Raw genomic sequence first — 72,089 nt, 5'->3', positions numbered from 1 at the left:
GACTGCACAGTTCGGGTTAGCGCAGCAACGCTTTTAGCTAGCTCTTGGACCTGATGGTGCAGGTCTGGAGACGGGTCATTGTTCAAAGCCTGCGCATCAGCTCCCACAGGCCCTGCCGACAAGGGCGCCGCCTCCTGGTGGTAGGCGGTAGTAGGGCGCCTGTGGGTCACAACGCCACCCGGTGCCGGTTCTCGGAGCACCCGGATGGCTCTGTCCTTGAACTGTGCAAAGTCCAGATGAGGATCCTGTAAGGCCATTGCCCGCAACTGGGTTCGGTGGGCATTGCAATATAGTCCCTCTATAAATTGTTCGGTCAACAGCCTGTCCTCGTTTCCCACGCTGTCAGGGTCGGTCTGCTTAATGGCTCTCAGGGCCTCTTGTAGGTTTAGTGCATAGTCCCTTATATTCTCATGTGCTCGCTGTTTGCACCCGTAGAATCTAAGCTTAATCTCGGCTGAGGTGCGGGTATCAAAGGTGTCCCTCAGCCGGGTTAATATCCCTGCGACAGTCCTCCTCCCAGGTGGCCAGGACTTTACCTCCCTTTGGGCTGCCCCGGTTAGTTGGGCCACCAGGATGCTCACTTTTTGCTCTTCTGTGAGGGGGTACACCTGGAATAGGCTATCCAGCTTTTCTCTAAAGTCATTCAGGGTATGTGACTCCCCTGAGTACTGGGGTAGCCAGGCTGCCCCCGGGATATAGGGCATGGTGAAAGGCATGACCGTCGCAGCGGTGGCGCTGGCGGTGGCTGTGGCAGTGAAGCTCTCCTCCGTATCCGACATCCTCCTCCCCCCTAGTGGACCGTGGCCTACCTTGCGATGATCCTCTTCCGTAGGCCGCGGCTCCGCAGTGGATCGTCAGGGTTGAGGACCTTCCGTCGCGCTCCTGTGACGTCGGCGTCTGCTGGGCTCCTTCCAGGACCTTACGCAACGTCCGGACGTGAGGCGGGGCTTCAGTTCTCGCGCGCTTTCAGAGTCCACGCCCCTCTTCTTCCCGCGCGGCGTCTTCAAGATGGCGTCCAACGGCGGGAAAACTCCACGGATGGCGGGAAGAAGGCAGAAGATGGCGCCGGATGGCAGGAAAACTTCACGGATGGCGGGAAGAAGGCAGAAGATGGCGCCGGATGGCGGGAATCTTCACCACAGGTTAGTATGAAAGTCTCTTTTTCAGGCACGCAGTACCCGGTGGTTGCGGGCACGAAATCCTGCCGACTACGCCAAAGTTGACGCGCCCCTGGGCCTGAGTCGCGCAGCGTTGCGCACGCGGGAGCCTACCCGGAGCCGGATCCGATATGGGTAGTAGTCTCGTGGCGGGGACCCGGTCCGTGCCCAGGGAGTCAAACTGAGCGGCAGTATTAGCAGTAGATGTTAGAATGTTCGACTACGCCACCCGTTGAATGCGGCTATGAGGCCGCCGCTGCAGGGCAGACCGCTGAGGCCGGTGGTACGATTGTGCAGCGTAGATGGTATAACCCCCAACGGGAGGGGTATGGCCTCAGGGCAGCCGACGTGAATGATGGGGGTAGCAGGAGAGCATGCAGGTAGCAGGAACCACTCAGAGACGGTGCGGTGTAGTTCAGGGTCTTTACTGGTGACAAAGGTAGACCCTCCCGGAGTACTGGCTAGTGGTCGGGGCCTGGTCAGTCCGTGAGCAGATGGGATCTCCCCTGGCCAGGCGGAGTTGTAGGCCTCCCCAACTAATTGTACTCTTCTGGCTACCTTGCTAGAGGCGGGTAAAAGTAGCCCACGTCCCTGAGTGTACCGTGTGGTGCTCACCCATATGGCCGGTGACTCGGGGCCTTTTGGTAGCTTCCGTTCCACGACGGCGGTGCTGGTCCCACGCGTGTGACCGTGCCTTCGGGTTTCTGGGCCAGAGGACCTGAAATCCCCTGCCGGTCGGTTTCTGCTGCTAGGTAAGGATTAGTCCCCACAGCCTCGGACTCCGGGTCCGGTGATAATTCTTCAATCAGGGCGAGCTCTACAGCTTCCAGCCCCTGACTCCTTTTAGCACTGCTCCCACTGAGCTCCTGATCTTTCTTTCCTATAGCTGCTCCTCTCCAGACCAGACTATGTCTCTGTCTGGGACTCCTCTTCTTCTCTCTCTCTTCTCACTCTAACCCTGCCTCAGCCCCAGTTTTATATAGGGGAAGTTCTTCCCCTCCCAGGACTGGGCAGGAGGTGTGGCATGCATAGGATTCCTGACCAGGAGACCTCCCACTTGCTCACAGACGTAATATTGCTATTACTGTGGAAACCAGACCCCTGGGGTGCCACAACTCAACTATGCATTAAAACAGAGGAACCAGGGTGTAGAAAATTGGCAGGATGTGCTCTGGACGGTTGAGTCAAAATATGAAAAATGTTGTTATTACAGAAGAGATTTTGTTCACTGAAGGGCTGGAGAGCAGAACAATAATGAGCGTCTGTGGGCAATAGTGATGCATAAGCACGGTGGAGGCTCCTGTAAGTTTGGGGCTGCATTTCAGCAAATGGAGGTGGAAATTGGGTCAGAATTATTGGTTCCCTCAATGCTGAGATATAGAGGCAGATACTTAGCCATCATGCAATATCATCAGGGAGGTGTCTGATTGGATCCAAATGTTTTCTTCAGCAGAACAACAACCCCAAACATACAGCCAATGTCATTAAGAATTATCTTCAATGTAAAGAACAAGGAGTCCTGGAAATGATCTGGTGCCACCCAGTGGAGTAACTAGAGTCTGATAGGCCCCCACCGCCATGTTGGTCAGATGTATGGGCCCTTGTAGCGTTCTGGATCCTATAAAGAAATATGTGCTCTCTACCTATGTAGTAATGTCCCCCATCCTGGCTCCTTCTTGTAATAATCTCCCACATGCTGGGCCTTATGCTATAACATTTTCCCCCACCTGTGCCCCTGTCTGGTAATGTCCCCATTCTGGCATCATTTCCTTCATTCTGGTTTAATGTCCCCATCCTGGTATAGTGTCCCCATTCTGATATAATGTCCCCATTTTGGTATAATGTCTCTAACCTGGTATAATATTCCCCATGCTGGTGTAATGCTCCCAATTCTGCTATAATGTCCCCAAAGCTGGTATAATGCCCCACATCCTGGTATGGTATCTCCAATTCTGGCATAAGGTCCCCCATGCTGCTATAATATCCCCCATACTAGTATAATATTATCATTGTGATATAATGTCCCCCATCCTGGTGTAACATCATCATTGTGATATAATGTCCCCATTCTGATATAGTGTCACCCATCCGGGTATGGTGTACCCCTTTCTGGTATAGTGTCCCTTATTCTGGTATAATGTCCCCAATTCTGTTATAATTTCCCCATTCTGATATAATGTCCCCATTCTGATATAATGTCCCCATTCCTGGTATATTGTACCCATTCTGATATATTGTCCCCATCCTGGTTTAATGTCCCTCGCCCTGGTTTAATGTCCCCCATCCTGGTACAATGCACTCCATTCTGTTACAGTGTCTCACATTCTGGCATAATGACCTAATTCTGATATAATGTCCCCATTCTGGTATAATGTACCCATTCTGGCATAATGTCCCCCATCCTGGTACGGTATCTACTTAGCTGCCATCCTGGGGATGGGTTATCAATATCAGATCGGTGGACTCCGACACGCGGCACTGGCTCTACCCATCAGTTGTTTGCAACGCTCAGATGTAAATAGTTTGAAGATCTGAACATCACTGCTCCATTCACTGTACTGTGGGTCCTGCAAGTCAGCTAATATTCATGTAATAGGAGCTGATCTGCAGCACCAGGTAGCAGCCACTACACAGTGACCAGAGCTGTGATGTTCAGCTCCTCAACAATGTTTACATCTGACCTCTGCCGGAGTTTCAAACAACTGAGTAGTGGAGGTGCCACGTGCCGGACCCCCACAAATCTGATATTAACCCCTTCCTGATGTCAGGTGTAATAATATGTACCTGTGACCTGGGCCTATTGGACCAGGTGCGTATTATTATGCCTTGGCGATCGCACCCACACAGAGGCTGTGCTGGCGCGATCGCTGCCGGGTGTCAGCTGATTCTCACAGCCAACACCCGTTGCTTTGTGCCAGGAGTCGTGCCGCACCGCTCCCTCGAAATGTTGCGAACTAAGTCGATCGCAGCATTCCGGGAGCAGGGGGAGGTAAGCGCGACTCTCTTACCTTGAATCAAAAACCGCACTGTGAGCACGGGGTCCCGATCGTTGCTATGGTGACTCGATGTCGTCATGACAACATCCGGGTCACCAGAAAGTTACTTTGATCATGCGCAGTGCACAATCAAAATAACTTGTGCGTGTGCAGCGCTGACAGGCTGCATGCATAGAGATGCTGCTGCTGCATCTCTATGCTGTACAAGCGATCGGCCTGCAAAAAATGAAAGTCCCATAGTGGGACAAAGTGTAAAAGTAAAAAAAAGTGTAAGAAAGTGAAATATATATATATATATATATATATATATATATATATATATATACACATAATCAAAATATTTTTTTTAAATGAAAAAATAATCTACAAAAAATAAAACATATACTGTACCATAAATAAAATTTGGGTAAACGGATAAATCCAACGTCCAGACTTCCTTCTTAAAAACTTGTCTTTATTAAATGCGTTCCATAAAAAAATTCACATTCCAGTTAAAATGCCAGGCATATCTGTTTTGCAGTCCTGCAGCATATTAACCCTTTGTTTGTTCTCCACTATGTCATTAGCCCTGTTCAGCATCCACCTGGGATATTTCCTTTGCATTAGTCTCCCTGCAGCCTGCTCAGCATGATGTTCATAGCAGGAAGGGAGGGTCGAATTCCTCTTAAGGGTATGTGCACACTATCAGGATTTGAAGCAGAAATTTCCTGAGCATTTTTGCCTCTCCCTGGCAGAAAAAAGGAGATTTTTGTGTACTCACTGTAAAATCTCTTTCTCTTAGCCTCTAATTGGGGGACACAGGACCATGGGTGTTATGCTGCTGTCCACTAGGAGGCGACACTATGCATAATCTGAAAAAGATTAACCGTGGCTCCTCCTCTGCAGTATACACCCCTGGACGGCATAAGCCTTCTCCAGTTTTGTGCAAAAGCATTAGGAGGAACGTAACATGGATAACATAACCATGCCTATAAGAAGGCAACTACAGTTATATGAAAAAGTTTGGGCACCCCTATTAATCTTAAGCTTAATGTTTTATAAAAATTGGTGTTTTTGCAACAGCTATTTCAGTTTGATATATGTAATAACTGTTGGACACAGTAATGTTTCTGCCTTGAAATGAGGTTTATTGTACTAACAGAAAATGTGCAATCTGCATTCAAACAAAATTTGACAGGTGCATAAGTATGGGCACCCTTATCATTTTCTTGTTTTAAATACTCCTACCTACTTTTTACTGACTTACTAAAGCCCTTTTTTTGGTTTTGTAACCTCATTGAGCTTTGAACTTCATAGGCAGGTGTATGCAATCATGAGAAAAGCTACTTAACCCCTTAAGCCCCGAGGGTGGTTTGCACGTTAATGACCAGGCCAATTTTTACAATTCTGACCACTGTCACTTTATGAGGTAATTACTCTGGAACGCTTCAACGGATCCCCCTGATTCTGAGACTGTTTTTTCGTGACATATTGTACTTCATGATTGTGGTGAAATTTCTTCGATTTCACTTGCGTTTATTTGTGAAAAAAACGGAAATTTGGCGAAAATTTAGAAAATTTTGCAATTTTCAAAATTTGAATTTTTGAGCCCTGAAATCAGAGAGATATGTCACAAAAAAGAGTTAATAAATAACATTTCCCACATGTCTACTTTACATCAGCACAATTTTGGAACCCAAATTTTTTTTTGTTAGGGAGCTATAAGGGTTAAAAGTTCACCAGCGATTTCTCATTTTTCCAACAAAATTTACAAAACCATTTTTTTAGGGACCACATCACATTTGAAGTCACTTTGAGAGGTCTTTATGACAGAAAATACCCAAAAGTGACACCATTCTAAAAACTGCACCCCTCAATGTGCTCAAAACCACATTCAAGAACTTTATTAACCCTTCAGGTGCTTCACAGGAATTTTTTGAATGTGGAAGAAAAAAATGAACATTTAACTTTTTTCACAAAAATGTTACTTTAGACCCAATTTTTTTATTTTCACAGGGGTAACAAGAAGAAATGGACCCCAAAAATTGTTGTGCAATTTCCCCTGGGCACGCAGATACCCAATATTTGGGGAAAAAACACTGTTTGCGCGCACGGCAGGGCTCGGAAGGGAAGGAGCGCCATTTGACTTTTTGATTGTAAAATTTGCTTGAATAATTAGCGGACACCATGTTGCATTTGGAGAGCCCCTGTGTCCCCAAACATTGGAGCTCCCCCACAAGTGACCCCATTTTGGAAACTAGACCCCCCAAGGCACCTATCTAGATGCATAGTGAGCACTTGGAACCCCCAGGTGCTTCACAAATTGATTCGTAACAAAGAAAAAGTGAAAAAAAAACACTTTTTCATTTTTATGAATCAATTTGTGAAGCACCTGAGGGTTCCAAGTGCTCACAATGCATCTAGATAGGTGCCTTGGGGGGTCTAGTTTCCAAAATGGGGTCACTTGTGGGGAAGCTCCAATGTTTGGGCACACAGCGGCTCTCCAAACGCAACATGGTGTCGCTAACAATTTGAGCCGATTTTCCGTTACATTTGTTAGAGGACACCATGTTGCATTTAGAGAGTCCCTGTGTGCCCAAACATTGGAGCTCCCCCACAAGTGACCCCATTTTGGAAACTAGACGCCCCAAGGCACCTATCTAGATGCATAGTGAGCACTTGGAACCCCAAGGTGCTTCACAAATTGATTCGTAACAATGAAAAAGTGAAAAAAAAACACTTTTTCATTTTTATGAATCAATTTGTGAAGCACCTGAGGGTTCCAAGTGCTCACAATGCATCTAGATAGGTGCCTTGGAGGGTCTAGTTTCCAAAATGGGGTCACTTGTGGGGGAGCTCCAATGTTTGGGCACACAGCGGCTCTCCAAACGCAACATGGTGTCGCTAACAATTTGAGCCGATTTTCCGTTAAATTTGTTAGCGGACACCATGTTGCATTTGGAGAGTCCCTGTGTGCCCAAATATTGGAGCTCCCCCACAAGTGACCCCATTTTGGAAACTAGACCACCCAAGGCACCTATCTAGATGCATAGTGAGCACTTGGAACCCTCAGGTGCTTCACAAATTGATTCATAAAAATGAAAAAGTGTTTTTTTTTTCACTTTTTCATTGTTATGAATCAATTTGTGAAGCACCTGGGGGTTCCAAGTGCTCACTATGCATCTAGATAGGTGCCTTGGGGGGTCTAGTTTCCAAAATGTGGTCACTTGTGGGGGAGCTCCAATGTTTGGGCACACAGCGGCTCTCCAAACGCAACATGGTGTCGATAACAATTTGAGCCGATTTTCCGTTAAATTTGTTAGCGGACACCATGTTGCATTTGGAGAGACGCTGTGTGCCCAAATATTGGAGCTCCCCCACAAGTGACCCCATTTTGGAAACTAGACCCCCCAAGGCACCTATCGAGATGCATTGTGAGCACTTGGAACCCTCAGGTGCTTCACAAATTGATTCATAAAAATGAAAAAGTGTTTTTTTTTTCACTTTTTCATTGTTACGAATCAATTTGTGAAGCACCTGGGGGTTTCAAGTGCTCACTATGCATCTAGATAGGTGCCTTGGGGGGTCTAGTTTCCAAAATGGGGTCACTTGTGGGGGAGCTCCAATGTTTGGGCACACAGCAGCTCTCCAAACGCAACATGGTGTCGCTAACAATTTGAGCCGATTTTCCGTTAAATTTGTTAGCGGACACCATGTTGCATTTGAAGAGTCCCTGTGTGCCCAAACATTGGAGCTCCCCCACAAGTGACCCCATTTTGGAAACTAGACCCCCCAAGGCACCTATCTAGATGCATAATGAGCACTTGGAACCCCCAGGTGCTTCACAAATTGATTCGTAAAATTGAATAAGTGAAAAAAAAACACTTTTTCATTTTTATGGATCAATTTGTGAAGCATCTGGGGGTTCCAAGTGCTCACTATGCATCTAGATAGGTGCCTTGGGGGGTCTAGTTTCCAAAATGGGGTCACTTGTGGGGGAGCTCCAATGTTTAGACACACAGGATCTCTCAAAACGCGACATGGTTCCAATTTGTTAGCGGACACCATGTTGCGTTTGGAGAGCCCCTGTGTGTCTAAATAATTGGAGCTCCCCCACAAGTGACCCCATTTTGGAAACTAGACCCCCCAGGGAACTTATATAGATGTGTGGTGAGCCCATTGAACCCCCAGGTGCCTCTCAGAAAATCATAATGTTGACTTGTGAAAATAAAAAAAAAAACATTTTTTCCACAAAAATGCAAAAAAAAATATTTTCACAAGGGTACTAGGAGAAATTGAACCCCATAAGTTGTTGTGCAATTTCTCCTGAGTACTCATGTACCCCATGTGTTGGAAAAAAACTACTGTTTGGGCGCATGTAAGGGCTCGGAAGGGAAGGAGTGACGCTTTTGAACGCAGACTTTGATGGAATGGTCTGCGGGCGTCATGTCATGTTCTCAGAGCCCTTGATGTGCCTAAACAGTGAAATGCCTAACAAGTGCCCCCTTTTTGGTAGTGTTAGTTGATTTTTGAATTTTGTAATGTAGTGTTATACATCAGTTGTGTAGGACAATCTGACGAACACTACACAACTGATGTATGACAACCTGACGAACACTACGTCAGCTGTGCAGTGTTCGTCAGGTTGTCATACTTCATAAATTAATTCAATAGTCCATCGAAGTATGGTACCTTTTGAAGCAGTCTTTCATACACAGGCCAGGTTTGTCAGGGCAGGTGTCACATTGATAAATGGTGTCCTTGCGTATTCCACTTTTATAACACACTCGGCACCTCTTTTGTGACTTTCCTTTTTTTCCGCTGTGAGGGATCTGCCCTGGGAAATGCTGGCCTGGTACAATTCTTGGTCCTTCAATTCCAGAAGTACTGGGGCCCTCTCTGTCACTGCTGCCAAATATCAGGGCCTTGATAACTGTTTCCTGAAACTGAAGGTACGACGCAGAAGTCTGGCCTGCACATTGTGACAGAAGAAAAGCATTGTGCATTGCCATCTGTACAATGTGCACGGCCAGCTTCTTGTACCACACTCTGGACTTTCTCAAAGCACTGTATGGCTGGAGGACTTGATCAGAGAGATCAACTCCCCCCATGTACTTGTTGTACCCCACTACACAGTCTGGTTTGACGACCTGTGTAGTGGAACCTCGTACAGTGCTGAGTGTGCTGCCATCACCATGTATGGTGGTCAAGAAAAGGACATCCCTTTTGTCCTTGTACTTGACCATCAACAGGTGGTCGCTACATTGGGCTCTGCTCTCACCCCTTTTGAGCAGCTGCCCAATTAGCGTCTTTGGGAGGCCTTTCTGAATTTTGCGGACAGTACCGCAGGCTGCGGTACGTCGCGCAGAGAGGGACTGGAAGAGCGGGATACTTGTATAAAAGTTATCCACGTAGAAGTGATAACCTTTATCAAGCAGTGGGTGCACCAAGTCCCACACAATTTTCCCACTCACTCCCAGAACAGGGGGGCATTCAGGGGGTTCAATCCGGGAGTCCTTCCCTTCATAAACTCTAAACTTGTGAGTGTATCCTGAGGTACTCTCACAAAGTTTATACAGCTTGATCCCATACCTTGCCCTCTTACTGGGCAGGTACTGCCGGAATCCAAGCCGCCCCTTAAAAGAAATTAAGGACTCATCCACACAAATGTCCCTTTGGGGCACGTACACTTCACCAAACTTGTTGTTGAAGTGTTCGATGACCGGCCGAACTTTGAAAAGACGATCAAAGTTCGGGTCATCGCATGCAGGACACCTTGCATTATCTTGGTAATGCAAGAACTTGTAGATGGCCTGAAAACGTGTCCGGGGCATGACCATTCGGAACACTGGAGTGTTATACAAAACGTCAATACTCCAGTATTGCCGAAGCTCGGGCTTCTTCAAGTTCCCCATAAGAAGGACCAGGCCCCAAAACTTCATCATTTCTACTGCGTCTACAGGAGACCAGTTAGAAAATGATGAAGAGGGGTTTTGTTCTAAAAATTGATGAGCATATAAATTAGTTTGGCCCACCATGAGGTTTATAAAATCCTCAGAGAAAAAGACTTTGAAAAAGTCTATTTCTGTGAGGCCGGTGGTGTCAAACTTGATTCCTGATTCCGCTACGAAATCAGGAATCAGCGGCTCATAATTTTCGGGGGGCGAAGTCCATATAGGCTCAGTAGTGGGGGGCGCTGGAACATCTCTCCTGCGACGACGGCGGGGCGGGCCAGCAGAACCTGAGGAAGAGGAGGAAGAAGAGAAGGAGGAAGACGACGAGGAGTCGGAAAAAGAAAGAAATGTGGGATCCTCACCCTCACTGTCAGTGTCGGAGGCAAGAATAGCGTAAGCCTCCTCCGCTGAATAATGAGTTTGGGATGAGCAGGACATTGTTTGTTATGTATGTGGTGCGTGTGTGTCAATTCTTTGAGAGTGTGTGTGTGTCAGTACTTTATTTAGAGTGTGTGGAAAAAGGAAATACTGTATGTGGTGCAAACAGCGAGCACGAGTGTGGATTGGTGAACTATGCCACCGATCAATACTCGGCGGCTGCTGGATGTGCGCACAAATGTGTGGGGAGTGGGAAGAGGGGAATTGGGTTGGATGAGGGGAGATCAGATTACTTACCAAAGTCCTCTCTGTTCTTTCAGGACCGGGAGCCCGTAGCAGGAGCCCGGCGCTGGTGACCGGGAGCCCGGCGCTGGTGACCGGGAGCCCGGAGCAGGAGACCGGGAGCCCGGAGCAGGAGACCGGGGGCCCGGAGCAGGAGACCGGGGGGCCGGAGCAGGAGACCGGGAGCCCGGAGCAGGAAGACGGGAGCCCGGAGCAGGAGACCGGGAGCAGGAGACCGGGGGCCCGGAGCAGGAGACCGGGGGCCCGGAGCAGGAGACCGGGGGCCCGGAGCAGGAGACCGGGAGCCCGGAGCAGGAAGACGGGAGCCCGGAGCAGGAGACCGGGAGCCCGGAGCAGGAAGACGGGAGCCCGGAGCAGGAGACCGGGAGCCCGGAGCAGGAAGACGGGAGCCCGGAGCAGGAGACCAGGAGCACGGAGCAGGAGACTGGTACTGGAGCTGAAGATCAGAAGCAAAAGAATTAAAGAATTAACAGGGACACTGGGGTGAGGCGGATTGGGATGGGAAGGGGGGTAAAAAGACAGGGGAGTGGGAAGAGGGGTAAAAAGACAGGAGAGTGGGAAGAGGGGGATTGGGGTGGATGAGGGGAGATCAGAGATGGACTTACCAAAGGGTCAGCAGGACTGGAACAGAAGACCCAGAGCAGGAGCCCGGGAGCCCGGAGCAGGAGACCAGGAACCCGGAGCAGGAGACCAGGAGCCCGGTGCAGGAGACCAGGAGCCCGGCGCTGTTGACCGGGAGCCCGAAGCTGGTGACCGGGAGCCCGGCGCAGGAGCCCGGGAGCAGTAGACCAGGAGCCCGGAGCAGGAGACCAGGAGCCCGGAGCAGGAGACCAGTACTGGAGCTGGAGATCAGAAGCAAAAGAATTAACAGGGACACTGGGGTGAGGCGGATTGGGGTGGGAAGGGGGGTAAAAAGACAGGGGAGTGGGAAGAGGGGTAAGAAAACAGGGGAGTGGGAAGAGGGGGATTGGGGTGGATGAGGGGAGATCAGAGATGGACTTACCAAAGGGTCAGCAGGACTGGAACAGAAGACCCAGAGCAGGAGACCAGGAGCCCGGTGCAGGAGACCAGGAGCCCGGTGCAGGAGACCAGGAGCCCGGTGCAGGAGACCGGTACTGGAGCTGGAGATCAGAAGCAAAAGAATTAACAGGGACACTGGGGTGAGGCGGATTGGGATGGGAAGGGGGGTAAAAAGACAGGGGAGTGGGAAGAGGGGTAAAAAGACAGGAGAGTGGGAAGAGGGGAATTGGGGTGGATGAGGGGAGATCAGAGATGGACTTACCAAAGGGTCAGCAGGACTGGAACAGAAGACCCAGAGCAGGAGACCGGGAGCCCGGCGCTGGTGACCAGGAGCCCGGCGCTGGTGACCAGGAGCCCGGCGCTGGTGACCGGGAGTGGAGCTGGAGACTCGGACCAGAGCTGGAGACCGCTGCAGGACGCAGAAAAAAAAGGTAAGGGGGGGGTAAAAAGAGGGGGGAGGGGGGATTGGGGTGGATGAGGGGAGAACAGACTTACCAAAGTCTTCTCTGCAGGATCAGCAGCAGGCTCTGGAGCAGGAACCACAGCAGGTCAGGAGCAGAAGATCCAGGAGCTGGAGCAGAAGATCCAGGACGCTGGAACAGAAGATCCAGGAGCAGCGGCAGCAGCAGCGACTGGAACAGTGAGAAGATGGTCTTGTGGTGTCACAGAATATTCTGTGGCACTACAAGGCCCAGCACAGACACATCAGATGTGATCGCTCTGTAGAAATCCTCACCAAATGTGAGGGTCTGCAGGGCGGTCACAGGGTGATGATGGGGTGGTGACAGGTGGAGGTAACCTGATTGGAGCAATCATTGATGACATTGATCGCTCCAATCAGAGTACCTGAATACAGGTGACCAGGCGGTCACAGGGAGGTGTCACCCCTCTGTGACCCCCTGTGGTTCATGTTGTGCCCCAGCCATTTGATTGGTGACACTGATTGCACCAATCAGACATGGCTGGAGCAGAGCACGCACCACAGGGGGTCACAGAGGGGTGACACCTCCCTGTGACCGCCTGGTCACCTGTATTCAGGTACTCTGATTGGAGCGATCGATGTCATCATCGATCGCTCCAATCACAGCAGTCTGGGGGATTGAATCACATTACAGGGGGTCATGGGGCGGTGACAGGCAGGTCACAAGCCGGTCACCGCCCCATGACCGCCCTGTCACCGCGCGGTCGCGCTACGATAGGTGCGATCGATGTGATCGGCGATCGCACCGATCATAGCAGTCCGGGGCCAGGGCTGGGGTGTCCTAGCAACAGTCTAGGATCGGTGCTCATAGGAGCACCGATCCTAGGCTGCAGATCACTGTTTCCGGCAATCACATTGCCGGAAACAGTGAGAAATGCTGTGATTGGCTGTTCAGATTTGAACAGCCAATCACAGCGATCGCTGGTGCGGGGGGGCGGCGACAGCCCCCGGGATGATGACGCCATCTACCAGGAGGTAAGATGGCACCGTAACTTTAATGCTGTCACCGCGACTTAAGTCGCGGTGCCGCATTAAAGATATGACGTACTAATACGGGTCTGGCTCTTAAGTCCCAGGGCACAGACGCGTATTAGTACGTCAGATGTTATTAAGGGGTTAAAGTGGCCACTTGCAAGTTGTTCTCCTGTTTGAATCTCCTCTGAAGAGTGGCATAATGGGCTCCTCAAAACAACTGTCAAATGATCTGAAAACAAAGATTATTCAACATAGTTGTTCAGGGTAAGGATACAAAAAGCTGTCTCAGAGATTTAACCTGTCAGTTTCCACTGTGAGGAACATAGGAAGGAAATGGAAGAACACAGGGACAGTTCTTGTTAAGGCCAGAAGTGGCAGGCCAAGAAAAACATCAGAAAGGCAGAGAAGAAGAATGGTGAGATCAGTCAAGGACAATCCTCAGACCACCTCCAGAGAGCTGCAGCATCAACTTGCTGGAGAGGGTGTCACTGTGCATCGGTCAACTATACAACACACTTTGCACAAGGAGAAGCTGTATGGGAGAGTGATGCGAAAGAAGCCGTTGCTGCAAGCACGCCACAAACAGAGTCGGCTGAGGTATGCAAAAGCACATTTGGAGAAGCCAATTTCTTTTTGGAAGAAGGTCCTGTGGACTGATGAACCCAAGATTGAGTTGTTTGGTCATACAAAAAGGCGTTATGCATGGCGGCAAAAAACACAGCATTCCAAGAAAAACACTTGCTACCCACATTAAAGTTTGGTGGAGGCTCCATCATGCTTTGGGGCTGAGTGGCCAATGCCGGCACCGGGAATCTTGTTAAAGTTGAGGGACGCATGGATTCCACTCAGTATCAGCAGATTCTTGACAATAATGTTCAAGAATCAGTGATAAAGTTGAAGTTACGCAGGGGATGGATCTTTCAGCAAGACAATGATCCAAAACACCGCTTCAAATCTACTCAGGCATTCATGCAGAGGAACAATTACAATGTTCGGGAATGGCCATCCCAGTCCCCAGACCTGAATATCATTGAACATCTGTGGGATCATTTGAAGAGGGCTGTCCATGCTCGGCGACCATCAAACTTAACTGAACTGGAATTGTTTTGTAAAGAGGAATGGTCAAAAATACCTTCATCCAGGATCCAGGAACTCATTAAAAGCTACAGGAAGCGACTAGAGGCTGTTATTTTTGCAAAAGGAGGATCTACTAAATATTAATATCACTTTTCTGGTGAGGTGCCCATGCTTATGCACCTGTCAAATTTTGTTTGAATGCAGATTGCACATTTTCTGTTAGTACAATAAACCTCATTTCAAGGCAGAAACATTACTGTGTCCAACAGTTATAACATATATCAAACTGAAATAGCTGTTGCAAAAACACCAATTTTTCGAAAACATTAAGCTTAAGATTAATAGGGGTGCCCAAACTTTTTCATATAACTATGTACGAGCTCAAAAAAAAAAACAATATGAGAACTCAACATAACAACGGCCCGAAACGGGCAACAGGGTGGGAGCTGTGTCCCCCAATTAGAGGCTAAGAGAAAGAGATTTTAGGGTGAGCACACAAAAATCTCCTTTACTCTGTCGCCTCATTGGGGGACACAGGACCATGGGATGTCCCAAAGCATTCCCTGGGTGGAAAGCAATGGACAAATATTGTGTAGACAGGCCCCTATAATTGGGGCACCGCCGCCTGCAGGATACACCTACCCAGGCTCGCATCTGCCGAGGATTGGGTATGAACCCTGTAGTGTTTGGTAAACGTGTGTAGGCTAGTCCAGGTGGCTGCCTTACACAATTGTTGTGCCGAAGCCTGGTGCCGAATGGCCCAGGAGGTCCAACTGCACGTGTAGAGTGTGCCGTAATACCTGCTGGAAGAGGAGAATTTGAGGCGGAAGGCCTCTTGTATGGTGGATTTGATCCACCTGGCAAGGGTAGCGTTGGAAGCTGGCAGACCCTTGCGACCGTCTTCCAGAAGAAGGAAAAAAGAATAAGATTTCAGTAAGGGCGCAGTCCTAAACACATAGATACGCAATGCCCTGACAAGGTCAAGCGTATGCAGAGCATTCTCCACTCTATCAACCGGGACCGGACAGTGGGATGGCAGTGAAATTTCCTCATTGAGGTGGAGGTTGGACACAACCTTCGGAAGGAAGGATGGGACCGTATGGAGAACTACCTTGTCCTGGTAAAAAGCCAGGAAGGGCCATCTGCAGGTGAGTGCTGTTAGTTCAGACACCCTGCGTAGCGAGGTGATTGCCACCGGGAAAACCACTTTCTGGGATAGAAGCAGAGTGGGACTTCCCTAAGGGGTTCAAAGGGTTTTTCATGCAATGCTGTCAGCACCAGGTTGAGGTCCCACGCTTCTAGTGGTCGTCTGTAGGGGGGAACCAATCGTGAAACCCCCTGAAGAAATGTCCTTACTTGTGGCTTGTTAGCAATGCACCTTTGAAAAAGCACTGAGAGAGCTGATACCTGGCTCTTAAGGGAGGCCAGGGACAGTCTGGCCTCCAGACCCGATTGTAGAAACCCAAGTACCCTGGGGAGGGAATAAGGGAATGGGGTCTGGCCACGAGATTCACACCAGGTAAAGAAGGCTTTCCAGGTACGGTAATAAATCTTAGCAGAGGTTGGCTTCCGTGCCCTGATCATGGTTCCAATGACGTCCGGCGAGAACCCTGACTGGGTTAGAACCCAGGTCTCAATGGCCACGCCGTCAATTTGAGGGCCCCTAAGTTCTGGTGGTAGAACGGGCCTTATGACAGAAGATCCGGGCGGTCGGGGAGATGCCAGGGGACGTCTGCTGTGAGCTGTACGATGTCGGCATACCATGTACGTCTGGGCCAGTCCGGTGCGATTAGGATGGTTGGAACTCCCTCTTGCTTGATCTTCCTCACGACTCTGGATATCAGGGGGAGAGGTGGAAAAATGTACAGGAGCTGGAACTGGGTCCAGTCCTGAACCAGGGCATCCGCTCCTAGCGCCCACGGGTCGTGTGTTCTGGCCATGAAGTTGGAGACCTTGGCATTGAAGTGGGATGCCATTAGGTCCACGTCCGGATTCCCCCAGCGATGGCAGATCTGTCGAAAAACTTCGGGATGGAGAGACCACTCTCCCGAGTCCATTCCTTGCCGGCTGAGGAAGTCTGCTTCCCAGTTGTTCACCCCCGGAATGTGGACCGCAGAGAGAATCGAACCTGTGTCTTCCGCCCAGTGGAGAATGTGTGTCACTTCTCGCATCGACTGGGCACTGCGGGTCCCCCTTTGGTGATTCACATATGCCACAGCCGTGGCATTGTCCGACTGTACTCTAATGTGAGAGGCTGCCAGTAAGAAATGGAAGGCTCTCAACGCCAGAAGGATGGCACGAATTTCCAAGATGTTGATGGGCATGGTCGCTTCCGCTGGGGACCACTTGCCCTGTGCTCTGTGGTGTAGGTGCACCGCACCCCAACCCGTCAGGCTCGCGTCGGTGGTCAGAACCTTCCATTGACCCGTGAGAAAGGATTTCCCCTTTGTTAGTGAGGTTGGCTTGAGCCACCAGTGCAGGGACCTCCTGGTTGACGACGTCAGCTGGAACTCCCTGTCGAGAGAAAAAGGGTTCCTGTCCCATGACTTGAGGATGGCTAGTTGGAGAGGCTGGGGAAATGGGACCGCTTCTATTGCCGCCACCATCCTGCCAAGGACTCTCATGGCAAACCGGAGAGATCGAGGGGGTTTGCTGAGGAGAGTGCGAACTCCTAGACGGAGAGGCAGTGCCTTGTCCTTGGGAAGGAGCACTAGACCCCTGAAGGTGTTGAGTAGCATTCCCAGGAAGGTCAGAGACTGACTCGGGGTTGGTGATGACTTTTGTAGGTTGACTAACCAGCCCAGGCGACTCAGAGTGTCATAGAATCATAGAATCATAGAATCATAGAATGGTAGAGTTGGAAGGGACCTCCTGGGTCATCTGGTCCAACCCCTTGCTCAAAGCAGGATTCACTAGATCATCTCAGACAGATGTCTGTCCAGCCTCTGTTTGAAGACGTCCATTGAAGGGGAACTCACCACCTCTCGTGGCAGCCTGTTCCACTCATTAATCACCCTAACTGTCAAAAAGTTTTTTCTAAAATCTAATCTGTGTCTCCTCCCATTTAGCTTCATCCCATTGCTTCTAGTCTTTCCTTGTGTAAATGAGAATAAAGATGATCCTTCTACAATGTGACAGCCCTTGACATATTTGTAGACAGCTATTAAGTCTCCTCTCAGTCTTCTTTTTTGCAAGCTAAACATTCCCAAATCCTGCAACCGTTCCTCATAGGACATGGTTTGCAGACCAGTCACCATTCTGGTCGCTCTTCTCTGAACTTGCTCCAGTTTGTCTATGTCTTTTTTAAAATGTGGTGCCCAAAACTGTACACAGTATTCCAGATGAGGTCTGACCAAAGAGGAGTAAAGACCGATAATGACTTCACGTGATCTAGACTGTATGCTTCTGTTAATACATCCCAGAATTGTATTTGCCTTTTTTGCTGCTGCATCACACTGTTGACTCATGTTCAGTCTATGATCTATTAGTATACCTAAGTCTTTTTCACATGTACTGTTGCTTAGCTCTATTCCTCCCATTCTGTATATGCTTTTTTCATTTTTATTGCCCAGATGTAGTACTTTGCATTTTTCCTTGTTAAAAACCATTCTGTTGGTTGCTGCCCACTGCTCCAGTTTATTTAGGTCTTTTTGAATCCTCTCTCTCTCTTCTCTAGTATTAGCTATCCCTCCTAGCTTTGTGTCATCAGCAAATTTAATCAGTTTACCCTCAATTCCTTCATCTAAATCATTGATAAAGATGTTGAACAATACAGGTCCCAGGACGGAGCCCTGTGGTACCCCACTTGAGACATTCATCCAGCTGGATGTGAAGCCATTTACAACCACCCTTTGAGTCCGATCACTAAGCCAGTTATGAATCCACCTAACAGTTGCCTGGTCCATTGCATACTTGGTCATTTTTTCAATAAGGATGGTGTGAGATACTTTGTCAAATGCTTTGCTGAAGTCAAGATATACTATATCTACAGCATTTCCCTGATCCACCCAGTCAGTGATTCTGTCATAGAAGGAAATTAAGTTAGTCTGACATGACTTGTTAGTTACAAACCCATGCTGACTCTGGTTAATCACTTCATTCTTATCCATGTACTTACATACATGTTGTTTAATAATTTGTTCAAAGATCTTTCCTGGTATAGAAGTCAGACTCACCGGCCTATAGTTCCCTGGGTCCACCTTCTTCTCCTTTTTGAAGATAGGAACAACATTTGCTCTTCTCCAGTCTTCTGGGACTTCTCCTGTTCTCCAAGAATTTTCAAAGATTATGGAGAGTGGTTCTAAAATTTCTTCTACGATCTCCTTCAGTACTCTGGGGTGTAATTCATCTGGACCTGGAGACTTGAACTCATTTATGTTAGCTAAATATTCCCTCACAATCTTTCTGTTTACAGATAACTTGGATTCCTCTATTCCTTTAAAAGGACAGTGAAGATCAGTTGATGTTACATTTTCTTTCTGAGAGAAAACAGATGCAAAATAGGAATTAAAAAGTTCGGCCTTCTCAACATCCTCTCTTACCATTTCTCCATTTTCATCCTGTAAAAATCCTATAGCATCTTTGACTTTTCTTTTACTTTTGACATACCCCCAAAATCCTTTTTTATTGCTTTTGACATCTCTTGCAAGCCTTAATTCATTGTCAGCTTTAGCTAACCTGATACGTGCCCTGCATGATCTGCAGACTGCATTATAATCTTCTTTAGATATGCCTCCCTCTTTCCATTTAATAAACATTTCTTTCTTTCTTTTTAGCATGTGTTTAAGTTCTGTGTTCATCCATCCTGGTTTCCTTAAATGCTTCCCATTCTTCCTACTTTTCGGGATTGTTAACGATTGTGCTTTGAGAATCTCATTTTTAAAAATTTCCCATCCTTCCTGGACATTTTTGTCCTTAAGGACATCCAGCCATTGGATCCCTCCTATTCTCTTTCTGAGTCTCTTAAAATCTGCCTTTCTAAAATCTAACCTTGAAGTTTGAGTCTTCACATGTCTTCCTCCTCTAGTTATCCAAAATTCTATAATAGCATGATCGCTGCCTCCTAGGGTCCCAGCCACCTTTACCTCCTCAACCATTTCCTCCCTGTTTATAAGGATTAGATCCAAAGTAGCAGATCCCCTTGTTTTCTCCCCTACCTTTTGGAAGATAAAGTTGTCAGCAAGAGAGGATAAGAATTTGCTTGACCTGTTAGTTTTACTTGAGAGAGATTCCCAACAAATGTCTGGATAGTTGAAATCTCCCATGACCACTACGTCGTATTTTTTGGAGAACTTGGTCATTTGACACATAAAGAGTTCATCCATATCTTCAGATTGCCCAGGTGGCCTGTAGTAAATGCCTACAATGGTGTCCTTTCCGTTGTTCTCTCCTTGTATTCTTACCCAAACAGTTTCCACAGAACTCCCAGTCTCTGAAGCTTCAATGTCTGTGCAGATATACGCTTTTCTAACATACAATGCAACACCTCCTCCTCGTTTATCAAGTCTGTTTCTTGCAAATAAGTTGTATCCTTTTAGCCTTTTATTCCAATCATGTGTATCGTCCCACCAAGTTTCAGTGATTCCAATGACATCATATTCCTTTTCCTGCATTAGTAGTTCCAATTCTCCTTGTTTGTTGCCCATGCTTTGTGCATTTGTATAAAAACATTTTAGTTTGTGATTGGTTTCTCTTCCTCCCATATTTTTATTATTTAAATTGTTTTGTCTTTGTTCTTCCTTTCCACTTCCAGTAGCAGAGATCTCAATAGTATTTGTCAGCTGTATGGCTTTTTCTGGCCTTTTGCTTCCCTTCCCACATTGTTCTAGTTTAAAGCTCTCCTGATGAGTGTAGCAAGGCGACTTCCAAATACATGTTTTCCAGTCTTTGTAAGGTGCACCCCATCTCTAGCAAGTAGTCCATCGTATAGGTAATTCATTCCGTGATCCAGAAATCCAAATCCTTGTTGACGGCACCATCGACGTAGCCAGTTGTTCACCTGTAGAATCTTATTCCACCTCATTGTTCCATGGCCATCCACTGGGAGGATGGATGAGAAGACCACCTGCGCTCCCAATTCTTTCACTTTCTTGCCTAAGTCTTCAAAGTCACTGCAGATGGTTTCCAGGTCCTTTCTTGCGGTGTCATTTGTCCCCACATGTATTAGCAGGAATGGGTAGTGATCTGTAGGTCTGAAGAGTCTTGATATCCTGTCAGACACATCTTTAATTTTTGCTCCTGGAAGACAGCACATTTCTCTTGAGGTTATGTCTGGTCTGCAGATAGCGGCCTCTGTTCCTCTTAACAGGGAATCCCCCATGACCATCACTCTCCGTTTTTTCTTCACAACATTCTTCTTTCTCCATCCAGGAGGATTCTGAGGGCTTACAAGGTTATTCATTGCTGGCAAAGTCTTATTTTGCTGTATTTCTTCATGGTTCTCCTGCGTGAGAGCCTGGTACTGGTTCCTGAGCAGTATGGGTGCTGACTGCCTCTCGATCCTCCTGCTTCTGTGGGTCACATGCTTCCATTCCTCTGTTTCGTCAGGTGCAGTTCGAATTTCTTCTCTTTCTGAATCATGAAGAGATAATTCTGCTCTGTCTAAGAACTCTTCACCTTCCTTAATGATTTTCAAGGTAGTTAACCTCTCTTCTAGATTTCGCAACTTTTCCTCCAACAGGGACACAAGCTTGCATTTCTGGCATGTGAAGTTTGGCTTTTCCACTGGCAAGTCTGTGAACATGTAGCAGGATATGCAGCTCACCAAATGGCTCCTGGACTCTTCCATGTTCTGAAAACAGTGAAAAAAGCTTAAAAAAAAAGCTCCAAAATGCGGTTTACCGATGTCCTCTTTTCAGCTCCAACAGCCAAAATCCAGTGTTCTTTGAGCTCGCGGAGACTCTTCACTTACCCCAAAATGCAGTGGGAATATGCAAATTATCTCCTCAGGACTCCTCCCCTGGTTTACCGATGTCCTCTTTTCAGCTCCAACAGCCAAAATCCAGTGTTCTTTGAGCTCGCGGAGACTCTTCACTTACCCCAAAATGCAGTGGGAATATGCAAATTATCTCCTCAGGACTCCTCCCCTGGTTTACCGATGTCCTCTTTTCAGCTCCAACAGCCAAAATCCAGTGTTCTTTGAGCTCGCGGAGACTCTTCACTTACCCCAAAATGCAGTGGGAATATGCAAATTATCTCCTCAGGACTCCTCCCCTGGTTTACCGATGTCCTCTTTTCAGCTCCAACAGCCAAAATCCAGTGTTCTTTGAGCTCGCGGAGACTCTTCACTTACCCCAAAATGCAGTGGGAATATGCAAATTATCTCCTCAGGACTCCTCCCCTGGTTTACCGATGTCCTCTTTTCAGCTCCAACAGCCAAAATCCAGTGTTCTTTGAGCTCGCGGAGACTCTTCACTTACCCCAAAATGCAGTGGGAATATGCAAATTATCTCCTCAGGACTCCTCCCCTGGTTTTGTCGATTGTGATTGAGACGCTGAGCTCGCAGTCCTTGAAGGTGGGAGCCTTGATAAGGAGATCGTCCAGGTATGGAACGACTACTATGCCTCTGGAGTGCAGGACGTCCATGGTGGCTGCCATGACTTTGGTAAACACTCTGGGAGCCGTGGCGAGTCCGAACGGGAGAGCCATGAACTGGTAGTGGTCCTGGTCGATTGCGAACCTGAGAAATCTCTGATGGGGAGGTGCAATTGGTATATGCAGGTATGCGTCTTGTATGTCTATGGAGGCGAGAAATTCTCCCTTTTCCATGGACGCAATGATTGACCGAAGGGACTCCATGCGTTAGTGACGTACCCGTACATATTTGTTGAGCTGTTTTAGGTCCAGTATGGGCCGTATGCCTCCTCCTTTCTTGGGGACTACGAATAAATTGGAGTAGAACCCTCGGCCGCGGGGACCGGTAATATGACTCATGCTTGAATAAGCGAGAAGACCGCTTGGCGGAAGGCACGAGCCTTGGCTGGCGGTTTTGGGGGAACAGAAAGAAAGAGTCTGTTTGGTGGGTTGGAAGTGAACTATATTTTGCATCCCGAAGACACTAGTTCCCTGACCCACCTGTCTTCTGTAATAGGCAGCCAGACTTGATGAAAAAGCAAAAGTCGGTCACCTATAGGTGGGGTGTCTTCCGGAGTCCATGAGTCATTATGAGGAGGAAGTCTGAGATTTTCCTCCTTTGGACTTTGACTAGCCTGCTTTTGACTGCCAGGTCTTGTCCGACTTTTGAGTCGACCGTGAGTTGTCCCTGTGTGGGGAGTGGTTGCTATTTTGTGCTGGCCTCGAGACGGACCAGCACGAAGAGTTCCGAAAGGATCGGAATCGAGTTTGGTTACTCTTCTTGTAAGTGCGTTTGGGTTGCAGTTGGGGGAGAGAGGTACTCTTACCCCCGGTGGCGTTGGATATCATCGTGTCCAACTATTCACCAAAAAGTCGACCACTGAGGTACGGGAGGTGCGTGAGGGACCTCTTAGAGGCTGCATCTGCTTTCCATTCCCACAGCCAGAGGATACACCGAATATTGATGGCGTTTGATGCTATCCCCGCTGCACCCCTTGCAGAATCCAGAGCTGCATGAAGCGTGCAATCTGCTACAACTGCTATTTGAACCGCTTGGTCCAACAGCTCAGGAGCAGATACTTGGAGGCCAGCTTGTAAAGGAGTGACTGTGCTGCTAGCCTAGAGACTGGGGGATCCACTTCGGGTGGATCTGTCCATTCCTTGGTGGCCTCCTGTGAGAAGGGGTACCGCGCCTCCAGATATTTGCGATTAGTAAACTTCTACTCAGGCTGTGAGAACTGCTTTTTAAGGATCGACTTAAACTCTGGGTGGTCAAAGAAGACCTTAGGCGGCTTCAGAACTCCTTCAAAAGGAAATCTTGTGTTGTGGTGCCTCCGGGGGCGGATCAGAAATGTCCAGCACCCGATGGATGGACGAGGTTACGTCCTCAACTAGCGCTGTATTGCTAGGGGGAATTGGGATCAGGGACCCTTCAGTTTCCTTGTCTGAGTCGGAATTACAGATGCCTTCCGAATCCTGTGTATCGCTAAGGCATCTCCTGCTGGGTGAACCGGGGTGGAGGTCTGGTCGGGGATCGCTGTGGAAAACTGCATTGTCTGTCCCTGGTAGGGGACAGTCTAGATGACCTGGAACTACGGTGTCTCTCTCTAGAAGGGGATGACCGTGTGCTATAGGATGACGCAGATGAACGTGACCTGTGGGTTCGCTTGCGTCGTGACCTAGACGTGGATGTGCCCGGGTCGTCATGTCCCTGAGTCGAGCCTTCCCTTTGCTGGGTAGCGTTCATAGCCGAGGCATGACTCTGCAGAGCCTGAAGCAATGTGGAGGTTAGGTTATCTATAGACTGCGTCATAGATTGCGACATCTTAGTGACCCATTCCGGCATGGAATTAGACACCGAAGCATTGACAGGGGCTTCTTGGGGCTCTGGCACAGTAGTCTGGATGCAGTCCTGGCAGCACGGGTACGTGCTGCCACTGGGGAGAGTATTGCTGCAGGCTGTACAGAGTGCATAATAGCAGTCCTGCCTGGTTCTCTTGGACCTTGAGCCAGGCATAGTGCACTGGGGTGGCTATGCAGAGGGCCCTACAGGGTTGGCTATGCAGAGGAGCCTATAAGGAATAATGGATTCACAGCCGAGGAAGAACTCAAGCTGTGATCTTATCCCACCAGTGTGTCCGTAGTTCCAGCGCCGAAGATCCACAGTCCTGTGCCCCCTGGAGACTGGCTGGTCTTCCCTTATCCTGCAGCAGATAATGGCCGCCGGAGTAAAGTTAAGAAAGAAGTGGGGTTGAGAGCTGAAAAGGGCGGCAGAACTGTGTGAAATCGCGCCCTTTCAGTCTCGATCTGCCCCCTCTATGACACTGTAGAGTGTCAAATTTGTCATCCGGGGGGGGCGGGCCGGGGAGAGGAGGTGGTGGCTTCGGCTAGGCCGAAGCCGCGGCCTAAATTAGATGCCTGATGCCCAAAGGGACTCCAGACTGGCGCAGAAGTCCAGGAGGGGGACGGATCTGAACCGGACCCCCCCGGATTTAAAGGCAGGATAGCGGTGGGGTATGAGCGGAAGGGGGGGCCCTGTGAAGAGTCCCCCTGAGGCACCATAGAGCTGGTGCTGCCGCAGAAACAGGGCGCAGGGAGGCCTGTGCCTCTGTTGTGTCATGCCTGCCTGCACACCCCCTGGCCCCAACAGGAGCCCGCAGCAGGACTGGGGTCCCTGGATTGAGCCGTAGTGTGCTGGCTGCTGGGAGCTGCTGCCTGTACAGGCCCTACCTGAGGCGTTTCAACCTAATACCCCCAGGGTGGGGATTAGGGAGGTGCTGCTGTCACCGTCAGGGGGCTATATCCTCGCCTCGACCTCAACCCAGAAACCAAAAGGAATTGGGGAAGGAGGGGGGTCTCGACTTCGAACCAGCACCCGAGGGGCTGGGGAAGGAGCGACATGGGGAATAGCCATCTCGACTTCAACCGTGCACCTCGTAATAAGAGGCCGAGGAAGGAGCCATGCCGGGAGTCTCTCAGTAGACCCACTTTTCTTCATCTGTAATCCCGTCGGAGAAAACGGAGTAAAAGTTTTAGGTGTGCCTCCTATGCGACACTAAGCAAAAACTGGAGAAGGCTGATGCCGTCCAGGGGTGTATACTGCAGAGGAGGAGCCACGGTTAATCTTTTTCAGATTATGCATAGTGTTCCCTTAGTGGACAGCAGCATAACACCCAAGGTCCTGTGTCCCCCAAAGAGGCGACAGAGTAAAAGGCATGCGGATTTACATGCGCTTTTTTAAGTGTTTTTGTACATCAATGAATGCTTTTTGGAGCTAAATAAAGGTGGTGGGACATTGCTTAAGCTCTTGGATTACCATAAGAACTTGGGTGTTTATACTGGTTCATTTAAATGATTAAAGAATGGGTCTGTTGTATTTCAGATAAAGTGTTTACACTGTGTCTATGCTTTTTTAAATTAAAGTTTGGTCATGAAAAGGTCTAATTGACACCTTGACATCACTAAACAAAAGAGCTGGGTGTCAGCTAGTCCCATTCAATCAATCTTCATTAGCTTTTCTATTCATGTAATTTATGCGACTTGTGTGAGATGCTAATTTTAGCCTGGGAAGGTGCCATTAGGCAAACATGGTCCCTGGCCATTAAATAACATCTCACAGCTGGTTTGTTAGCCGCTACATCCCCTGATCAGCACTCAGCAGCGCTTTGGACACAACGTATTTATGTTGCATCCAAAACGTGATGTTCTAACGCCGCACTTTTGTTGTCGGTACATGTGAATCCACCACATATAATGACACTTCAGGTCGGTCAAAATCTGCAGCAGAGACTAGCGTGTGAGTTTGGGTTCGTGGCCACGATCAGGAGCCGCTGCAGGTTTGATGCGGCGTGTTTATACAGCGTCAAACCCGCAGCGTCCAGATGTTACAGCATAGTGGATGGGATCTCTAGAAATCCCACGTCCACTATGCGTGCATCAGAGGCTGCGAATCACCCGTGGACACTGACATGCGGTGCGTCTTTCAGGACCGCAGCATGTCAAGTTCTCTTGCGGAGTCGCTAGTCTCCGCAACAGAAAATTGACCACCAGAATGTATTGAATGCGGTAAATCAGCATGGTTCAGTGAACACATGTGGATTTACCTGTGTTCAATAGAATGCAGCATTTTGGACGCAGGAAAACTTTGCTTCCAAAGCGCTGCTACGTCTGAATTATGGGCACAGAGCCTAAGAAAAAAAAAATGGTGTGGGCTCCCGCATCATTTTTATAACCAGCAGAGGGAAAGCCGACCGCTGGGGGCTGATATTAATAATACAGAAAAAAGCCACACAATAGCTACAAAAAGGTGGGCGGATAGCCAGCCAAATGGCGAGCATCCGTCCAAAAGCACGCTGAAAACATCATATCAAAAAAAGGAGGAAAGCTCAGCATATCATTGCAAAAAAGTATCTTTATTTAAACATATATAGAAAAATAGGTATTTAGACCAGACAAATTGTAGGTAAAAGATGACTGAGTAGGAACATACTAATACTCAAATATATGCACTAATAAGACAATGGTTTTAGCCCTTTGATATAGATAGGATTGCACACTAGCCCAAGGCAAAACATGAATCATAAATAGTGGAAGCAATGAATGTGCTATATATAATAAAAGCATTCCACTTGTCACTTGTGTCGGGTAAAGGAGTATTCTTAATGTAACAGAGAAAAGCATTGCCATATGTCAAGGGGGCGCACCAACATCTACCTAATACCAGGGCAAAATATATAATGAGAAGTATGTTACTTGTAGAAAGCTCTCACAGTCAGAGAGGGGAGGAGGGGGAGAGAAGAGAGTGTGGTGGTAGCATGGAGCCTGACGCGCGTTTCGCGGTAAAACCGCTTTCTCAAGGGCGGGTGATAGATGTATGGCGCCCCCAAGGCATATATATATATGTCCATATCCCTTTGATACTAGCGAAAATACATGCAGCTGTGATGCGGGGCGCGCACCCGGAAGTAGCCAGCTAAACCGGGGGCGTGTCCCGCAAATCACATGACATGAAGTAAAGCTGTAACGGCGCATGCGCGCGGGCGAGAGGGGCGCACCGCGCACGACCCGGCCGTCAAGCCGCTACTGCGCAAGCGCGAACCAAAAAGGTTCGCGCAGGCGCAGAGAGGCATGGAGACAGCCAGGCAAGCGCGCGACGCAATCTCCCCCATCATACACGCACGCGCACATCACGTCAGTGAATGGCACTGCCAATTGTAGATATAAGAAAGGAGAAGAACGGGGACAACGACTAGGAGCAGCCACGAGAGAGTATAACAGTATAACAATACAGGGATGAAACAGTAATAATACAAATGCCACTACAGAGTAATAGAGATTAGCCATATTCAGCAGCATCATCCCGGCATAGGTGTGTATTCTAATTTGTAATGCTCTCATCAGGACATATATCCCATAATGGATGTGATCACAGAATTCGCCAAATCAAATTGGGTTAGGGAAGCAGCCAAATCTATACACTCCTGAAACCAAAAAGAAAACAAAAATAGAAAGGCCACAGATAAAAACCAGAATGAAAAATAAAATGAAAAAATAAAATATAAATAATGAACAACCACCCAATATATGCATGTGTAAGGAGATTATATAGCTCCAAATAAGAAATGCATAGATTGTGGCTATAAGAATGGAGAGAAGCCATAAGGTGTCACAGTGTTTAATCGTACAATCCATTGTGACTCTTTCTGAGCCAATAGCTTTTTGGCATTACCACCCCGTATCCCCATGTGTATTGCATCAATACCACGCACCATGAAAGAGCGGGGATTACAGTTATGTTTCAATTTAAAGTGCCGTGGTATTGTTTTTAGCTGAGCTAGATCGCTCGCCGAGGTAGCTGCTGCAATGTCACAAATATGCTCACGTGTGCGAACCCGTAGTTCCCTTGTGGTTAAACCAACATAGATCATGGGGCAGCTACACGTGGCATAGTAATGATGTTGGATGTACCGCAGGAAATATGGTGTCTGATATCGAATGTTCTGTGGCCATCAGCTGAACAAAAGCTGGTGTACCGCAAAACATTTGGACAGGCCACACAGTGTCCACATTTATAATTGCCTTTAATAGGGCCCCCAGAGCCAAAGGGTCGCGTTGCCGGTGCAACGTAGTGACTCTTGGTCAATATGTCGCCAAGATTCCGACATCTCATTGGTGTCATTGATGGAAGAGACCCCGGGTGTCCCCTCAGGGAGGGCTCCACCATCAAGATACTCCAATGTTTTTGAAGGATGGCTCTCATGCAGGGGCGGAACTACCGCCCGTGCAGACGGTTCATTGAACGGGGGCCCCGAGGGAGAGGGGGCCCCTCCAGCCTCCAGCAGGGCCGCCATCAGGGCATGACTGCCCTGACTCCAGTATGGGGCCCAGCCGGTAGGGGCCCCCTTGGGGGCCCCCCTCTTGTGCGTCTCTCTCCTCATGGGGCCCCCGGCCCCATGCTAAGCGCCGGGTCCGGGACATATCAGCGCTGCGCTGCGCTCCTGCGGCAGCGCTTTCATGATTCCCCTGACTTCTGGTCATGTGACGGCGCCGTCACATGACCGGAAGTCAGGAGAACCTGGTGTCAGCGATTTGGACGAGCGCCAGGATTCTGCAGGGATCACATGGGGGTAAGTATAACAAGTTTTTTTTTTTTTAAATACAATTTACTAGGAGTGGGGGGAATGGGAGATGCACATGTGGGGGGGGATGAGAGATGCACATGTGGTGGAGGGGGATGAGAGAGGTGCACATGTGGGGGAGGCGGATGAGAGAGGTGCACATGTGGGGGAGGCGGATGAGAGAGGTGCACATGTGGGGGAGGGGGATGAGAGATGTGCACATGGGGGGGATGAGAGAGGGGCACATGTGGGGGAGGGGGATGAGAGATGTGCACATGGTGGGGTGGTGAGAGCTGCACATGGGGGAGATGAGAGCTGCACATGGGGGAATTGGGAGAAAATGAGCTGCACATGGGGGAATTGAGAGTAGGGGGATAATGAGCTGCACATAATGAATGTGGGGTGGGGGACAGTAAATGATAAATGATGATGGGGTGGGGAGAGCAGGACATGATATAATGAATTGGGGCAGGGGGTGCATGTAAATAATGAATGCGGGGAGCAGGAAGTATAGAGTAGAGAGCGTTGCGGATGCAGGAGTGTAACTGGTAACAAATTGGCGGAAAGAGTAGAGGTTCTAATTAAATTATATATTAAGTGCCTATTTACAGTTAATGGGGGCACCGTGGTGGATTACAATTTATATTTGGAATGGTAGGTTGCATAATAACTAACCATATATTGATGGTGGATGCACGTCTGTATTCAGCTGCGTAATGTAGAAGTTGGGGAATGTGCTCTAGATAACTGTGCTATTTTATGCAGAGACGAGTCCTGGCTGGAAGACGTGATGGCGGTCTGTGCTGGATGAAGGAGAAAAGCGTAGCTGAAGGACTTCACCTAGAGACGTCACCAGTGAGTCAGTGCATTACATGTACACTTACACTATATACTATGTACCGGGCTCCTGTGTATAATGTCACTGGTGATCACTGTATTACCTGTACACTGACACTATATACAGAGCTCCTGTGTATAATGTCACTGGTGATCACTGTATTACCTGTACACTGACACTATATACAGAGCTCCTGTGTATAATGTCACTGGTGATCACTAGATTACCTGGACACTTACATTATACATACCATGTATAGAGCTCCCGTGTATAATGACACTTATGGTAATATTAGTAATGTGGTGGTAATATTAGTAATGTGGTGGTAATATGTGGTCTGGTCATGGTGTGACAGTTTTTCTCCCTTCTGTGTGGTATTATTCGGTCACTATGTTGTGGTAATATGTGGTCTGGTCATGGTGTGGCGGTATTCCCTGTATGTGGTATTATTGGTCATTTAAAAAAAAAAATGTATATGACACATTCCCTTAAAGAAAACTAAATAAAAATATATCTAAAAAGAGTATTGGATATTTTAAGAAAATTTTAATAGGTTAGAGTAGGGCCCGGCCAGAAGAGTCTACCTTATCGTGGTGGCGGCTTTAAAAATCTTTTGGCCAAAACAAAAGCTGATGGCTATGCATGTGGCACCGTCACATGGCCGAACGTCAGGAGAGCCTGGTGGCAGCGACGTGGACGAGCGCCAGGATTCTGCAGGGATCGCATGGGGGTAAGTATAACAAGTTTTATTTGTTTTAAATACAATTAATTAACTAGGAGTGGGGGGGATGAGAGATGCACATGGGGGGGATGAGAGATGCACATGGGGGGGATGAGAGATGCACATGGGGGGGGGGATGAGAGATGCACGGGGGGGTGGGAGATGCACGGGGGGGGGTGGGAGATGCACGGGGGGGGGTGAGAGATGCACCGGGGGAGTGAGCTGCACATGGGGGGGATGAGCGCTGCACATGGGAGGGCGAGAGATGCACATGGGGGGGTTATGTTTACATAACTTTGTTGTCTTATGAAGCGCAGGGGGGGGCCCCCAAAAATTTCTTGCACAGGGGCCCACTACAGTCTGTGTCCGCCCCTGCTCTCATGCTATCCCATTCGTGGTTATAGGTGGAGATGAAACGTATGGTTTCTTCCCTATCCGAAGATCGTATTTTCGGATGCAGGAGGACAGTACGAGGAGTCTTACATGCTCTATCATACCCCCTCCTAATACATCTCCGACTATAACCACGTTGCAGGAAGCGCTGTTTAAGGTCCTGTGCCTGACGCTGAAAGCTCTGTTCAGTAGAGCAGATGCGCCTCATCCTCAGGAACTGTCCGACCGGGACAGCTCCAATTGTGGCTGGACTGTGGGCAGATCCCGCATGAATCAAAGCATTGACCGAGGTGGGCTTTCTGAACACGTCCGTCTGCAGGCCCCCATGGATGTCGACACACAGGGATATGTCCAGAAAGTCCACCCTCTTAGTGTCATGTATATAGGTCAGCTTGATGTTATATTGATTCATGTTAAGACAGTCCATGAACTCTCCGAGCTGCTGTATAGAGCCCCGCCACAAAAATAAAATGTCATCAATATATCTCAGCCAGCACAGCACATGGTGGGCAGCAGGGATGGTATCCCCATCAAAGATTTCCCTTTACCACAGCCCTAGGAAGAGGTTGGCATATGAGGGGGCACAGGCCGCCCCCATGGCTGTGCCACGCTTCTGGAGATAAAATTGATCTTTGAAAACAAAAAAGTTATGAGTCAGGGCAAATTCCATCAGCTCAAGGATGAGTTCACACAAGGGACTATCCAGGTCGGAGGCTCCGAGAAAGAGACGCACCACGTTCAAACCATCAGTGTGGTTAATGCTGGTATACAGGCTTTCAACGTCGGCAGTGACCAAGAGAGTCCCCTCATCCACCGTGATACCGTCGACCCTAGTAAGGGCGTCCGTTGTGTCTTTGATGTTTGATGGTAAATTGGTCACTAAGGGTTTTAAATAGTGATCAATAAATCTACATATGGGTTCACATAGTCCCCCAATACCAGACACAATCGGACACCCTGGAGGGTCGACGGGATCTTTGTGGATTTTGGGTAGAAGGTAAAAGGTGGGGATCCTGGGGAAGGCCACTGTCAAGCCCTCATAAACCTTTTTGGAGATTATTGAGCACTCCAGAGCCTGGGTTAGGATGTCCTGCAGCCTAGCAGTGAAGTGGGTCAAAAGACAAGAGGGCAATCTAGCATAGGTATTGGGGTCTCTCAATTGGCGGAAAGCCTCCCGCTCATACTTGTTGATAGGCCAAATAACAATGTTGCCCCCCTTATCTACACCCTTGATAACCACGTCACTGAGTTCCTGAAGCTGTTGTAAAGCTCGGCGATGGTTATATGTGAGATTATCAAATTTCCGTTTTGTTGGTAATTTAAGGAAATCTTCAGTGACAAGTTTGGTGAAAATCTCTACTGCAGGGCATAGAGATAAGGGGGGAACCTTGTAGATTTCGACATAATAGATTGAGGGAACCCACCTCGTGAAGGATTGCAGTGTTCCTCTGCCAGTTCTTCCAAACATCTCAATGCTTCTCTCTCAGTCACTGCTGCATCCATAACCTCCGGGCTCTTGTGATGCAACTTCTTCAATACCAATTTGCGAGAAAATAGGTGTAGATCTTTTATCCCTGTGAAGAAGTTGAAAGCATTAGTTGGAGAAAATGTAAGACCTCTCCCCAGGATCTCCACCTGTGGGGGCTGATATTAGTAGCCGCAGAAGGCTCCATTAGCCAACAATGTTCCCTGGCTATTAATATCAAACCACAGCTGTTTGTTTAGCCTTAACTGACTAGATTACAGGAGCAGCCCAGAAAAAAATTGACATGGGGTCCCCCTATAAAACCTAACCAGCAAAGGCTAAACTAGACAGCTGTGGGCTGATATTAATAGCCAGGGAAGGGGTCATGAATACTAGCCCCCTTCGCGGCTATTAATATCACCCCTCAGCAGTCCCAGAAATGGCGCATAAGATCCCCAATACTAACCGTGTAGTAAAGTGAACGGCGCTTTTTCAATAAAAACACGGCCAGAATAAAGTATTTTAATGTATACTGACAGGGGTGTAAAATCACCCCTAGTCAGAATACAGTGCTTCAGGGGGTCACTGTGGTTCATCAGCTGAAGATCAGCTGATGAGCCCCTGAGAGTTTACCACCATGGGAACATTCTTGCAAATGTTCTCAGGTTGAACATCAGCTGATCGGACATGAGACTGATCAGCTGATTACCGGCGTCAGCAATCAGCTAATGGTCACGTGGTCATCAGCTGATTGTTGCCAGCACTGATCAGCTGATGATCACGCGACCATCAGCTGACCGCTGACTTCACTGATCACCTGATGGTCGCGTAACCATCAGGCGATCGCTGACGGCACTGATCACCTGATGGTCACGTGACCATCAGGTGAACGCTGACTTCACCGCAGGTCCTGGCAGCACACTGCGGGGCGCAGGTCCGCGCCCTGCAGTGTACCGCTAGCCACTGAGGACAGAGCATATATTATATATATATATATACACACACACACACATACAGTATACATATACAGTACAGACCAAAAGTTTGGACACACCTTCTCATTTAAAGATTTTTCTGTATTTTCATGACTATGAAAATTGTACATTCACACTGAAGGCATCAAAACTATGAATTAACACATGTGGAATTATATACTTAACAAAAAAGTGTGAAACAACTGAAAATATGTCTTATATTCTAGGTTCTTCAAAGTAGCCACCTTTTGCTTTTATGACTGCTTTGCACACTCTTGGCATTCTCTTGATAAGCTTCAAGAGGTAGTCACTGGAAATAGTCTTCCAACAATCTTGAAGGAGTTCCCAGAGATGCTTAGCACTTGTTGGCCCTTTTGCCTTCACTCTGTGGTCCAGCTCACCCCAAACCATCTCGATTGGGTTCAGTTCTGGTGACTGTGGAGGCCAGGTCATCTGGCGTAGCACCCCATCACTCTCCTTCTTGGTCAAATAGCCCTTACAAAGCCTGGAGGTGTGTTTGGGGTCATTGTGTTGTTGAAAAATAAATGATGGTCCAACTGTGACGCGAGTCACTACAGAAATAACAGTCTCAGAAGAGGAGAGAAAAGACTAATATTACTGAAAGAAATATAATATTAGAGCTACTTACTAGATAAAAATAGGGAGGTCAAACAATCCAAAGTCAAGTCCAGGAAGATGGCGCAGTACAAAGGGAGCAGACAAAAGAGTAGTCAGATAACAAGCAAATGGTCAAAATCCAGGTAAGGGAAAATAGTCAGGCGGGGTCAGGCACAGAGCACAGAGAGATCAGTCCTACACAGGTAATACCAAATGTACAATTGACACTGGGTGAAGGAGCTAGCATGCTTAAGTAGAAGACTAATCAAGGGAAGTGAACACAGATGATTGCAGAAACAACCCAGCAAACCCAAAACAGACTGACAGCCTCCACACAATAGTAACCTAGCAGACAAGGAAAGTGTGGAGACCGTGATACCAACTAAACGCAAACCGGATGGAATACCATGCCGCTGCAAGATGCTGTGGTAGCCATGCTGGTTCAGTATGCCTTCAATTTTGAATAAATCCCCAACAGTGTCACCAGCAAAGCTCCCCCACACCATCACACCTCCTCCTCCATGCTTCACGGTGGGAACCAGGCATGTAGAGTCCATCCGTTCACCTTTTCTGCGTTGCACAAAGACACGATGGTTTGAACCAAAGATCTCAAATTTGGACTCCTCAGACCAAAGCACAGATTTCCACTAGTCTAATGTCCATTCCTTGTGTTCTTTAGCCCAAACAAGTCTCTTCTGCTTGTTGCCTGTCCTTAGCAGTGGTTTCCTAGCAGCTATTTTACCATGAAGGCCTGCTGCACAAAGTCTCCTCTTAACAGTTGTTGAAGAGATGTGTCTGCTGCTAGAACTCTGTGTGGCATTGACCTGGTCTCTAATCTGAGCTGCAGTTAACCTGTGATTTCTGAGGCTGGTGACTCGGATAAACTTATCCTCAGAAGCAGTAGTGACTCTTGGTCTTCCTTTCCTGGGGGGTCCTCATGTGAGCCAGTTTCTTTGTAGCGCTTGATGGTTTTTGCAACTGCACTTGGGGACACTTTCAAAGTTTGCCCAATTTTTCAGACTGACTGACCTTCGTTTCTTAAAGTAATGATGGTCACTCGTTTTTCTTTGCTTAGAATTTGTATTATGGCAAGAAAAAAGCAGCTAACAGTCTATTCAGTAGGACTATCAGCTGTGTAGCCACCTGACTTCTGCACAACACAACTGATGGTCCCAACCCCATTTATAAGGCAAGAAATCCCACTTATTAAACCTGACAGGGCACACCTGTGAAGTGAAAACCATTTCCGGTGACTACCTCTTGAAGCTCATCAAGAGAATGCCAAGAGTGTGCAAAGCAGTCATCAAAGCAAAAGGTGGTTACTTTGAAGAACCTAGAATATAAGACATATTTTCAGTTGTTTCACACTTTTTTGTTAAGTATATAATTCCACATGTGTTGTGTGGCGCCCCTGAGGGTTCGACCGCCACAGGGATGCTGCACTTCTTTAATGGAGTGTAGTGTTCCTCCTCTGAGGTAAGAACAGTGTGATAGTCGTGACCCAATCTTTGCATCCAACACCACACTTCTCCACCAGAGGGGGCTAGTATGTTACAGGGAGACTGGGGAACCAAGAGTGAGGGGAACCAGTTAGTGGGTGTGGGTGGAGGACCTACAAGTTAGTTACACTTTAAATTTCATATTTAATAAAAAGCCATCTTTGGTTTTGGTCTTTGTGCTGTTAAATACTGTGTGTTACTGTGCTCTCCCACTCTGATAGTGGACCCTGTGTGGGCCTGCAGAGGTCGGAGACACGGCCCTCGTACCCTGGTCTTGGGACGAGAGGCAAGTTGCAGACGGGGAATGTCTCAACCCGGCCAATGACCATGACCAAGAAGGCCTGGAGCTTAAGAGTGTGACTCCACAGCAAATGGATCCCAGGCAGGATGCAGACGGAGCGGTGTACGCCACCTGTCCTCGCCAACCTGATATATTCAGAGGGAGTCCGGCTGCAAGAGGGGTACCTACCCCCGACACCCGACCTTGCTACTCCATGTCCTGGTCGGGGAAGCCCGGTAGGCCCTGAGGATCCCACCGGGTACCGGACGGAGCGGAGCTGCCACCCGAGCCCTTGTTCTGAGAGGAGCTCAGAGGGAGACCCGGCCTATTTGCACACACACTGACAGGAAAGGATTAGGCCCGTAGTTCAGGAACACTCTGGTGTAGTGTCCCGACTGAATGCTGGACTTACTCGGAGGTTGTCGGACCCCCGTCTCTGGTGACCGAAGGACTCCGCGGGGAGCAGGGAGTCACCTTCCTCATGCCATCTATGTGAGTAAAGCCTTGGAAGTTCACCCCTACGGCCTCCGGACTGTTCATTCTGCGCCACACCACGAGACGCGGAGCCCGCATTCCTTCACTACTACCCCCTCCATCCTGTCCCTCTGCCCTGAGGCCACGCTCCGCCTGTGGGGAGTAGTAATAACTTTGACCGCCATAACACCATGCCTCAGCGGACTGAAGCGGCGCTGGTGGCCCTTCACCAGGTACCACCGGTGGCGTAGTCGTTAATCAGCCACTCAACCCGGACAAGCATACACCATCTCTTTTTTTACTGTGACGGCCCTGAGCACGGGTCGGGTCCGGGCCACGGCTACACCCCATCTCTCCATCACAGGACCTGACTCCGAGTCCCCCATCTCCCAGGGTAAAGAAAAGGGCTTTTTCGAGTAAGAGGCGTCACAGCTGATTCATAGTTTTGATGCCTTCAGTGTGAATGTACAATTTTCAAAGTAATGAAAATACAGAAAAATCTTTAAATGAGAAGGTGTTTCCAAACTTTTGGTCTGTACTGTATATATACACACATATACAGTATACATATATATACACACACATATACAATATATATATATACCCAAATATTTTGATTATGTGTATATATATATATATATATATATATATATATATATATATATATATATATATATATTTCACTTTCTTACACTTTTTTTTACTTTTACACTTTGTCCCACTATGGGACTTTCATTTTTTGCAGGCCGATCGCTTGTACAGCATAGAGATGCAGCAGCAGCATCTCTATGCATGCAGCCTGTCAGCGCTGCACACGCACAAGTTATTTTGATTGTGCACTGCGCATGATCAAAGTAACTTTCTGGTGACCCGGATGTTGTCATGACGACATCGGGTCATCATAGCAACGATCGGGACCCCGTGCTCACAGTGCAGTTTTTGATTCAAGGTAAGAGAGTCGCGCTTACCTCCCCCCTGCTCCCGGAATGCTGCGATCGACTTAGTTCGCAACATTTCGAGGGAGCGGTGCGGCCCCACTCCTGGCACAAAGCATCGGGTGTTGGCTGTGAGAATCAGCTGACACCCGGCAGTGATCGCGCCAGCACAGCCTCTGTATGGGTGCGATCGCCAAGGCATAATAATACGCACCTGGTCCAATAGGCCCAGGTCGCAGGTACATATTATTACGCCTGACATCAGTAAGGAGTTAATATCAGATTTGTGGGGGTCCGGCACGTGGCACCTCCACTACTCAGTTGTTTGAAACTCCGGCAGAGGTCAGATGTAAACATTGTTGAGGAGCTGAACATCACAGCTCTGGTCACTGTGTAGTGGCTGCTACCTGGTGCTGCAGATCAGCTCCTATTACATGAATATTAGCTGACTTGCAGGACCCACAGTACAGTGAATGGAGCAGTGATGTTCAGATCTTCAAACTATTTACATCTGAGCGTTGCAAACAACTGATGGGTAGAGCCAGTGCCACGTGTGGGAGCCCACCTATCTGATATTGATAACCCATCCTCAGGATGGCATCTCAGTAGATACCATACCAGGATGGGGGACATTATGCCAGAATGGGTACATTATACCAGAATTAGGTCATTATGCCAGAATGTGAGACACTGTAACAGAATGGAGTGCATTGTACCAGGATGGGGGGCATTAAACCAGTATGATGGTCATTAAACCAGGATGGGGGGTCATTATACCAGGATGGGGACATTATATCAGAATGAGGACATTATATCAGAATTGGGGACATTATACCAGAATTGGGGACATTATACCAGAATAAGGGACACTATACCAGAATGGGGTACACCATACCTGGATGGGTGACACTATATCAGAATGGGGACATTACATCACAATGATGATATTATACCAGTATGGGGGATATTATAGCAGCATGGGGGACATTATGCCAGAACTGGAGATACCATACCAGGATGTGGGGCATTATACCAGCTTTGGGGACATTATAGCAGAATTGGGAGCATTACACCAGCATGGGGGATATTATACCAGGTTAGAGACATTATACCAAAATGGGGACATTATATCAGAATGGGGACACTATACCAGGATGGGGACATTAAACCAGAATGAAGTAAATGATGCCAGAATGGGGACATTACCAGACAGGGGCACAGGTGGGGGAAAATGTCATAGCATAAGGCCCAGCATGTGGGAGATTATTACAAGAAGGAGCCAGGATGGGGGACATTACTACATAGGGAGAGAACACATATTTCTTTATAGGATCCAGAACGCTACAAGGGCCCATACATCTGACCAACATGCCGGTGGGGGCCTATCAGACTCTAGTTACTCCACTAGGTGGGACCAGATCATTTCCAGGACTCCTTGTTCTTTACATTGAAGATAATTCTTAATGACATTGGCTGTATGTTTGGGGTTGTTGTTCTGCTGAAGAAAACATTTGGATCCAATCGGACACCTCCCTGATGATATTGCAGGATGGATAAGTATCTGCCTCTATATCTCAGCATTGAGGGAACCAATAATTCTGACCCAATTTCCACCTCCATTTGCTGAAATGCAGCCCCAAACTTACTGGACCCTCCACCGTGCTTATGCATCACTATTACCCACAGACGCTCATTATTGTACTGCTCTCCAGCCCTTCAGTGAACAAAATCTCTTCTGTAATAACATTTTTCATATTTTGACTCAACCGTCCAGAGCACATCCTGCCAATTTTCTACACCCTGGTTCCTCTGTTTTAATGCATAGTTGAGTCACTTGGCCTTGTTTTGATGTGGAAGATATGGCTTTTTCACCACAATTTTGCTATGAAGACCACTTCTGGCCAGTCTTCTCTGAACAGTAGATGAGTGAAGCTGAGTCCCACTGGTTGCTGCCAGTTCTGAGCTGATGGCACTGCTGGACATCTTCTGCTTTTGAAGGAAAGTAACCATAATGTGTCATACATCTGCTGCACTAAGTTTCCTTGGCCGACCACTGCATCTACTGACCTCGACGTTGCACATTTTCTTGTGCATCTTCACAAGTGCTTGAATGACACATCTTGAACCCTCAATCTGCTTTGAAATTTGTGCCTTAGAGACCTTGCTGATGTAGTATAACTTCCTTGTGTATTCTTGCTCAGTCTTGCCATGGTGTATGACCAGACACCTGACTGTATTATTACAAAATCCCTGACTTTGCGCAGGTGTACCTAGAAGAATTGACGCTGTTTTAAAGTGAAAAGTTGGTCACACTAAATATTGATTGGATCTAGATTTTTTGTTTGTTCATTCACTTGTATTTTGTTAATTGATTAAATAGATCATTAACATTTCTATTTTTGAAGCGTTCTTACTTTACAGCATTTTTTCTACACCTTTCTAAAGATTCTTTTTATGTGATTGTGTCTTTTATTTGCTCATTAATAATCTGATATACCTTTTGGTATTTTGTTTATAGTTGTTTTTTTGCTGTTGGGGTAAATTGTAGGATATTGATTTCAGAGGGGTTTCCTGATCCTTTGATTGTAGGAATGAGTGGTATATATGTGCTAATAAATTAGGACAAAACGTAGGAAATTTAGGAAAAAACTGAACATCTCAGCAGTAATAACATGCTGATTGTGATGTTATGAAGATGACTTGAATTTCCACCAATCAGAGATCAGCATGTATCAGGTCACCCAGATAGAACAGTCCATGAAACATGAGTCTCGGCCACTGTGAGGTCATAATGCTGATTAGAATTTCCACCAGTCAGAAAACAGAACCGCCCAGAAGAACCACCCAGGAGGTATGAGTCATCGCCACTGTGAGGTCATAATGCTAACCAATCACAGAGCAGCCACACCCAGATTTTCCACCAATCAGAGAGCAGCCACACCCAGATCTTCCACCAATCAGAGATCAGCAGTGGGTATAAATAGCCGCTGCCGCCTGCCGGCTTAGCCTTGCACTGGTTGGGGCTCTCTTTTTTTTCCTCTCTCTTGGTCTCTCTCTCTTCTCTCTCTCTTCTCTCTCTCTTCTCTCTCTCTTCTCTCTCTCTTCTCTCTCTCTTCTCTCTCTCTCTCTCTCTTCTCTCTTCTCTCTCTTCTCTCTCTCTCTTCTCTCTCTCTCTCTCCTCTCTCTCTCTTCTCTCTCTCTTCTCTCTCTCCTTCTCTCTCTCTCTCTTCTCTCTCTCTCTCTTTTCTCTCTCTCTCTCTTTTCTCTCTCTTCTCTCTCTCTTCTCTCTTCTCTCTCTCTTCTCTCTCTCTTCTCTCTCTCTCCTCTCTCTCTCTCTCTTCTCTCTCTCTTCTCTCTCTCTTCTCTCTCTCTTCTCTCTCTTCTCTCTCTCTTCTCTCTCTCTCTCTCTCTCTCCGGCCCTCTTAAGGGCTACCCCAAATGTGTAAAAGATAGAAACCAATATTTGTGTTGTTTGTCCGTTTTATGAGCCTTTGATTAACCCCTTCCCACTCTTTGCCATATATATATATATTATATACATAGTATGTGCAGGTGGGCCTTAAAGGGAATTTCCAGGACAAACATATTGATGGCCTATCCCCTGGTTATCTCATTAATATCAGATTTGTGGTGGTCCGGCACGTGTCACCTCCACTAATCAGCTGTTTGCAGCTTCGGTCGAGGTCAGATGTAAACATTGTTGAGGAGCTGAACATCACAGCTCTGGTCACTGTGTAGTGGCCGCTCCCTGGTGCTGCAGATCAGCTCCTATTACATGAATATTAGCTGATCTGCAGGACCCGCAGTACAGTGAATGGAGCGGTGATGTTCAATCTTCACACTATTTACATCTGAGCGCTGCAATCAGCTGATGGGTAGAGCCAGTGCCGCGTGTCGGAGCCCACCGATCTGATCTTGATAACCCATCCCCAGAATAAATCATCATTATTATACTACTGGAAACTCCATTAATGGATTGTCTGGGATTAATAACATGAGCCCCTTCTTTAAGAAAAAACAGTCCCTAACTGGTCACAGGATAAATGTGGGATTTCAGGTCACCCATTTACTGCAATGCAGCTGGCAATGCCACCCAGCGGATCTAAGCAAGTCCCGGGGCCACAACAATATACAGCCAGTGCCCGAGTATAGGATGGAAGATTAAAAAAAATCTTCAAAAATGTATTTTGTATGAGGCATACATCAAAAATACAGGCAATGCTTTTCCTGACAACACTGAGTTTTATAATGTGGAAAAAATCGTTTAAATAAACACTGTGTGAACATAACCCTAACTGCATTGTGACTGTGTATATACATATATAAGCTGCCCCTCCCCCACCATGTGAGCATTCTCAGCGCGTACTGACCAATGCTGTCCACCAGGTGGCATCAGCAGGAAATTACAGCGATGAGACAAGCACTGCATGACAGCCCCGCCCCAATCTGCCCTATACCAGACACGCCCCCTACCAACGCCCCGCCTCCACTGCCATGACAACCGAATTATTTAATGGCAGAAAGAGAGACCTTATATGAGCAGAGAAGTAGCGGCCGGAGCGCGGGGTCCGCACAGGTGAGCGCCCCCATAACACAGTGTATGTACTGCACGTCAGCTCTATGGCAGACTGTCACCTGTGCTGGATCCAGTACGTGTTACACTTATATCTGTACAGAGACACAGAGGACGCAGCGGGGCCCTGTCGCCAGATATATATATATATGTGTGTGTGTGTGTATATACAGTATATATGTGTATGTATATGCTGTATTACTGTATATATGTGTGTGTGTGTGTGTATATACAGTATATATGTGTATGTATATGCTGTATTACTGTATATATGCGTGTATATATGTACTAGCTATTGAACCCGTTCTACGCCCGGGTGGCGAGCATTTTTATTGGTATATGGTCTCCCATCCTGGTATTTGTGCTGCCCCCATCCTATTGTGGTATGCATGGTCCCTCCACCCCCCAATCCTGGTATACATGGCACACCTCATTCCCCAATCATGGTATGTATGGTCCCCTCACCCCCCAACCCTGGTATGCATGGCACACCTCACCCCCCAATCATGGTATGTATGGTCCCCTCACCCCCCAATCCTAGTATGCATGGCACACCTCATTCCCCAATCCTGGTATGCATGGTCCCCTCACCTCCCAATCCTGGTATACATGGCACCCCTCACCCCCCAATCCTGGTATGCATGGCACCCCTCACCCCCAATCCTGGTATACATGGCACCCCTCATTCCCCAATCCTGGTATGCATGGCACCCCTCATTCCCCAATCCTGGTATGCATGGCACCCCTCATTCCCCAATCCTGGTATACATGGCACCCATCACCCCCCAATCCTGGTATGCATGGTCCCCTCACCCCCCAATCCTGGTATGCATGGTCCCCTCACCCCCCAATCCTGGTATGCATGGTCCCCACACCCCCCAATCCTGGTATGCATGGTCCCCTCACCCCCCAATCCTGGTATACATGGCACCCCTCATTCTCCAATCCTGGTATGCATGGCACCCCTCACCCCCAATCCTGGTATACATGGCACCCCTCATCCCCCAATCCTGGTATACATGGCATCCCTCATTCCCCAATCCTGGTATACATGGCACCCCTCACCCCCTAATTCTGGTATGCATGGTCCCCTCACCCCCCAATCCTGGTATGTATGGTCCCCTCACCCCCCAATTCTGGTATACATGGCATCCCTCATTCCCCAATCCTGGTATGCATGGTCACCTCACCTCCCAATCCTGGTATACATGGCACCCCTCACCCCCCAATCCTGGTATGCATGGCACCCCTCACCCCCAATCCTGGTATACTTGGCACCCCTCACCCCCAATCCTGGTATGCATGGCACCCCTCATTCCCCAATCCTGGTATGCATGGCACCCCTCATTCCCCAATCCTGGTATGCATGGCACCCCTCATCCCCAATCCTGGTATGCATGGTCCCCCCCCCAATTCTGGTATACATGGCACCCCTCAGCCCCAATCCTGGTATGCATGGTCCCCTCACCCCCCAATTCTGGTATACATGGTACCCCTCACCCCCAATCCTGGTATGCATGGTACCCCCTCAGCCCTATTCTGGTATCTATGGTACCCCCTCACATCCCCAATCCTGGTATGCATGGTACCCCTCATCCCTATCCTGATATGCATGGCACCCCTCACCCCCAATCCTGTTATGCATGGCACCCCTCACCCCCAATCCTGTTATGCATGGTCCCCTCACCCCCAATCCTGTTATGCATGGTCCCCTTACCCCCCAATCCTGGTGTGCATGGCACCCCTCACCCCCCAATCCTGGTATGGATAGTCCCCTCACCCGCCAATCCTGGTATGTATGGTCCTCTCACCCCCCAATCCTGGTATGTATGGCACCCCTCACCCGCCAATCCTGGTATGTATGGCACCCCTCATCCCTATCATGCTACACACACATACAAGAAAATAAACACTTATACTCACCTTTCTTCCCTGTGCTCCAGCGCTGTTTCCCGTTCTGCTGGAGGCCGGGGGAGGAGTGCGGCGCCGAAGTACGCGTGTGCTCATACCACGCTGTCCGGCTCCATTTTGCTGAAGACACATTGCAAATGTGTCTTCAGTAAAATGGCGCCGGATAGCGCTATGCGCATGTGCCGATTTCAATGCCTCCCTCTTCCCCCGGACTCCGGACCGAACAGAAGCGCCGCGGTAGCGCTCATCCCGGTCAGGTAAGCATGTAAGTATGGCGCCAGAGATCGCGGTATGTGTTCAGTGTATACGCATACCGTGATCTCCAGCACCATACACTTCTCTTACCTGTAACGGCTCCATGCGTTCTTCAGTCTGGAGCCAGACTGTGCAGGCGTGTCGCACTAGCGCAGACTATAAAGGCTTCAGACAGAGGGACGCTTGTAGCGTTATATTATAGATACTCTATATGTATGTATATATATATATGTATACTGTATATGTGTATATGCATACTGTATGTATATATATATGTATACTGTATATGGGTGTGTATATATGTATACTGTATATGGGTGTGTATATGTATACAGTCATGGCCAAAAGTTTTGAGAATGACACCAAAATTATATTTTCACATGATCTGCTGGCCTCTGGTTTTTATTAGTGTTTGTCTGATGTTTATATCACATACAGAAATATAATTGCAATCATATTATGAGTACCAATAGGTTATATTGACAGTTAGAATGAGTTAATGCAGCAAGTCCATATTTGCAGTGTTGTCCCTTCTTCTTCAAGACCTCTGTAATTCTCCCTGGCATGCTCTCAATCAACTTTTGGACCAAATCCTGACTGATAGCAGTCCATTCTTGCATAATCAATGCTTGCATTTTGCCAGAATTTGTTGGCTTTTGTTTGTCCACACGTCTCTTGATGATTGACCACAAGTTCTCAATGGGATTAAGATCTGGGGAGTTTCCAGGCCATGGACCCAAAATCTCCATGTTTTGTTCCATGAGCCATTTAGTTATCACCTTTGCTTTATGGCAAGGAGCTCCATCATGCTGGAAAAGGCATTGTTGGGCGCCAAACTGCTCTTGGACGGTTGGGAGAAGTTGCTCTTGGAGGACATTCTGGTACCATTCTTTATTCATGGCTGTGTTTTTAGGCAAGACTGTGAGTGAGCCGATTCCCTTGGCTGAGAAGCAACCCCACACATGAATGGTTTCAGGATGCTTTACAGTTGGCATGAGACAAGACTGGTGGTAGCGCTCACCTCTTCTTCTCCGAATAAGCTGTTTTCCAGATGTCCCAAACAATCGAAAAGGGGATTCATCAGAGAAAATGACTTTGCCCCAGTCCTCAGCAGTCCACTCCCTGTACCTTTTGCAGAATATCAGTCGGTCCCTGATGTTTTTTCTGGAGAGAAGTGGTTTCTTTGCTGCCCTCCTTGAAACCAGCCCTTGCTCAAAGAGTCTCCGCCTCACAATGCGTGCAGAAACACTCACACCAGCCTGCTGCCATTCCTGAGCAAGCTCGGCACTGCTGGTAGTCCGATCCCGCAGCTGAAACAGTTTTAAGATACAGTCCTGGCGCTTGCTGGTCTTTCTTGGGCGCCCTGGAGCCTTTTTGACAACAATGGAAGCTCTCTCCTTGAAGTTCTTGATGATGCGATAGATTGTTGACTGAGGTGCAATCTTTGTAGCTGCGATACTCTTCCCTGTTAGGCCATTTTTGTGCAGTGCAATGATGGCTGCACGTGTTTCTTTAGAGATAACCATGGTTAACTGAAGAGAAACAATGATACCAAGAACCAGCCTCCTTTTAAAGTGTCCAGTGATGTCATTCTTACTTAATCATGACTGATTGATCGCCAGCCCTGTCCTCATCAACACCCACACCTGTGTTAATGGATCAATCACTAAAACGATGTTAGCTGCTCCTTTTAAGGCAGGACTGCAATGATGTTGAAATGTGTTTTGAGGGTTAAAATTCATTTTCTGGGCAAATATTGACTTTGCAAGTACAGTAATTGCTGTTAAGCTGATCACTCTTTGACATTCAGGAGTATATGCAAATTGCCATTACAAAAAATGAAGCAGTAAACTTTGGAAAAATTACTATTTGTCTCATTCTCAATACTTTTGGCCATGACTGTACTGTATATGGGTGTGTATATATGTATACTGTATGTGTGTGTATATATATGTATACTGTATATGGGTGTATATATGTATACTGTATATGTGTGTATATATGTATACTGTATATGTGTGTATATATATGTATACTGTATATGTGTGTATATATATGTATACTGTATATGTGTGTGTATATCTATACTGTGTATATATGTATACTGTATATGGGTGTGTATATATGTATACTGTATATAGGTGTATATATATGTATACTGTAGATGTGTGTATATGTATACTGTATATGGGTGTATATATGTATGCTGTATGTGTGTGTATATATATATGTACAGTGCTGGCCAAAAGTATTGGCACCCCTGCAATTCTGTCAGATAATACTCAGTTTCTTCCTGAAAATGATTGCAATCACAAATTCTTTGGTATTATTATCTTCATTTAATTTGCTTGCAAGGAAAAACACAAAAGAGAATGAAGCAAAAATAAAATCATTGATCATTTCACACAAAACTCCAAAAATGGGCCGGACAAAAGTATTGGCACCCTCAGCCTAATACTTGGTTGCACAACCTTTAGCCAAAATAACTGCGAACAACCGCTTCCGGTAACCATCAATGAGTTTCTTACAATGCTCTGCTGGAATTGTAGACCATTCTTCTTTGGCAAACTTGTAGTGAGCTGGCCGTCTCTGGCTGTTCTGTGATAATTGATATAGAGCCTGTTACAGAAGTGATTACACAGGATGATGTTGCCACCTTGTGGCCAGAGGTTGCACCTGCGCAGGGTGTGATGACAGAGAAAAAGACTGAGCCTCCTGTGTCCCGCCCTAGAGAGTCACGTGACCAAAGTGGGAAGCAGGAAAAAGCGCGCGCAGAGTCTGCTGTGGTCTGTGAAAAGAGCCAGGACGGTGTGCAGGCCCTCGTGTGTGGCGCAGGAGAGACTCTCAACGTGATTTCTTCTATCTGACACCATATCCTCGGAGCCTTCCCCAGCTCCTGCACTGCTGAAGGATTCAGCTGTTACACTCCCTGCTACTGGAGTGTGGACTACATAAGGGGACCCACCAGAGCTTCTATCCGGATCAGAGAGGCTGTAAGCGGGACCTCTGGCGAGAGGCCGAAGTATCCCTTCCTTTGTTTCCGCGAATTCTGCTGTTCCTGTTTTTTTTCCGGCTGGGACGCCTTCCTGCAAAGACAGACAGGCCTGCGACGGGGGACACATCCTTCTGGAGTAAAGGACTGGTAACGTGTGAGTAGGGACAGTGAGGGTCAGCTTATCAGTACACGTTATTACTGTGCATATTTACGGTTGTCATTTATTGTTTTTTTTTCTTTGCTGTGTTAAAAATGTATGCGAGTAAAGATACGGTTGTCAAGATAGAGTCTGTGTGTGGGGATCTTGCTGGGCCAGATCATAGATACCAATGCGCGGCCTTGCCCGCGGTCACTTCAAACTGCTCCAGGTCCCTGATATTTGAAGGGAGCCTTCTCCAAACTGCCATTTTGCGATCTCTCCACAGGTGTTCTATGGGATTCAGGTCTGGACTCATTGCTGGCCACCTTAGAAGTCTCCAGTGCTTTCTCTAAAACCATTTTATAGTGCTTTTGGAAGTGTGTTTTGGGTCATTGTCCTGCTGGAAGACCCATGACCTCTGAGGGAAACCCAGCTTTCTCACACTGGGCCCTACATTATGCTGCAAAATTTGTTGGTAGTCTTCAGACTTCATAATGCCATGCACACGGTCAAGCAGTCCAGTGCCAGAGGCAGCAAAGCAACCCCAAAACATCAGGGAACCTCCGCCATGTTTGACTGTAGGGACCATGTTCTTTTCTTTGAATGCCTCTTTTTTTTTCCTGTACACTCTATGTTGATGCTTTTTCCCAAAAAGCTCTACTTTTGTCTCATCTGACCAGAGAACATTCTTCCAAAACGTTTTAGGCTTTCTCAGGTAAGTTTTGGCAAACTCCAGCCTGGCTTTTTTATGTCTCGGGGTAAGAAGTGGGGTCTTCCTGGGTATCCTACCATACAGTCCCTTTTCATTCAGACGCCAACGGATAGTATGGGTTGACACTGCTGTACCCTCGGACTGCAGGGCAGCTTGAACTTGTTTGGATGTTAGTCGAGGTTCTTTATCCACCATCCGCACAATCTTGCGTTGAAATCTCTCGTCAATTTTTTTTTCCGTCCACATCTAGGGAGGTTAGCCACAGTGCCATGGGCTTTACACTTCTTGATGACACTGCGCACGGAAGACACAGGAACATTCAGGTCTTTGGAGATGGACTTGTAGCCTTGAGATTGCTCATGCTTCCTCACAATTTGGTTTCTCAAGTCCTCAGACAGTTCTTTGGTCTTCTTTCTTTTCTCCATCCTCAATGTGGTATACACAAGGACACAGGACAGAGGCTGAGTCAACTTTAATCCATGTTAACTGGCTGCAAGTGTGATTTAGCTATTGCCAACACCTGTTAGGTGCCACAGGTAAGTTACAGGTGCTGTTAATTACACGAATTAGAGAAGCATCACATGATTTTTCAAAGGGTGCCAATACTTTTGTCCACCCCCTTTTTTAGGTTTGGTGTGGAATTATATCCAATCTGGCTTTAGGACAATTCTTTTTGTGTTTTTTTCATTGAAGACAAATTAAATGAAGAGAATAATACCAAAGAATTTATGATTGCAATCATTTTCAGGAAGAAATTGAGCATTATCTGACAGAATTGCAGGGGTGCCAATACTTTTGGCCACCACTGTATACTGTATATGGGCGTGTGTATATATATATGTATACTGGTATGTGTGTGTATATGTGTGTATATATGTGTATATATGTATACTGTATATGTGTGTATATATGTATACTGTATATGGGTGTGTGTATATATATATATATATATATATATACTGTATATGGGTGTGTATATATATATATACTGTATACTGGGTGTGTATATATGTATACTGTATAAGTGTGTATATATATGTATACTGTATATGGGTGTATATATATGTATACTGGTATATGTGTGTATATATGCATACTGTATATGTGTGTATATATGTATACTGTATATGTGTGTATATATGTATACTGTATATGTGTGTATATATATGTATACTGTATATGGGTGTGTATATGTATACTGTATATGGGTGTGTATATATGTATACTGTATATGTGTGTATATGTATACTGTATATGGGTGGATATATACAGTACAGACCAAAAGTTTGGACACACCTTCTCATTTAAAGATTTTTCTGTATTTTCATGACTATGAAAATTGTACATTCACACTGAAGGCATCAAAACTATGAATTACCACATGTGGAATTATATACTTAACAAAAGAGTGTGAAACAACTGAAAATATGTCTTATATTCTAGGTTCTTCAGAGTAGCCCCCTTTTGCTTTGATGACTGCTTTGCACACTCTTGGCGTTCTCTTGATGAGCTTCTAGAGGTAGTCACCGGAAATGGTCTTCACCTCACAGGTGTGCCCTGTCAGGTTTAATATGATAAAGTGCTTTATTCTTTGTCGGGTCCAGGGGTCCTGTAGAATGTGAATCCCTGAGGAACAGCGTATCCTTGGCTTGTGCCAAGACAGAAGAAAAGTTGCTGAACACTTGGTACCCCAAAGTGATCAATCTATTTGCCAATCAAGATGCCCTGCAGTCGATTAATGCGGACAAATTGGATTCCTTTTATAACTGCGTCTCGACTAGCGGGGTGCCTCAAGGGTCTGTCTTGGGCCCTATATTATTTAATATACTTGACGCGCCCCCTGGGCCATATTCTTTTAGGGGGAATATCCGGAGCCGGATCAGATGGGGGTTGTAGTCTTCCGAGTGGCTGTGACCCGGTCCGTGCCCAGGGTGTCAAACTCAGTTGTATGTGGCAGTCCTACAGATGTTATTAAGTTCTTTATTGTCGACTACGCCACCCGTTGTATTGCGGTCACTATGGCCGCCGCTGCAGCAGGGTCCGCTGAGGCTGATGGTGTAGGTGCAGCTTGTGATGGTATAACCCCCAACGGGTGGGGTATAGCCTCAGGGGGTCAGGTGCAGAGGATGGGGGTTGTGGTGGTGCAGCATAGGTGTTAAAGGAAGACAGAGTCGGGTTATGCAGTTTAGGGTATTTACTCACTGCTGATGTTCCAGTCACTCCAGCTTCAAGTGACCTCCCGAGCCGTGCTGCATCCACCAGGTCCTGGATCCAGCCAACCCCCAAGCAAGTCCGGAGCGTGACCCTGAGCTCTCCTTCTGTCCTTTCTCTGGCCGTCCCCACTAGTGATCCACCCAGGTCCAGCTCCCTCGGGCCTTCTGTTGGGAGACCCTTGGCCTTGGGTTCCCTGACCCTCCACGTGGTATGCCTTCGTGGTGGATGTGGTGGGTGGCCGTGGCAGACGCTGCCCACGGCCTCCGGTCTCTGGCTGGGGTGTGTTTTTGCCCCCACCAGCTTGGGTTCCGGTACCCTGATGCCGACTCTTCACCCGTGGATTGGATTTGGGGTCTTAGAGTCCTCTCTTCCGCTTCCCCCTCTGGGTCTCTCTTGCTTTCTCCTCTCTCTCTCTCTGGGGCTTCTCTGCTCCTCTGACTTCTCTCTGCAAAGACTCACAGCCTGACTGACTGTGGCTGACTGACTGACCCTGTTCTTTGATGGTGCCCACCTTATATACACCCTCTATGTGTGAGCTCAGGTGACAAGCACCCAATGAGCTCCTATCTTTACCCAGGCTGCTCCCCCTATCTGCCCCTACACTACTTGGGATGTACCACCCCCCTCCCACTCCAGCCAGGAACAGACTCGGTCGTACCTGCACATTTCTAAGTGGGAGTACCGTCGGCCTGCTCCTCGGAAATGGGATGTGTGTAGTGCATGCAGCCTACCGAGCTCAGATCCACACTCCATCCTTACCCGGGAGTGGAATATCACACCTCTGGGTTGAGGTGCAATACCCCTGTAGCAGCCGAATCCTCAGGGTGCTACATTCCCCCCTGGTAAATCACAGCACGTCCTCGGGCTGTAAGACATAAAACACCATAAAACATACAAATTTTTGCATAAACATATAAAACATATAAAACATTATATATATATATATCAATATAAAACATTCTCGTCGCCTCTGGCTCCTCCTCCGGTCACTGTGCAACGTGTGACCGGGTAAAGTGCGACAGTCTCTCTGGAAAACTGGTTTTCCTATAAAACCGGTAGGGGGCGCTTTAGGACGCGCAACTATATACAGGGATATGGCCGCTCTCAGTCCTCGGCCAGGTATTGGGGAGGAATGACCGCTCTCAGTCCTCGGTCAGTGGGAATAGGGACACACGGGATTAACAGTTCACTTTTGCTGGTCCCAACGGGGACTATATTAGCAACAGTTACAGTTCACTGTGCCCCGACGGGCAACTATATACAGCTTCTGCTTCGCTGTCCTTAGCGACGGCGTCCTCCTGCTCTTGCTTTTTGGTTACCTTTGGCTCTAGTTTCAGACCCGTCCGGGTCCTCTTGTTCTTCCTCCTCACACCGCAGCTCTTCCTCCGTCAGGCGATGTACATGGAGGGCGTAGGGTCCTTTGGCACACTTGTGCCGGGTGAAGGTGACCTCGTCCCCGATGTAAAGGTCACGACCTCTGTGTCCCTCCGGTAGGTGGGACTCAACGTCTCTCCTGGTTACGAAGACGTCGCCTAGGGTGTGGTGGTCTCGGATGAAGCCCCACCCATGCTGCAGGTTAAACTTTATCACAGTCCCGGTGGTGCGGGGACTATGCGCTGCACGGGGGTCTCTCCTGGCCCGGCTCTTCTGCTCCGCGCTCCTTATTTGAGCTTGCTGTTCCCGGAGCCGCCTCTCTCTCCGCTCCCTCTCAAAGTCCTCGAGCTGTTGGCGGCAGCACTCAGCACGCTCCGCTGCAGCTGCCCGAGTCTCCTGAGTGAACCCCATGAGGTCTTCTCCGGTGGGGTCCCACTCAAACTGCGCTTCTGCTAGCGGGGGCGAGATCCTCTTAACGGGCTTTGGAGCCGGGATCAGGGGTTCATCCAGGGGTCTCTCTCTCCGGAGTCGGGGATGGTGGAACTCCGGTGGCCATATAAATGGCTGCCCATCCGGGCACGTGTGCTGGGCGTACAGGTCCTCTCCCAGATGCGGCACTCTTGGTCTTATGGGCGCGGTGGTGTTAGCGCCCGGGTTGCCCGGGCCTTGCGGCCAGGCCTGGGGTATCTGGAAGGTGAAGGGCACCGTAAGGACGGCGACGCCCTGGGCTACTTGGCCCTGCGACCAGGCCGGGGGCTCCGCGGAGGTAGGGGGCGCTGTTGGTATTGCGGCGCCCGGGGGTACTAGGCCTTGCGACCAGGCTGGTGGTACTTCCTGCTTGGTCACGCTCGGGGTCGAGGCGTGTGACGTCACAGGGGTCGCGGCTCCCGTTTGAGGCCTAGTCTGCGGCGATGACGTTGCAGCGACGGGCACGGCAGGATAGACTTCGGGCTCTGCGACGGGGAGCTGGGGCAGGTGCGCGGTTTCCCGGTTTGGGGTATAGACGTCCCCTTTACCTGCCTCCACTCGTTCGGCTCCCTTCTCGGCGCCGTCTCCGGCCTTCAGTCCTCCTGCGCCATCCTCAGAGGCGGTCTGTCTCCTCGTCTCGGGTGGCGTGCTCCGCTGACGAGTCTCGGTCTTCTGGGCCATCTCTCGGCTCCACTCCGCCAACGTCTCTCGCTGCACCCGGGCCATCCTCCGTGCGAGGCCCTCCAGAGCGGTCTGCGCACACTCCCGGTCTCGGGGGAGCTGTACTAGGACCTCCACTAGGCCTAGTGGGGTCGTTGTTTCCAGCAGGCTCCTGACCAACGGGTCGGTGCTGCTCTGCTCTCCTACTGTTGTCTCCAGCAGGCTCCTGGCCAACGGGCCGGTGCTGCTCTGCTCTCCCTCCTCTGTTTCTAGCAGGCTCCTGGCCAACGGGCCGGTGCTGCTCTGCTTTCTCGCCATCTCCGGGTAAGCTCCTCCGATATTCTTCTCCAGGCTTCTTGCCTCCGGGTGCGCTCGCTCTAGACTGCTCCAGGCGGCACCCATCTTTGTTCTCTCCTTTCGTCTCCTCCCCCTTCGAGGGCGGTCCCGGGGCCCCTTGGTGACTGTCAGCTCCAGAGGCGGTTCTTTCACGCTGACAGACACCTCTAGCATCACAGTCTCTGTTGGTCGGGGCGGTTTCCACTTTTGGCGCCATTTTCGGTCCTGGCCCACGATGGGAGGCGGCCTCTCACCACCCTCTGGCACGCCCATAATGGCGTCCGCTCTTCCAAGGCGGGAAACCTTTGGAAATGGCGGGAATCGCTTCCCAGTGGCGGGAAACTCTGCAGATGGCGGGAAAACGCTGTTAATGGCGGACAACCGGCGGGAATCGACTGGTGATGGGGTCCGATGGCGGGGACCCTCCGGAACCGGCAGGAGACTTCTTTTTGAGGTAAACTTGTTCTTTTCTTCAGGCACGCAGTACCCGGATGTTGCGGGCACGTAATCCTGCCGACTACGCCAAAGTTGACGCGCCCCCTGGGCCATATTCTTTTAGGGGGAATATCCGGAGCCGGATCAGATGGGGGTTGTAGTCTTCCGAGTGGCTGTGACCCGGTCCGTGCCCAGGGTGTCAAACTCAGTTGTATGTGGCAGTCCTACAGATGTTATTAAGTTCTTTATTGTCGACTACGCCACCCGTTGTATTGCGGTCACTATGGCCGCCGCTGCAGCAGGGTCCGCTGAGGCTGATGGTGTAGGTGCAGCTTGTGATGGTATAACCCCCAACGGGTGGGGTATAGCCTCAGGGGGTCAGGTGCAGAGGATGGGGGTTGTGGTGGTGCAGCATAGGTGTTAAAGGAAGACAGAGTCGGGTTATGCAGTTTAGGGTATTTACTCACTGCTGATGTTCCGGTCACTCCAGCTTCAAGTGACCTCCCGAGCCGTGCTGCATCCACCAGGTCCTGGATCCAGCCAACCCCCAAGCAAGTCCGGAGCGTGACCCTGAGCTCTCCTTCTGTCCTTTCTCTGGCCGTCCCCACTAGTGATCCACCCAGGTCCAGCTCCCTCGGGCCTTCTGTTGGGAGACCCTTGGCCTTGGGTTCCCTGACCCTCCACGTGGTATGCCTTCGTGGTGGATGTGGTGGGTGGCCGTGGCAGACGCTGCCCACGGCCTCCGGTCTCTGGCTGGGGTGTGTTTTTGCCCCCACCAGCTTGGGTTCCGGTACCCTGATGCCGACTCTTCACCCGTGGATTGGATTTGGGGTCTTAGAGTCCTCTCTTCTGCTTCCCCCTCTGGGTCTCTCTTGCTTTCTCCTCTCTCTCTCTCTGGGGCTTCTCTGCTCCTCTGACTTCTCTCTGCAAAGACTCACAGCCTGACTGACTGTGGCTGACTGACTGACCCTGTTCTTTGATGGTGCCCACCTTATATACACCCTCTATGTGTGAGCTCAGGTGACCAGCACCCAATGAGCTCCTATCTTTACCCAGGCTGCTCCCCCTATCTGCCCCTACACTACTTGGGATGTACCACCCCCCTCCCACTCCAGCCAGGAACAGACTCGGTCGTACCTGCACATTTCTAAGTGGGAGTACCGTCGGCCTGCTCCTCGGAAATGGGATGTGTGTAGTGCATGCAGCCTACCGAGCTCAGATCCACACTCCATCCTTACCCGGGAGTGGAATATCACACCTCTGGGTTGAGGTGCAATACCCCTGTAGCAGCCGAATCCTCAGGGTGCTACATACTTATTAATGATCTAGTGGAAGGGTTGCATAGTAAAATAGCAATATTTGCAGATGATACTAAACTTTGTAACGTAGTTAATACAGATGAGGATAGGGCACAGCTACAGGAGGATTTAGATAAATTGGGGAGTTGGGCCAAAAAATGGCAAATGGGGTTCAATGCCGATAAATGTAAGGTCATGCACATGGGAAAGAAAAACAGCAGTCACCCATACATATTAAATGGGAAACCGTTGGGGAAATCTGACATGGAGAAGGACCTGGGCATCTTGGTTAACAGCAAATTAAATTGGAGTGCCCAGTGTCAGGCAGCAGCTGCGAAGGCAAATAGAGTCATGGCATGCATCAGAAGAGGAATAGGGGCATATGATGAGAACATTGTTCTTCCTCTGTATAAAGCGCTGGTAAGGCCGCACTTAGAATATTGTGCACAGTTCTGGGCTCCGGTACTCAGGAAAGACATATTGGAGCTAGAGAGGGTACAAAGGAGGGCGACTAAGGTAATAAAGGGAATGGAGGGACTAGAATACCCAGAGAGGTTGTCCAAATTAGGCCTATTTACGTTGGAAAAGAGAAGGCTTAGGGGAGACCTCATAAACATGTATAAATACATCAGGGGGCTGTACAGAGATCTCTCCCATGACCTGTTTATACCAAGGATGGTGACAAAGACGAGGGGGCACACTATGCGTCTGGAGGAAAGGAGGTTCCTGCACCAGCATAGAAGGGGATTCTTTACGGTCAGAGCTGTGAGACTCTGGAATTCTCTGGGAGAGGAAGTGGTGATGTCCAACTCACTTAATGAGTTCAAGAGAGGACTGGACGCCTTTCTTGAGAACAATAAAATTACATCTTATGCTTAGTGATAGTTAATTAATCCAGGGATTTAATCTGACTGCCAGATTGGAGTCGGGAAGTGAATTTTTCCTCAATGATGTAAATTGGCCTATACGGCATGTTTTTTTTTTGCCTTCCCCTGGATCAACGCTGCGGAATAGCTGCAGTGCACAAGAAATAGGCTGAACTGGATGGACGCTTGTCTTTTTTCGGCCTTTTAAACTATGTAACTATGTAACTATGTAACACTTATGTCCAAGCAGCTAAAGGCGGCTGCAAGATCCGTGATATATAAGGATTCATGTTCATTATTGTATCTCTGGATCAGACATAGACTCAGAGTGATACAACTAAATAGACCCTATAGGGGTAAAGTTGGCATATCCGGGGGGAAATATATCCCAGATTTGCCAAACTGAGCCAACTCATGAAACACATGGGTACATAGGAGAAGAAAGAGTTAATTGGCGTAAAAAATATAAATTTTTATTCCATCAAGTTAAAAAACGTACATAGTAAAAAGAGAAATTACATAATACGGATAGTATAAAGACACTAATTAGATTACCAATGTAGCAAGATATGTTACAAAGTATACATATATGGTCACGCATATGGTCACAGTGGGACATGAGCAATATAGATAATATAGCATAAGGTTAGTATATCAAGACAATCCAATGAGTGTAATAATATATCAAAAAGTAATCCATAAGTATTCCATAGTCATTGGATTTACACTTGCCATATGCATCAGGTATCCATCTAAATAATGCTCCTGCCCACAAATAATCAGATACATGTCACATAAAACATTTTTTAAGGTAGTCTCTTACCACAAAGAGTGCCAAAAAGGAGGGTAAAGTGCATAAAGGAACGCACAGTGGCAGAGTGGTATTCCCATCTCATATATTTATGGCACTTCCACAGTCTGAGGACGCACATTCGGCTGAAGTATATTGCTGCGCAGGGACATGCCGGGTCCCTGAGCTGCAATGCATGCCGCCAGCCAATCAAAGGCCAGTAGCTGATGTCGGCGTGCCAGTCACGAGCGACGCATGGAAGTGACGTCATGCGCTGCCCTTGCCGGCACACTGAAATCAGCTACAGAAGAAGACGCCGCATGTCGTGGGAGCGCAGGAAGGTAAGAAGAATCATTTATTTTTGTTTATTTAATGTATTAGAAAAGAACGACAGAACATTATACCAGGAAAGGGCCAAGGATGGGGAGCATTAGACAAGGAAGGGGCTCAGGGTGGGGAGAATTAGACAAGGAAGGGGCCCAGGATGGGGAGCATTATATAAAGAAGGGGCCCAGGATGGGGAACATTATACAAGGAAAGGGCCCAGGATAGGGAGCATTATACCAGAATGGGGGTCATTATACCATGACATGGGCCAGGATGAAGGACATTACACCAGGAAGGGCACAAGGATGGAGGTCATTATACCAGAATGGGGCCTAGGATGGGGGACAGGATACCAGGATGGAGGACATTGTTATAGGATGGGGGACATTGTACCAGGATTGGGGACATTGTTACAGGAAGGGGCCAGGATGGGGGACATTATTACAGTAAGAGGCCCAGGACCAAGGACATTATACCAGGAAGGAGCCCAGGATTGGGACGTTATTGCTGAAAGGGGCTCAGGATGGGGGGTATTATACACAGAAGGTGGATATTATAACAGGAAGAGGCCCAGGATCGGGGATATTATAACAGGAAGGGGCGCAGGATGGGGAACATTATACCAGGAAGGGGCCTAGAATGAGAGACATTATTATAGGATGGGGCTACAATGGGAAACATCCAAGGCAGGGACGAACACGCGCATCATTATCGGATCTAGAATGCTACAAGGGCCCATACATCTGACCAACATGCTGGTGGGGGCCCAGGTCCAAATTTTGCACATCTGCAGGAACATGGCATATGGCTTAACAGTATGTCATATGTTGGGAAGGGGTTAAGCTACAGCACATTACATAGCCTCTTGCAGCTATATCAATGGAAAAATTAAAAAATGTATGGCTTTTTGAAGAAGGGAAGGAAAAAATGCAAAACAAAAAATTATCCGGTCCTGAAGGGATTAAGGAGTTCCCACCCACAGTAAATGTTGTCACTCAGCTTAAAATCTTCACTTGCTTATTAGCAGAAGCTAAGGTTTCATTAGGATCTCCGAGGCTAAAGTTACATGCGGCTCCAGCTTACATGTAAAGGGGATGGTATCAAGGAGTCTCGCCAAACTTTCCCTACAAATGTCCAACAATTCAGAATTCATATCCATTGATAATTTATCTTCTAAAATGATAGCATTTTTTTTCTATCCTTTTCATTTTATGTGTAATTAACTTTTTGCTCTCCTCCTTTAAGCAATGGGAGGAACGACTGATAAGGATCCAGGAAACCATTGATGAATGGCTGAAGGTGCCGACCCAGTGGCTTTAATCTTCTCTTCTGAGGACATCATGCAGCAAATGCCTGAAGAAGGACGCTTATTCCAGACTGTGGACAGAAACTGGAGAGAGATCATGAAACATTGCGTTAAAGACCCGAAGGTAAATGGATGCTTCATGGTGGACTGATACAAGAAAGCACGGTCATCTTGCATCCAGGATTGATGTTTTCCAAGAGTCCGTGTCCTGATGCTTCCATCACAAGGATCCCGGGTTATGGGGCTCCGCACTGCCTGGACTCCAGCCTCCCGCATCTTCTATTTTCTATCCAAATAGGTTCTAATTTTTCTTTTAATATAAACTATTGGCACAATAGTCAATGAATGTGACCTTTTTTCAGTCTCTATAACTATATAATGGAATCTTACTTATGGGCTATCTACTTTGTTTTAGGTTTTAAGCGCCACTTCTCTGACCGGACTTCTGGAGAAACTTCAGGACAGCAATGTGCTTCTGGATAAAATCATGAAAGGGCTGAATGCCTATCTGGAGAAGAAGAGGCTTTTTTCCCACGGTATAGTCCTTTCACTTGTTGCAATGATTGTATATATTCCTTAAATATTTTTTTTTCTTATTTAAACGCATTGAAATCATTTTTGTAATTGGATTTCATTAATAATTTTGCACTGTTTGCCTTCTATTGGCTCTGTGTTGCGCTGGCTATTGGACTTATTTTTAATCTGTCTTTTTTCAGCTCCTCTTAGCCGATTTATGACCACAGATCACATCAAAGCTGAATGTGCAGGAAACAAAAAGCCTAACGGTGCAACATTTTTAATGAAACTGAATTGTCGCAAATACTCGCAATTAAATGGGTATTCCCATCTCCAAGATCCTATCCCAATATGTAGTAGGCGTAGTAGTAATAATAATAATATTAGCAAATACCTCCAATTAGAAGTGTAGTATAGTTCTTCTGATTCACTATGTCGCTTTCCCCATGTGCAAGGCATTGCAGTAGCTTCGGTATCCATGGTTACGACCACTCATATAGTGACAGTTATTTGCTAGTGGTCGTAACCTAAGCTACTGCAATGCCCTGCACATGGGGTAAGCGACAAAACAAATCAGAAGAACTATACTAAACTTCTAATTGGAGGTATTTGCTAATATTATTATTATTACGCATACTACATATTGGGGTAGAATCCTGGAGATGGGAATACACATTTCAGTTAAATAAAAAAAAGTTCCCAAAGCTGGATAGCCCCTTTAAGCTAACCATACGCATGACATATGAGATACCCGTGGTCTGAATGGTTATTTGGCTATTTCTCCTGACTCCCACCTATTCTGCTGAACAGTCATGTGGTTTTAATGGGGAGAGAGGAGAAAGTCGGTACTGGACACCTCCGGCAGCGGGTTATCTCCCCTGAGAACCAAAAGACCGGGTATTGAAATCCCATCTGCCCGATCCTTCTGGCCCTGACATCCTCTATCGGGGGAGAGTCAGGAGACCCCCATACACATCAGTGGGTAGGCCGGTCCTGCTGCAATCGTCAGGTTTAAACTATTTTAATCCAATGTGTATGGGGACTGAATCTTTACTTTAAAGCTTTGCTTTTCTATTTTCTCACATAGACACTAATACAAATGGCGCCTGACCCAATACTTTAATGACATCTTTATCATATTGTGCATTTTCGCTTTAGCTTTTTCTTCCTGTCCAACGATGAAATGCTAGAAATTCTCTCTGAGACTAAAGATCCTCTGCGGGTCCAACCACATCTAAAGAAGGGCTTTGAAGGCATAGCAAAGCTGGAGTTCCTTCCTAACCTGGACATCAAAGCCATGTACAGCACCGAGGGGGAACGCGTAGAGCTCATCCAGACCATCTCCACCTCCGAGGCTCGGGGGGCCGTGGAGAAGTGGCTCATCCAAGGGGAAGATGTCATGTTAAGGAGCGTGCATGATGTTATTGCTCGGTCACGAATGGTACGGATCTACCTACAGACCAAAAGCATTAATTGGAACTAATCTAGTCTATATATATAATCGTCTTATCCCGTCTGTCTGTCTGTGTGTCTGTGTGTCTGTCTGTCCAGGAAATCCCGCGTCGCTCATTGGTCCGGCAGCGGCCAATCAGCGCCGGGGGATTTCTAAAAAAAGATGGCGGCCGTTAGCGGCTCATCTGCGGGACGGAGCTGAGCGGCGATGCAGCCGGGAGATGACCGGCGCAAGGCGCTCATCTCCCGGCCGGCAACAGCAGAAGGAACCCGACCGACGGACCCATCTGCGGGATGGAGATGCAGCCGGAAGATGAGCGCCGCGAGGCGCTCATCTCCCGGCCGGTAGCAGCGGAAGGACCGCCGGCGTCGCTGACCTCCATGCGGAAGGGAGGACCGGGGAGCGGCGCTGCGGGTCGGGATACTTCTGCTGTGAGCGCCCGCTATGTCCCGGGTTCTCGCAGCGGAAGTAGCCGCACAGGCAGCGCCGCTCCCCGGTCCTCACCAAGACGATTCGATGATTGATCGCGGTCTTCGGACCCGACCAATCACTGATCTTAGCGCAAAACTTAAACACCGCTGTGCTGATTGGTCGCCGACGCTGCCCGCGACCAATCACCGATCTTGGCTCCACATTTAAACACCGCTGTGGTGATTGGTCGCGGCCGATATTTAAATTTGGCGCCAAAATCGGTGATTGGTCGCGGCCGATATTTCAATTTGGCGCCCAAATCGGTGATTGGTCGCGGTCAGCGTCCGCGACCAATCAGCACAATAGTGTTTAACTTTGGCGCCAAGATCAGTCATTGGTCGCGGGCCAAGACAGCGACCAATCACCGATTTGTGCGGCACTTTTAAATAGCGACCGTGACCAATTGGATGTCAGCGCCACTCCCCGGTCCTCCCTTCACACCCTAGCCGCATGGATGTCAGCGCCGCTCCCCGGTCCTCCCTTCACGCCCTAGCCACATGGATGTCAGCGGCGCTGCCTGTGCGGATACTTCCGCTCCGAGAACCCGGGACATGAGCGGGCGCTCGCAGCAGAAGTATCTGGACTCGCAGCGCCGCTCCCCGGTCCTCCCTTCACACCCTAGCCGCTGATGTCCCCACTGTATCCGCATGGTCTTACAAAGGTCTGGACATTTGTGTTAAAAATCGCTGATTGGTCGCTGGCGCTGCCCGCGACCAATCACCGATTTGGGCGCCAAATTTAAATATCAGCCGCGACCAATCAGCACAGCGGTGTTTAAATGTGGAGCCAAGATCGGTGATTGGTCGCGGCCGATATTTAAATTTGGCGCCCAAATCGGTGATTGGTCGCGGGCAGCGCCAGCGACCAATCAGCGATTTTTAACACAAATGTCCGGACCTTTGTAACACCATGCGGATACTGTGGGGACATCAGCGGCTAGGGTGTGAAGGGAGGACCGGGGAGCGGCGCTGCGGGTCGGGATACTTCTGCTCCGAGCGCCCGCTCATGTCCCGGGTTCTCGGAGCGGAAGTATCCGCACAGGCAGCGCCGCTGACATCCATGCGGCTAGGGTGTGAAGGGAGGAACGGGGAGCGGCGCTGACATCCAATTGGTCGCGGACGCTATTTAAAAGTGCCGCACAAATCGGTGATTGGTCGCGGTCTTGGCCCACAACCAATCACGGATCTTGCCGCAAAAGTTAAACACTACGGTGCTGATTGGTCGCGGACGCTGACAGCGACCAATCACCGATTTTGGCGCCACATTCAAATATCGGCCGCGACCAATCACCGATCTTGGCTCCACATTTAAACACCGCTGTGCGGATTGGTCGCGGACGCTATTTAAATGTGGCACCAAAATCGGTGATTGGTCGCACCCAGCGTCGGCGACCAATCAGCACAGCGGTGTTTAAATGTGGAGCCAAGATCGGTGATTGGTCGCGGCCGATATTTGAATGTGGCGCCCAAATCGGTGATTGGTCGCTGTCAGCGTCCGCGACCAATTAGCACCGTAGTGTTTAACTTTGGCCGCAAGATCAGTGATTGGTTGCGGGCCAAGTCGGCGACCAATCACCGATTTGTGCGGCACATTTAAATAGCGGCCGCGACCAATTGGATGTCAGCGCCGCTCCCCGGTGCTCCCTTCACGCCCTAGCCGCATGGATGTCAGCGCCGCTGCCTGTGCGGATACTTCCGCTCCGAGAACCCGGGACATGAGCGGGCGCTCGCAGCAGAAGTATCCCGACCCGCAGCGCCGCTCCCCGGTCCTCCCTTCACACCCTAGCCGCTGATGTCCCCACAGTATCCGCATGGTGTTACAAAGGTCCGGACATTTGTGTTAAAAATCGCTGATTGGTCGCTGACGCTGCCGCCGACCAATCACCGATTTAGGCGCCAAATTTAAATATCGGCCGCGACCAATCACCGATCTTGGCTCAACATTTAAACACCGCTGTACTGATTGGTCGCGGACGCTATTTAAATGTGCCGCCAAAATTGGTGATTGGTCGCGCACAGCGTCGGCGACCAATCAGCACAGCGGTGTTTGAATTTGCCGCCAAGATCGGTGATTGGTCGCGGCCAGCGCCAGCGACCAATCAGCGATTTTTAACACAGATGTCCTGACCTTTGTAACACCATGCGGATACTGTGGGGACATCAGTGGCTAGGGTGTGAAGGGAGGACCGGGGAGCGGCGCTGCGAGTCCGGATACTTCTGCTGCGAGCGCCCGCTCATGTCCCGGGTTCTTGCAGCGGAACTATCCGCACAGGCAGCGGCGCTGACATCCATGCGGCTAGGGTGTGAAGGGAGGACCGGGGAGCGGCGCTGACATCCAATTGGTCGCGGCCGCTATTTAAATTTAAATGTGGCGCCAAAATCGGTGATTGGTCGCGCCCAGCGTCGGCGACCAATCAGCACAGCGGTGTTTAAATGTGGAGCCAAGATCGGTGATTGGTCGCGGCCGATATTTAAAATTGGCGCCCAAATCGGTGATTGGTCGCGGGCAGCGCCAGCGACCAATCAGCGATTTTGAACACAAATGTCCGGACCTTTGTAACACCCTGCGGATACTGTGGGGACATCAGCGGCTAGGGTGTGAAGGGAGGACCGGGGGCGGCGCTGCGGGTCGGGATACTTCTGCTCCGAGCGCCCGCTCATGTCCCGGGTTCTCGCAGCGGAAGTAGCCGCACAGGCAGGGGCGCTCCCCTGTCCTCTCTAATACGATTCCGCTCCCCGCTCCTCACCAATACGATTCGCTGATTGGTCGCGCTCTCCACACCCGACCAATCAGTGATCTTGGCGCTAAAGTTAAACACCGCTCTGCTGATTGGTCGCGTCCGCTGCCCGCAACCAATCACCGATTTGGGCGCCACATTTAAATAGCGGCCGCGACCATTCACCGATCTTGCCGCCACATTTAAACACTGCTGTGCTGATTGGACGCGGACGCCGGACGCGTCCAATCAACGAGATTGGCGCCAAATTTAAGCAACGCTCTGCTGATTGATCGCGGTCGCTGGCCGAGATCAATCAGCAGTATTGGCGCAAAATTTAAACAACGCTCTGCTGATTGGTCGCGGTTGTCGGCCGTGACCAGTCAGCAGTATTGGCGCCAAATTTAAACCTCACTCTGCTGATTGGTCGCAACCACCGGCCGCGACCAATCTGCGTTTTTGGTGCCAAATTTAAACAACGCTCTGCTGATTGGTCACGGTCGCCGGCCGAGACCAATCAGCAGCATTGGGGCCATATGTAAACCCCGCTGTGCTGATTGGTCGCGGTCGCCGGCAAAGACCCATCAGCATTATTGGTGCCAAATTTAAACCCTGCTCTGCTGATTGGTCGCAGCCGCCAGCCGCGACTAATCAGCGATTTTGGTGCCAAATTTAAACACCGCACTGCTGATTGGTCGCGGCCGCCATCCGCGACCAATCAGCGAGATTGGCGCCAAATTTAAACAACGCTCTGCTGATTGTTCGCTGTCGCCGGCCTCGACCAATCAGCGATTTTGGCGCCAAATTTAAAGAATGCTCTGCTGTTTGGTCACGGCCGGCGACCAATCTGTGATTTTGGCGCCGAATTTAAACCCCGCTCTGCATCGCTCTGCTGATTGGTCGCGGTCGGCGGCCATGACCAGTCAGCAGTATTGGCGCCAAATTTAAACACCGCTCGGCTGATTGGTCGCGACTAATCAGCGATTTTGGTGCCAAATTTAAACACGCTCTCCAGTCCTCACTAACACGGTTCGCTGATTGGTCGCGGCCGCCGCCCGCGACCAATCATCGATATTGCCGCCAAATTTAAACACCGCTTTGCTGATTGGTCGCGGTTGCCGAACGCGACCAATCAGCGATTTTGGCGCCAAATTTAAACACAGCTCTGCTGATTGCACCCGGTCGGCCGCATACCTATTCTAGAATACCCGATGCATTAGAATCGGGCCACCATCTAGTTCTTTTATATTTGTATAAGATTATTTGGCGGCAGTGAATGATTTGTGGATGATGTATCTCTTGCAATAGAGCCAGGTAGCAGATCTTCTACCTGCAATCGGTAGAAATGAATTTGCTAGATAATACTAGTAAGGTTGTCCCTCTCTTAAATGCTTCTGTCAACGTGATTTAACTTTCTTTTTTAAAAGGCATACCCTGCGACTGCAAGAAAAGACTGGGTGAGGGAATGGCCGGGACAGGTCGTGCTCTGTGTGTCTCATGTTCTGGACAAGTGAAGTGCATGAAGCTATCGGCAGTGGCCCGGAGGTACGGCATAAGCTCCTTTACTGATCAAGGTTGCTTCACTATAAACAGTCATGGCCGGAAGTGTTGGCACCCTTGAAGTTGTTCCAGAAAATTAAGTATTTTTCCATAAAAATTGCATGTGTATTTTCTGTTATACACATGTTTATTTCCTTTGTATGTATTGGAACAACACAAAAAAAGGCAAATTGGATATAATTTCACACAAAACCCCATAAATGGGTCGGACAAAATTGTTGGCATCTTTCCAAAATTGTGGGTAAACAATTTTGTTTCAAGCATGTGATGCTCGTTCAAACTCACCTGTGGCAAGTAAAAGGTGCGGGCAATATGAAAATCACACCTGAAACCTGATACAAAGGGGAAAAGTTGACTCAGTCTTTGCGTTGTTACGTGCCACACTAAGCAGGGAGAACAGAAAGAGGAGAAGAGAACTGTCTGAGGACTTGAGAACCAAAATTGTTGACTAATATCTTCTTTTTGTGTTGTTCCAATATACACAAATGAAATAAACATGTGAACAACAAAACGTGTAATTGTAATAATTTTCTGGGAGAAATACATATATATACATTCATAGACAGACTTCATGAGTTCTCCTGCTAATAGACTGTCATACCCAGAGACGCAGCTTATAGGAGTTTCCAGGGGGGGATATACCATTGGTGCAACAGAGGTAAGGGGACCCACATTCACATCCAAAGATGCAAGCAGCTTATTTCACAGTACGTTATTAGACTGCAAAGAGCCCATGTAGTGTTCTTGCCCAGGGGTCTTCTCCTGGGGGTTGCAGTTGTACAGCGGCTCAATATCTTGAAGGTACCCAAAAGGCTCCATAGTATTGTTGGGATTTTGCATTGATTCATGCATCTTGTCTAGAGATGCGCAACTAAATTTGCAGGACCTTGGTCTAAGAGAGCAGGTTAGTAGTCTGTGGCTGTTGGATGGGAGCCTTGCTAACCGCCTCTTACATGCCGGCATCCCTGGCTCCTCTTTTGATTAGCCGGCCAGGCGTGATGTCATTTGTGCCTCACACCACAACTATGACATCGACATCAAAAGAGGAGCCGGAGATGCCGGTTCACGGGGCTCCGGTCCTGTGGCCGTGGAATACTGACCGGACTGTTGGACCAGAGTCCTGCAAATCCATTCGCTCATCTCTACTCTCGTCATATCTACCAATAAGGGAAGACATTGTATGGGATTTCCCATAATACCAGCATAAAATTAATCCATCTGCATTGAGTTTTCCATGCTGTTTGTAGCAGGGTTTTATAGAGGTACATCTGGGTATTTGGAGCAATTTGCGAGGAGGCCAATTGTCCCAGCAGACTCGCAGCACATTGGGGGCTCTCGTCACCATAGAGGGGCACGCTCGTGACGTGGTCAGGGAAATGATCGAAACAGGTTTGTGCAAACATCATGGCTGGCAGCAAACTTTCCAATACCATGTTCTATTTATTATACACTACATGGAGAAAGGTATTGTGCCCCCTCCACATTACACCTACAGGGGCTTTTATGGCCTCCTATTCTAATCCATATACAGGATGTTAATATGGAGTCCGTCCCTCTACAGATATCACAGCTCAGTATGCCGAGCACCTTCATACATTTCACCATATTTCTATGTTCTTTCCATATCTATGTTCTGTTCCCCCCTCTTTTCTTTGAGTTTTCATAGGACACAATTGATCTTGTCACAGTAAAGCAATCTTGGGGTGTACTTACAATGACGTCTATGGGGCAGTAGTCATTTCTGCATATTGAGATGGTGGTCCCTATATAGGAATGTTTTGGCATCTGTAGGTGTCGGCATCCCCTGTATATGACTCATTGCCACAATTGATCTTCTTTATAGTCAGTGGTTTGGATGGCCTAGGTGCGGTTTGTAATATTTTCTATCAATGGTGTGTGTGCCCTCCTCTGTGCAGTGTCGTTCTATAACCATGGATGGACTAATAAAGGGGTTTTATGTCAATTCCTTTAATGACCTTTTGTTCGGTTTCTTTGTAGGTATTATGTCATTCTCCGAGTGGTCAGCCATTCTAAGCCTGAGCAGACATATGGCAATGTAATTGATGTGTGCCTGACATTGTTCTTCCCTATGTGGCGGTGACATATTTATGCTGCCATTCTCCAGTATTTGTTCTAATTAATCATCCTAAAGGTGTTTAGTGGGGTTGAGGTTGAGAACGTGTGGGAAACAGTTCTGCTCTTCTATTCCCTTAGGGTTGGAAGCTACAATTGTTTAAAATGTCTTGTGCTGAAGCATTAAGATATCTTTTCACTGGAACTAAGGGGCCTAGACCACCCCCTAAAAACAAGGCCATACCTCCACCACCAAACTGCCCAGCGGGCACAATGCAGTTAATAGGGTAACGTTCTCCTGGCATTCACCAAATCCAGACTCGTCCATCAGATGCCAGATAGAGAAGTGTGATCCGTCACTGCACAGAACAGGTCTCCTCCAGAGTCCTGTGGTGGCGGCTTCACACCACTCCATCCGACGCTCGGCATCGTGCTTGGTGATGTAAGGCTGCATGCAGCTGCTCGGCCATAAAGCTCCAGGCGGGGGCGCAGTGTTTGTGGTGATGTTGTTACCAAAGTAGATCTGGACTCTGCAGTTATGGAGTCAGGAGAGCGTTCTGCCCTCTGCTCCTCAGCACTCAGTGACCCCGCTCTGTAATGTTCTGGGGTCTCCTGAGTTGCTGCAGTTCCTTCCACTCCTTAATAATATCACTCACATGTGATGGGGGAAGATTTAGGAGGGAAGAAATGTAATATCCAGACTTGTTACCCCGGTGGCTCCTATTACAGGACCGCGCTGGTATCAGAGAGCTCTGCACCACCAGCCGTTCTGTCATATGTTAGTAACAGCACACCGCATGGGAGGGCGGATGTTATACACCGGGGGGCGTGGGGATTGATGTTATACACTGGTGGGGGGCGAGAGTCTTAATGTTATACAAGGCCGAGGGGCCAGATGTTATACCCTAGGGGTACGAGGGGCTAGATGTTATACTGTCCGAGGGCTGGATGTTATACACTGAGGAGCAAGGGGACGGATATTATATACCGGGGTGAGGGGACGGATATTATACACCGGGGGGCGTGGGGACGGATATTATACACCAGGGGCGAGGGGACGGATATTATACACCAGGTGCGAGGGGACGGATATTATACACCGGGGGGCGTGGGGACGGATATTATACACCAGGGGCAAGGGACGGATATTATTCACCAGGGGTGAGGGGACGGATATTATACACCAGGGGCGAGGGGACGGATATTATACACCAGGGGCGGGGGGACGGATATTATACACCGGGGCGAGGGGACGGATATTATACACCGGGGGGCGTGGGGACGGATATTATACACCAGGGGCGAGGGGACGGATATTATACACCAGGTGCGAGGGGACGGATATTATACACCAGGGGTGAGGGGACAGATATTATACACCAGGTGCGAGGGGACGGATATTATTCACCAGGGGCGAGGGGACGGATATTATACACCAGGGGCGAGGGGACGGATATTATTCACCAGGGGCGAGGGGACGGATATTATACACCAGGTGCGAGGGGACGGATATTATTCACCAGGGGCGAGGGGACGGATATTATACACCAGGGGCGAGGGGACGGATATTATTCACCAGGGGCGAGGGGACGGATATTATACACCAGGGGCGGGGGGACGGATATTATACACCGGGGGGGCGAGAGGCCGGATGTTATACACCAGGGGGAGGGAGCGAGGGGACAGATGTTATACACCGGGGCTGGGGGCCGGATGTTATACCCTGGGGGCCAGATGTTATGCAATGGAGCGCTTGGGGTTGGATGTTATACAGTGGGGTTGAGGGGATGGATTTTATACACTGGCGGGGGGGCGAGGGGAGAGATGTTATACTAAACTAGAAACTAGGGGCGAGGGGTGGATGTTATACACCGGGGGAGGCGAGAGGCCGGATTTTATAAACTGGGGGCTGAGAGTCCGGATGTTATACACCGTGGGCAATGGGACTAAATGAAAAAAGCAGAATTCGGTGACTAGGAGTTTTGTCCTATAATGTATGTGCATTTGCCTTCCCTTTAGAAACTCTCCCTTGTGATTCTGCAGTGTCTTAGAGGTTGACTATCTTTTCCTACATTCCTCAGGAGTTTCTCATGAACAGACTTCCGGTGGCTTGCCCAACTCCGCTATCGTTTTTCTTTACTTAGCTGCTTTTTTCTTGCCATAATACAAATTCTAACAGTCTATTCAGTAGGACTATCAGCTGTGTATCCACCTGACTTCTGCACAACACAACTGATGGTCCCAACCCCATTTATAAGGCAAGAAATCCCACTTATTAAACCTGACAGGGCACACCTGTAAAGTGAAGACCATTTCCGGTGACTACCTCTTGAAGCTCATCAAGAGAATGCCAAGAGTGTGCAAAGCAGTCATCAAACCAAAAGGTGGCTACTCTGAAGAACCTAGAATATAAGACATATTTTCAGTTGTTTCACACTTTTTTGTTAAGTATATAATTCCACATGTGTTAATTCATAGTTTTGATGCCTTCAGTGTGAATGTACAATTTTCAAAGTCATGAAAATCCAGAAAAATCTTTAAATGAGAAGGTGTGTCCAAACTTTTTTCTGTACTGTATATACACACACATATATATACTGTATATATACACACACACATATATATATATATATATATATATATATATATATACACATAGAATCATAGAATCATAGAATGGTAGAGTTGGAAGGGACCTCCTGGGTCATCTGGTCCAACCCCCTGCTGAAAGCAGGATTCACTAGATCATCTCAGACAGATGTCTGTCCAGCCTCTGTTTGAAGACGTCCATTGAAGGGGAACTCACCACCTCTCGTGGCAGCCTGTTCCACTCATTAATCACCCTAACTGTCAAAAAGTTTTTTCTAATATCTAATCTGTGTCTCCTCCCATTTAGTTTCATCCCATTGCTTCTAGTCTTTCCTTGTGCAAATGAGAATAAAGATGATCCTTCTACAATGTGACAGCCCTTGACATATTTGTAGACAGCTATTAAGTCTCCTCTCAGTCTTCTTTTTTGCAAGCTAAACATTCCCAAATCCTGCAACCGTTCCTCATAGGACATGGTTTGCAGACCAGTCACCATTCTGGTCGCTCTTCTCTGAACTTGCTCCAGTTTGTCTATGTCTTTTTTAAAATGTGGTGCCCAAAACTGTACACAGTATTCCAGATGAGGTCTGACCAAAGAGGAGTAAAGACCGATAATGACTTCACGTGATCTAGACTGTATGCTTCTGTTAATACATCCCAGAATTGTATTTGCCTTTTTTGCTGCTGCATCACACTGTTGACTCATGTTCAGTCTATGATCTATTAGTATACCTAAGTCTTTTTCACATGTACTGTTGCTTAGCTCTATTCCTCCCATTCTGTATATGCTTTTTTCATTTTTATTGCCCAGATGTAGTACTTTGCATTTTTCCCTGTTAAAAACCATTCTGTTGGTTGCTGCCCACTGCTCCAGTTTATTTAGGTCTTTTTGAATCCTCTCTCTCTCTTCTCTAGTATTAGCTATCCCTCCTAGCTTTGTGTCATCAGCAAATTTAATCAGTTTACCCTCAATTCCTTCATCTAAATCATTGATAAAGATGTTGAACAATACAGGTCCCAGGACGGAGCCCTGTGGTACCCCACTTGAGACATTCATCCAGCTGGATGTGAAGCCATTTACAATCACCCTTTGAGTCCGATCACTAAGCCAGTTATGAATCCACCTAACAGTTGCCTGGTCCATTGCATACTTGGTCATTTTTTCAATAAGGATGGTGTGAGATACTTTGTCAAATGCTTTGCTGAAGTCAAGATATACTATATCTACAGCATTTCCCTGATCCACCCAGTCAGTGATTCTGTCATAGAAGGAAATTAAGTTAGTCTGACATGACTTGTTAGTTATAAACCCATGCTGACTCTGGTTAATCACTTCATTCTTATCCAGGTACTTACATACATGTTGTTTAATAATTTTTTCAAAGATCTTTCCTGGTATAGAAGTCAGACTCACCGGCCTATAGTTCCCTGGGTCCACCTTCTTCCCCTTTTTGAAGATAGGAACAACATTTGCTCTTCTCCAGTCTTCTGGGACTTCTCCTGTTCTCCAAGAATTTTCAAAGATTATGGAGAGTGGTTCTAAAATTTCTTCTACGATCTCCTTCAGTACTCTGGGGTGTAATTCATCTGGACCTGGAGACTTGAACTCATTTATGTTAGCTAAATATTCCCTCACAATCTTTCTGTTTACAGATAACTTGGATTCTTCTATTCCTTTAAAAGGACAGTGAAGATCAGTTGATGTTACATTTTCTTTCTGAGAGAAAACAGATGCAAAATAGGAATTAAAAAGTTTGGCCTTCTCAACATCCTCTCTTACCATTTCTCCATTTTCAGCCTGTAAAAATCACACACATATATATATATATATATATATATATATTGTATATATACACAACACATATATATATTGTGTATATATACACACACACACATATATATATACTGTATATAGACACACACACATATATACTGTATATACACACACACATATACAGTATATACTGTATATAGACACACACATATATATATTGTATATAGACACACATATATATATATATACTGTATATACACACACATATATATATACTGTATATATACACACACACAAATATATAGCAACAGGGCCCCGCTGCGTCCTCTGTGTCTCTGTACAGATATAAGTGTAACACGTACTGGATCCAGCACAGGTGACAGTTTGCCATAGAGCTGACGTGCAGTACATACACTGTGTTATGGGGGCGCTCACCTGTGCGGACCCCGCTCTCCAGCCGCTACTTCTTTGCTCATATAAGGTCTCATTCTGCCATTAAACAATTCGGTTGTCATGGCAGCGGGGGTGGGGCGTTGGTAGGGGGCGTGTCTGGTATAGGGCAGATTGGGGCGGGGCTGTCATGCAGTGCTTGTCTCATCCCTGTAATTTCCTGCTGATGCCACCTGGTGGACAGCATTGGTCAGTACACGCTGAGAATGCTACATTTGCATTGTACTGTGGGAGCTGCTGGTACTACTGGTGCTTCCTGACTGCTGTCCCTATGAGGTATGCAGTATGTCACATGGTGGAGGAGGAACATTTTATATATGTATATGCACTGCTCAAAAAATAAAGAGAACTGTGCGGCCCTCCAAACAAATGCCACCCCACACCATTACTGACCCACTACCAAACCGGTCATGCTGAGGGATGTTGCAGGCAGCAGATCGCTCTCCACGGCGTCTCCAGACTCTGTCACGTCTGTTACATGTGCTCAGTGTGAACCTGCTTTCATCTGTGAAGAGCACAGGGCGCCAGTGGCGACTTTGCCAATTCTGGTGTTCTGTGGCATTTCTTTGGATGGCCGCACAGCCCTCCTTGTGCTCGGCAGAGGTAGCCTGACTGCCATTAGGTACCGAGATGAGATCCTCAGACCCCTTGTGAGACCATATGCTGGTGCGGTTGGCCCTGGGTTCCTCCTAATGCCGGACAATGCCAGACCTCATGTGGCTGGAGTGTGTCAGCAGTTCCTGCAAGATGAAGGCATTGAAGCTATGGACTGGCCCGCCCGTTCCCCAGACCTGAATCCGGGACACATCTGGGACATCATGTCTCGCTCCATCCATAAAACGGACAAACAACACAAATATTGGTTCTATCTTTTACACATTTGGGGGAGGGATAGATACCGGGAGATACCAAGAGAGAGAAAAAGAGAGAGACCCAACCAGTGCAAGGCTAAGCCGGGCAGGCGGCAGCAGCTATTTATACCCACTGCTGATCTCTGATTGGTGGAAAATCTGGGTGTGGCTGCTATTTATACCCACTGCTTATCTCTGATTGGTGGAAAATCTGGGGGTGCCTGCTCTGTGATTGGTGGAAAATCTGGGCATGGCTGCTCTGTGATTGGT

At 48.1% G+C, this 72,089-nt stretch overlaps 1 protein-coding gene across 1 annotated transcript; it reads left to right on the top strand.

Moving 5' to 3' along the window:
* Positions 1-41,195: 41,195 nt before the first annotated feature.
* On the top strand, positions 41,196-59,130 carry LOC141191476 (dynein axonemal heavy chain 12-like). The gene is made up of 4 exons (XM_073661377.1): positions 41,196-41,283; positions 57,306-57,490; positions 57,782-57,902; positions 59,041-59,130. Exons 2-4 carry the CDS (start codon positions 57,350-57,352, stop codon positions 59,070-59,072), a joined length of 294 nt encoding a protein of 97 aa, XP_073517478.1. The 5' UTR covers positions 41,196-41,283; positions 57,306-57,349; the 3' UTR covers positions 59,073-59,130.
* Positions 59,131-72,089: the final 12,959 nt, after the last annotated feature.

The sequence above is a fragment of the Phyllobates terribilis genome, unplaced genomic scaffold (genome assembly GCF_046119375.1).
Source record: "Phyllobates terribilis strain yellow unplaced genomic scaffold, ASM4611937v1 Scaffold_46__1_contigs__length_10046794, whole genome shotgun sequence".
NCBI lineage: Eukaryota > Metazoa > Chordata > Amphibia > Anura > Dendrobatidae > Phyllobates > Phyllobates terribilis.
Note: the sequence above shows the minus strand (reverse complement) of the source record. Positions and strands in the feature narration are given on the sequence as shown.

What these genes read in the sequence shown, in the direction of transcription:
- LOC141191476 (XM_073661377.1), top strand. Translation starts at nt 57,350, where the DNA reads ATGGCTGAAGGTGCCGACCCAGTGGCTTTAATCTTCTCTTCTGAGGAC. An exon ending in ATTGCGTTAAAGACCCGAAG is followed by an intron (nt 57,491 to 57,781) that starts GTAAATGGATGC and finishes ACTTTGTTTTAG; the next exon opens with GTTTTAAGCGCCACTTCTCT. An exon ending in GAAGAGGCTTTTTTCCCACG is followed by an intron (nt 57,903 to 59,040) that starts GTATAGTCCTTT and finishes TTTTCGCTTTAG; the next exon opens with CTTTTTCTTCCTGTCCAACG.